Source organism: Pistacia vera, unplaced genomic scaffold, assembly GCF_008641045.1.
Source record: "Pistacia vera cultivar Batoury unplaced genomic scaffold, PisVer_v2 Contig487, whole genome shotgun sequence".
NCBI lineage: Eukaryota > Viridiplantae > Streptophyta > Magnoliopsida > Sapindales > Anacardiaceae > Pistacia > Pistacia vera.
The window spans coordinates 921785-986953 of record NW_022196320.1 but is presented as its reverse complement, the minus strand read 5'-3'; the positions used below and the strand labels follow the sequence as shown (position 1 = coordinate 986953).

At 37.6% G+C, this 65169-nt stretch overlaps 9 protein-coding genes and 2 pseudogenes across 12 annotated transcripts; 5 read left to right on the top strand and 6 right to left on the bottom strand.

The window, feature by feature from the left end:
- Positions 1 to 18164: 18164 nt before the first annotated feature.
- Positions 18165 to 27863, top strand: LOC116147019 (LRR receptor-like serine/threonine-protein kinase FEI 1). The gene is made up of 14 exons (XM_031432450.1): positions 18165 to 18318; positions 19629 to 19859; positions 20498 to 20633; positions 21195 to 21266; positions 21374 to 21445; positions 22833 to 22904; positions 24439 to 24510; positions 24615 to 24686; positions 24895 to 24992; positions 25283 to 25447; positions 25566 to 25898; positions 26018 to 26263; positions 26725 to 26858; positions 27150 to 27863. Exons 2-14 carry the CDS (start codon positions 19763 to 19765, stop codon positions 27360 to 27362), a joined length of 1782 nt encoding a protein of 593 aa, XP_031288310.1. The 5' UTR covers positions 18165 to 18318; positions 19629 to 19762; the 3' UTR covers positions 27363 to 27863.
- Positions 27864 to 28798: 935 nt separating this feature from the next.
- Positions 28799 to 32648, bottom strand: LOC116104835. The gene is made up of 7 exons (XM_031391262.1): positions 32618 to 32648; positions 31933 to 32166; positions 31437 to 31825; positions 30930 to 31064; positions 30513 to 30695; positions 29862 to 30023; positions 28799 to 29754 (listed from the first exon to the last, which is right to left on the bottom strand). The coding sequence occupies exons 1-7, from the start codon at positions 32646 to 32648 to the stop codon at positions 29326 to 29328; spliced, it is 1563 nt and encodes a 520-aa protein (XP_031247122.1). The 3' UTR covers positions 28799 to 29325.
- On the bottom strand, positions 32171 to 35664 carry LOC116147017. 4 transcript variants are annotated; one of them, XR_004130613.1, is made up of 7 exons: positions 35305 to 35664; positions 34809 to 35197; positions 34302 to 34436; positions 33885 to 34067; positions 33234 to 33395; positions 32618 to 33126; positions 32171 to 32525 (listed from the first exon to the last, which is right to left on the bottom strand). XR_004130613.1 is itself a non-coding variant. In XM_031432447.1 (6 exons), the coding sequence occupies exons 1-6, from the start codon at positions 35648 to 35650 to the stop codon at positions 32698 to 32700; spliced, it is 1644 nt and encodes a 547-aa protein (XP_031288307.1). In that variant the 5' UTR covers positions 35651 to 35664; the 3' UTR covers positions 32171 to 32697. The 4 variants fall into 4 exon arrangements, 2 of the variants coding, with proteins under 2 accessions (XP_031288307.1, XP_031288308.1); XR_004130614.1 differs by having other exon boundaries at positions 32171 to 32518; XM_031432447.1 differs by having other exon boundaries at positions 32171 to 33126.
- Positions 35665 to 36255: 591 nt separating this feature from the next.
- On the bottom strand, positions 36256 to 41452 carry LOC116104850 (SH3 domain-containing protein 2-like). The gene is given in 10 exon segments (XM_031391276.1): positions 36256 to 36590; positions 37493 to 37567; positions 38025 to 38177; positions 38285 to 38347; positions 39629 to 39829; positions 39900 to 40001; positions 40723 to 40868; positions 40971 to 41040; positions 41121 to 41231; positions 41362 to 41452. Coding segments are annotated over 10 exon segments (1107 nt in total). The 5' UTR covers positions 41422 to 41452; the 3' UTR covers positions 36256 to 36464.
- Positions 41453 to 42507: 1055 nt separating this feature from the next.
- LOC116104833 (probable aspartic protease At2g35615) lies at positions 42508 to 43872 on the bottom strand. Its single transcript, XM_031391261.1, has one exon. The coding sequence runs from the start codon at positions 43870 to 43872 to the stop codon at positions 42508 to 42510; it is 1365 nt and encodes a 454-aa protein (XP_031247121.1).
- Positions 43873 to 44843: 971 nt separating this feature from the next.
- LOC116104851 lies at positions 44844 to 45965 on the bottom strand. The gene has a single exon (XM_031391277.1). It carries the CDS (start codon positions 45862 to 45864, stop codon positions 45130 to 45132), a length of 735 nt encoding a protein of 244 aa, XP_031247137.1. The 5' UTR covers positions 45865 to 45965; the 3' UTR covers positions 44844 to 45129.
- Positions 45966 to 47926: 1961 nt separating this feature from the next.
- Positions 47927 to 50214, top strand: LOC116104849 (probable serine/threonine-protein kinase PBL15). The gene is made up of 5 exons (XM_031391275.1): positions 47927 to 48384; positions 48804 to 48939; positions 49029 to 49165; positions 49255 to 49378; positions 49661 to 50214. The coding sequence occupies exons 1-5, from the start codon at positions 47968 to 47970 to the stop codon at positions 50089 to 50091; spliced, it is 1245 nt and encodes a 414-aa protein (XP_031247135.1). The 5' UTR covers positions 47927 to 47967; the 3' UTR covers positions 50092 to 50214.
- A 2488-nt stretch (positions 50215 to 52702) lies between these two features.
- On the top strand, positions 52703 to 54303 carry LOC116104848 (D-inositol 3-phosphate glycosyltransferase-like). Its single transcript, XM_031391274.1, has one exon. It carries the CDS (start codon positions 52818 to 52820, stop codon positions 54279 to 54281), a length of 1464 nt encoding a protein of 487 aa, XP_031247134.1. The 5' UTR covers positions 52703 to 52817; the 3' UTR covers positions 54282 to 54303.
- Positions 54304 to 54772: 469 nt separating this feature from the next.
- On the bottom strand, positions 54773 to 56539 carry LOC116104832 (protein NUCLEAR FUSION DEFECTIVE 4-like). Its single transcript, XM_031391260.1, is given in 3 exon segments — positions 54773 to 55397; positions 55472 to 56463; positions 56528 to 56539. Coding segments are annotated over 3 exon segments (1473 nt in total). The 3' UTR covers positions 54773 to 54928.
- A 161-nt stretch (positions 56540 to 56700) lies between these two features.
- On the top strand, positions 56701 to 59243 carry LOC116104831 (annotated as a pseudogene).
- Positions 59244 to 61214: 1971 nt separating this feature from the next.
- Positions 61215 to 63307, top strand: LOC116104830 (annotated as a pseudogene).
- The last annotated feature ends 1862 nt before the right edge of the window (positions 63308 to 65169 follow it).

The window sequence follows — 65169 nt, the reverse complement described above, 5'->3', positions numbered from 1 at the left end:
TGTCAGATGACAATAGTGTGAAGATCGTCATCTCGTCTGATGCTTCGACCTATTCCGACACTTCTTTTATCGGAGTTGTGTTGGAATCCTTTCTACTGCTTGAAGATGAGCATCAGCTTGAGAGGATAGATGTAGTGCAGGCAGCTGAATGGACCATGACTCGCCTCTTCCAGGTATCTGAGAGTTTGCTCTACTCCTTCGTTTCTTGCTTTTGTACTTGATTTAATTTGTTGCTCTTTCTTTGGTTGCAAACTCTTTTTGGGGGTGCCTATCTGAAAGAAAAACCATGAAGAGGTGGCGGAAAAATTGATGGAAAGCATGCAAACAAGACATGCAAGCTAAGATATGGATTACAGGAGGCAAAAATAACTTTAAATAAAATAGAAATTGAAGTTATACCTTCTCCTTAAAGCTTAGGTTTGATGAAGCCAAGATTCAAAGCTATGAACCCTCCACACTTTAACACCACCTTGAGAGAAAGAGAGAGTGGCTCAACCTAAGAGAGAGTTTGTGTGTTTTTCTTTTGAGTGAACAATGAACACTTAACCTAAAATGCAACCATTTGCATTTATATATACATGGGTCATTTTGTAATTACTTTTTTTTTTCACTTGCATGTCTCAATAAAATCTTATTCTAAAAAGAGCCCAAGCATTATTAATTTGCCCTTTGAATAATCAATATTATTCAAGGGCCCATGTAAACTAAACTAACATTAACAACCCATAAGTTTACCCTTTTGCCCTTTAACTATTAAAAGATTATTTTAATTCATCTCATTTGTCTTAACACTTTAAGATATAATAATTAAATACAATTAATTATTGCTTGACCATTTTAACCTTTAAAATGTCACAAATAATTTTCTATGTAACTATTACCATAGAAATCCTGTCATTACCCTCGAAAGGTGCTAGCCCTCTTTGGATAATCATTTCTCTCTCTTATCCTTCTCTAACTTCTCAAGGATATTGGTGTGACCATGTAGGTCCACCGTGGATTAGCCGTGAGCTGGTTCTGGATGAATCAAGAAACTTATCCGAAGGCCTAACGACTATGGTAAACATTTAGCAATGTGTCATAGTCCCTAAACCACGATGAAGAAATACTTCATCAAACCCTTTCCAGATCATATGTACCATGCAGGTAAAATCCCTCCATTGATATATCTTGATCGAGTACGGATTCATGGAATGTCAAAATCATAAACTCGATCTTCTATCAAATCATCGATCATTATGTTCGGAACTTGTCATCACGAACTTGCTTTCGTATGACTAATAATAGACTTTGGCAAGAGATTCTGATTTCTGACATTTATCGACGTTCATCCAAGAACTCAAATCTGGATGAAGTCAGCGGTACTCCTGATCCTATATTTTCGAGTCAATGGATCCTTTCTTGACCATCGTTCGTGTTCGCATATGAACAACGCATGACCAAATAGGCTTTATCATACGAAATAGGACTAGTCTCGTACTTATACACTGTATGAACCATACGCATCCGTATCAGATTCGACCACAACATCTCGGGACCACAATATCTCTTTTGCTTCACAGAGGGATGATCTGGGTCGGCGTTTAGCTGTAGACGATAGCCTTGGGATTGATTCCTGTCATGTCGGGGTAGGACCAAGTGAAACAATCCTAGTTCTATTTGAGAAAGTCCACCAACTTCTCTCGGATATCAGGTCAAAGTTGTGCCCCTATTTGAGTGTTGCGGTTTGGGTGATCTGGGTGCAACTGCACTTCGTCCAACTCTTCAACTGTTAGCCAATCCTGCTTGCCTCCTCCAATCATATGGGTTTGTAATTTCTACATATTCCCCTGCCTAGTTTTGAAGACGTTTTGATAACAATCTCTTGTGGCTTTTTGATCTCCTTTTGTCTCCTTAATGCCCCACTTGGTAGGGAACTGGATGGTCTGGTAGAAGGTGGATGGAATGGACTGCATGTCGTGGATCCAAGGTTAGCCCAATATCACATTATAAGGAGAAGGTGCATCCACTGTCATGAAGGTGGTCTGGAGATTAATCCCCTCGGCATAGATTGGCAAAGCTATCTCCCCTATAGTGTACTTTTGCTTTGAACTGAAACCAATGAGTAGAGGGGATCGCTGGTTTATGCTGGATTCCTCTAGTCCCATGACTCTAAAGGCATCGAGGAACAGAATGTTTGCTGAGGAGCCAAGGTCCACGAGGATTCTTTTCACTAGGATTTTGGCAATCTGTAATATGATGACGAGTGCGTCATGATGAGGGTTCAGGAGCAGTGCCGTTTCGTCATCAATAAATTCAATAGTCAGATTCGTTGGCCTTTGAACGCATGATTATGGAGGGTGGTGTTCAGGCCTTGCTGCATCTCTTGCATGGCGCTTGGCCGAAGGGTAACTTACACCGCTTATCTCTGATCCTTCGGATATCATGTTGCACATCCCGTCAATAGGTGGTGCTTTCGGTGGCAGTATCACTTGACAACTTTTACTTGCATAGGTGGTCTTCCCTTTCTCTGTTAGAAAATCCTAGAGGTGACCTCTCTTCAATAGTTCCACAACTTCCTAGCGGACGGCGATGTAATCAGAAATGACATGCCCGTGGTCTTTATGGAATTCACACTACTTAGTGGTATCTCGCTTGGCTCCAGAGTGTGGCAATTTTGTTGGCCACCTGACTACCTTCCCCATTTCCTTCATCAACGCCACTACTTCGGTGGGCTTTATATTCAAATTGTAGTCTGGAATTTTATACATGTTAGGTTGGACGGGTGCTTTGTCGGTGTGCCAAGCCGGTTGACGCTCGTGATGGTGTCTATTGTCGCGGGCCGGTCCCCTTTTGACTTGATACAACTCGACTTGTCTGGAGTCATGGAGCATTTTAGATTGTCGAGGAAGATGGTTGTTTATGTTGCTCGCCTTTACACGATGGGCCTCATCCTCCTCCTATCTTATTTCTACACAGGTGCGGGCAAACATATCCTCCATAGTGTTGCAATTAAACTTGGTGAGTTCCTTGTATAGCTCACCGTTATGGAGGAGTCCTTTCTTGAATGCATCCACTGTGATCTTTTGATTGCAGTAAGGGATGAAAGTCCTCGCGGCTGAAGTGCCACATATTATCGAATGGGTTATTTGCGATGTTTGCAAATTTGATAGAGGTCATCGGATAGCTTTTCCAACTTTTTACTGTTGGTGAACTATTCCATGAAGGTGTTCGTGAGTTAGGCGAAGGATGCGATAAAGCTGTTAGGGAGGTTGGTGTATCACTGGAGTGCTAGTCCCACGAAGCTAGAGTTGAAGCTCTTGCACATGCATTCTTCATGGAGATCTCTGGGTATGGCTGCGGCAAACATGCATTGCTTATAGGATGCTATGTGGTCGTCCGGGTCGGTGGTTCCGTTGTAAAGCCTTATGTTGGGGAAGGTGAATTTTTGTGGCATCTCTATAGCAACTATGGTGTTTATGAATAGGGAATCAGCATAACTTTGGGGTTGGCTTTTCTTAAGGGTGTAGGTATGCCAAGAATGTGTTCGATCATGGCTTCCATATCAGTAAGCCTCATGGTTAGTGTTTGTTCGAGGGGGGTTGGCATGGGGTTATAGAGGTTATCGAGGAATTGAGGGAAGACATTAAGGTTGACATGTATAATGGAGCCGAGCAGGGCGGTTTGATGTTGGTCATTGATTGTATTGGGTATGTTTGTGGGAGGGTAAAATGGTTGTTTAGTTGTTGGAATGGGGTAGCTTGTGTGTGTGTTTCAGTGGTTGAGAGGCTGGTGGGTTGGATGCTACCAACATGGCTCGGATCGGTTATGGATGCTGTGGTGGTTGGAGCCATACTGTGACAAGTGAGTTCTAGGAGGGTGCTATGATCTGGGGTGGAGAATAGTTGTCGAGGATGGATAGGTAGTCGAGAGGAGGATGCATGATGCTGATTCATAGACCAATCTAAAAAATAGAATTGGGTTACCTTTTCTTGGAGAGCCTGATTCTCTGCGTGGATGATAGCATTCTAAGCTTCCAGGGTCTAATACTTTTCGTTGCTTTCTTGCACTAGTGTGCTAAGAGTCGCAATTTGAGTCGCAACGTCGGGTGTAGGTCATTTTGAATTGGTTGATTGTCAGGGCCCCACGGTGGACGCCAAACTGTAGACGGTGAAATCTATAGTAAAATCAATGGGGGATTGATCCTGTATGAGATAAGCCACTGACAATCTGGTGGACATGCACAAAGAATATAAAAAGGGGAATGTGAAGGCTAGATAGACATTGGTGTGGTGCCTGCTGTAGATAGGGGTGGGCAAAATTTTAGGGTAGAACTGGAACTGACAGGTACTCGGGTGTCGGTTCTGGTTCCAAAAAATTGGAACCGATACTATGCGGTTTCGATTCCGGTTCCAAATCAAAGGAACCGGAACTGGGAATCGGGACTAAATTGAGATAATATTAAAGAATAGGGTTTTTTTTTGATATTTTGCATATCATATTAATATATAACAAAATTTTGGTTTTTTATCTTAGTATCAAAAGTCTTATTAATTTTCATTAAAAGATCGGTTCTTCAAAATATTCTTATTAATATGTAAATTTCACTTATTACTTAATTAAAAAACTAATATACATTAAGACATTTACGTTAAATAATAACTTTTAAATGTTTATTATCGGTGAAAACAAACAATTAAATACTTATAATCAAGCATCGAGTAAATATAAACAAATATATTATTTAATGTTTTGCACTTAAGTCTTAGGCCTATCCAATAGTTAAACATATTTAGTCATCAAATAAATTATCAAATGCCACTTAAGTGAACTAAAAAAGTTAATTCTTTTTTACTCTTTACTTGATAAAAAATGTATGAATAATTTGTTTAAATTATTTTGATAATATTATCATTATTTGGTAGCAACAATTACACATATGTCCAATTAAATAACTCTTTTTATACTTATATCTTGTGCCAATACTTTTCACTTAAAATCTCTAATTTTAGCATATTATATTCTTCGATTGAACATTTTAATTCAACTTGGTATTTATATTTAAGTTTAAAAACTTAAAACATCGTTTAAATTGTATTACATAAACATTATTTAGAATAATATAGTTAACATCATGTGAGCATATATATCAAAATATAATTTTGGGAGGATGAAACTTGATATGTTATTAACTTATTATGTTATGTTATTGTGTAATTTAATGTGTTTTGTAATTTTAATTTTGGGAGGCTGAAATGGATATTGGAATAGTTGTAATTTTTGTAAAGTTTGTAAGGTGTATTTGTCATTTTAGAAAACTATTAGGGGGTGTAATGTAATTTTATAAGGGTTTATTTGTCATTTTTTTTTAAATTAGGGGGTAATTGATATTTTCTCGAGTACTGGAACCGGAACCAAAACCTATAACATAGGTTCTGATTCTGTGTTTTTAGGAGCCGAAACCGATAGTTCCGATTTCAGTTCCTTTGATTTTAGGTGGGTACCTAGACCCGTCCACCCTTGGCCGTAGACATTCTGACGTTCAAGTCAACGAAGCTGAAAGAGATTATTTAGTGAGGGTTTAAAGGGAGAATACCAGAGTACTATGGCTATTCATGGGAGCAAGAACTTAGAAGCTTTGCTCCTGTTTATATAGTGAACCCAAGAGGTTCGACGTTCGAATCCTAGTAGGACTTAGTAAATGAGCCGTTCTTAGGAAAGGGAGAAGATCCTTTTTTCTTTTTGGGTTAGAGATAGGATCTCATTTGCCTTATTGGATTAAGCTTAACATTAATGATTGTAATCTAGGATCCTGATAAAAGTGGAAACAAAATAGGATTTTGCTTCCTATTTTGGACTATCGTGGGCTAATGGGCTTGACCTAGCTTAGCTTAGTTTGCATGATAGCCTAACTCATAAAGAGAATAGTTCATAAGATGAATTTAAGTATAGGTCTAACTGGAATTAGGCAAAGGCCTTGAGCCGTCATCTGCATATCTTGTATGTTAGGCCTCGTCAGACCCAACATGATTTTTGCCCATACAAATAGGAATTACAACTCTTTTTTGTTGCATACCTTAAACATCCTATTAATAATATTTAATTCTTTACCTATAATATAATATAATGGATTGTAATATAAACTCTTAAATTAATTAAATATGGTAAAATGAACTTTTAGATCATTTTTATGTTATGTCAACAAATAGATGTAAAAGGATTTTACTTTAGTCGACTCTAACATAATTAATTTTATTAAAGTACTGTAGTAGCATACAAGCATATGCAAATTTATTTTTTTAAATTGACATAAAGGGAAAATGGGATAGTAAGGTAATTTAATCTGCAGATACCAACTTTAGCACTGATACTGTACTAATCTAACAGCTTTGGGTTAATGGATATAAATACACGGGTTCCATTAAATAACAAAATGTAATAATTATCATCTTAATGTTAATTTCAAGGGGTCGAGGTTAACAGATATAAGTAACAATAATTTAAAACTTTTTCTTTTTAATGGATCCATTTGGTAAAAAATGCAATAGTTATCATAATAATTTACCCTTTAACCCTAAGACCAAGGTAGGGCAAAGGGGTATACTTGTCATCTTGCAAGTGACAACTTAGAAATTCTCATGGGCGGTCTATGATAGTCTCCCAAATTAAAGTCCACACCATATTCTTCTACCCCCATCTCAGCTCAGTGTAGCCACCGTTATTTAATTTGACTTTAAATGATTATGACGATTCTGCCCTTGGTAATTTTAGTCAAATCAAGAACTTTAAGTTGATATTAGTTGTTATGCTCGGGAAAAAAGAGTTGACGTGGAGTCACGTGACGAGACGTGGCCTGCTCCCGTCAGATTGGTAAGTGCACGTCAGGCCTGCCATGCACCATGGAGCTCCCACGTGTCCGCTTACCTGCTCCAAATCGCGTAAAATCAGCTTGGGAAGTGGGTAATGGGACGTAAAGCCTGATTATGTTTTGACATTCACACCAACCCAAGGATTTAATGATGATTACACGCATTCAGCTTGGTATAAGAAGAAGACGACCCCTTCATTAAGGGGATTCGATCATTTTGACATTGAATCTCTCTCTCTCAAAAAGGCTCTGTATTTTACTTTTCAATCATTTGTAAGTCAGTCCGCTTTAGCGACCTGACCCACCATATTAATACAAATCAGTGGATGTAGGATTTGCTACCTTAGCATCCGAACCACTTTAAAAGCTTTCATTGCATTTATTTCCTTTTTATTCAAAATCATGTGTACTTCTTGATCAATCAACGTTGTCCACGTGTCGGTTGGTTGGTGTCCGAAATCACGCATCAACAGTTTGGCGCTAGAAGGAGGGCGATTTAGCGTTTACCCTTCATCAGGAGAATCTTCGACATACTAGTCCTACAGCAACAAATGGCCCGCCAATCAGAACCTGAGCAAGCTAATCAGCGCGCTGAAGGAGTCCCTTTGACCCAAGGGGATACCCTCTCCAGGGTACTTCCAGTTCCTCAAAATGCTGCGGGGGATATCCCGGCAGCTACGCAACTCGACCCCGCCATTAGAAGCTACTTGGAGAGGTTCGACAATACTCTCCAGACGGTCAACCAGAGGTTGGACAGTTTGGACCAAGGCATGTCATCTACAACAGCTGGGGCGGTGCAACCGCCAAAGACGCCTGCAGGTAGCGCAAAAGCGCGGCAAAGGGCAATAGCCCGAGCCGCGAGCACTGCAGCGCATAGACACAAGGGAAAGCAGGTGGCAAAAGGTAAGCCTACGGGCTCCCAAGGACCAGCGAGCACAAATCGCGCCCCTAGCAAGGTGCCAACAAAGCTGAGACTCGACGAAAAAATAAATCCCGAGCTGTCCCATGCCACGTTGCAAGCGAACCCAAGCAAAAATGCCAGGCGCGATGATTCATATCACCGCCGACAGTATGCGGGTGGCCCCCACACCTCGCGAGGCGGTTCGTACCACCGCGAGGGTCGTGAAAACGCCCTGCATAACCCATCGCCTTCACACGCCACTAGCCAGTGTGTGTCGAGTGCGACCGAAAATGCCGGTCGAGACGAAGAGGAATCTGACCTCTGGACTTTCCTGAACCGTAATTGCGAAGGCCAGACTCGCATGGGTGAAAGCAACCCTTAATTGGGCCCGTTGCCGCAAATTGAGGAGCTACAACGAGCTCTGGACAGGTTAAGGGAGCAGCAAAGCGAACAGGCTCAGGTCGCCTCTGCATCCCCATTCTCTCCTGAAGTGCTAGCTGCTCCACTCCCACCAAGGTTCAGAATGCCCGACATGCGACCATTTGACGGGAACCATGACCCGCAGGATCATTTGTATGAGTTCAACGACCTGATGGAGCTCCACCAGGTTTCGGACCTTGCTAAATGCCGCTGTTTGGCCGTGACGCTCACTTCTCACACCAAGCGGTGGTTGAGGTCGCTCCCAGCGGGATCGATCAGTTCGTGGCCTCAGATGAGCATGACGTTCTTACAGCATTTCCAAGCCAATCGAAAATTTTCGATGCCTTTGAGCTATCTCAGCAAGATAAGGCAAGAAAGAGACGAATCCCTGCAATCCTACATCGACCGTTTCCACAGGGAACTGAACAAGGTGGCTCACACTCCAGAAGAGTCCATCCGAACACTTATAATGGCTGGAGTTCGCCCGCAAACCGACCTGTGGAAATAACTGCAGGCTGAGGACGATGTTTCTCTCACCGGATTTTACAATCTTGCAGAAAAGTATCTCCGGATAGAAAATTCGTTGGCGACACTCCGTCGCCGCGATCAAGGCGCTTCGAGCGGTATGTCTGGTCGGGGGGAGAGTAGAAGAGCTGATCGCAAAGGAGACATTGATGATCAGCGAAAAGGGAAGAAACCCCGCTACGAGCACAAAAAGTCCTACGCTCCTATTCCTCGTCGGGACAGGGACAGACCTCAATACACTCCGCTGAACGTGTCCATATCTGCGATCTTTGACAAATCCGAGGAGGCCAGCCTGCTCGGTGAGCCAGAGCCAATGAAAACTCCCGCTACGGCCAGAAACAGCAAAAAATACTGTCGTTACCATCGGGATAACGGACATCACACTGATGAATGTCGAGCCCTAAAGCAGGCAATCGAAGAGCTCATTAAAAAGGGGCACTTCAAGGAGTATATTGATGACTCCCCAAAAGAGAGCCAAGGGGAGCAAAAGAAAAAGCGTCGTGATCATAGCGGGTACAGTAGCGTTAATATAATTTTCGGAGGTCCACACCTCGCGGGAAACACACGAGGAGCACCAGAAAGGTATGCTCGCGAGGCATATCACGACCCGATCAGAGTAATGAACACTTCGCAGCCACCGCAAAAGGCTCAAAAGGAGGAGCCGATCACCTTCTGCGAAAGGGAAGCAGCTCGCTTGCACCATCCTCACGAGGATGCCCTGGTGATCACGCCCCTGATAGGGTGTCATAATGTCTGCAGAATGCTTGTGGACAACGAAAGTGCTGTGAACATCCTGTTCAAGACTGCTTTCAATAGAATGAACTTAGATGAGGCCGACCTAAAGCCCACCTCGATACCTCTCTACGGTTTTACAAGGGACCAGCTGATCCCTAGAGGAACAATCCAGCTACCAGTCACGCTCGGCGACTATGACGAGGTGACTAGGGTTACCGAATTCCTAGTCGTGGACTGCCCATCGGCCTTTAATAGAATCTTGGGGCTACCTCTGTTAAGAAGCTTCAAGGAAGTTACTTCCATTTATCACCTCAAGATGAAGTTCCCCACTCTAACAGGGATAGGGGAAGTAAGCGGATCACAAAGCGCATCTCGCGAATGCCATATAAAAGCGGTACAGATGGTAGACAAAGGAAAGGGCATCTCGCGATATGTGCCTCTCCAGGCTATGGCGATCAGTCGGATCGAACCTCAGCCCGGTCCAGCGGAGGATAACATAGATTCGCGAGTCCAGGAAATTCCTCCTAGTGGCCCGGTTAAGGATCTGACCGAAGTTTCGGTTGATCCAAAAGAGCCGAGCCGAGTATTAAAAATTGGGAGCTGTCTCAACCCTCAGCTCGCTTCCGAGCTGATAGACTTCTTAAAGGAAAACATTGACGTGTTTGCCTGGTCGCATGCAGATATGGTCGGGATCAGCCTGGACATTATTTGCCATTCATTGAACATTAGCAGTGAGGCCAGAGCGGTTCGCCAGAAAAGAAGAGCGATGGATCCAGAGCGGTACGCCGCACTAAAATCGGAAGTGAAAAACCTCCTCCGAAATGGGTCCATCCGAGAGGCACTCTACCCGACTTGGGTCGCTAACCCGGTCTTGGTAAAGAAGTCGAACGGCAAGTGGCGGACCTGTGTTGACTTCAGCGACCTCAACAAGGCTTGCCCGAAAGACAGCTTCCCTCTGTCGAGGATCGACCAGCTCGTTGATGCCACCTCAGGGCACGAGCTGCTGAGCTTTATGGATGTGTACTCGGGGTACAATCAAATCCCGATGTATGGGCCGGATGAGGAGCATACGTCCTTCATTATGGACCGGGGGCTATACTGTTACAAAGTTATGCCTTTCGGTCTCAAGAATACGGGCGCGACCTATCAGAGGTTGGTCAACCGTATGTTCTCCGACCAGATCGGGAAGACAATGGAAGTCTATGTGGACGATATGCTGGTCAAATCCCGGGTCGCCCTAGAACGCATTGCTCATCTCGCTGAGATGTTTGACATTCTCCAACTCTACAGAATGAAGCTAAACCCTCTTAAGTGTTCGTTCGGGGTGTCATCGGGAAAGTTCCTGGAGTATATGGTTAATCAGCGGGGCATAGAAATAAACCGCGAGAAGATCCAAGCCTTGCTCGATATGGAGAGCCCGACTAGCAAGAAGTAGGTCATGAGTTTGAATGGGCAGATAGCGGTGCTTAGTCGCTTCATATCAAGGCTAACAGACCCCTGCTTACCATTCTTCAATGTTCTGAAGGGGAACAAGAAATTCAAATGGACTCCCGAATGCGAACAAGCATTCCAGAGTATAAAAGAACACCTGGGGAAACCACTTCTCCTCACTAAGCCTCTTCCACAAGAAATCATGCTCATCTACCTGTCCGTCTCTCAGTTCGCGATCAGTGCAGCTTTAGTGTGGGAAGAGGAAAAGGCGCAGTGGCCAGTCTATTATGCAAGCAAGCGTTTATCGGATGCCGAGATGCGGTACCCGGAAATGGAGCGACTAGCCTTTGCTCTGCTGATCGCGTCCAGAAAACTGCGACCTTACTTCCATGCCCACACAATTAACGTGATGACTAACTACCCCCTCAGGCAGGTCCTCCAGAAACCGAAAGCCTCAGGTAAGCTGCTCAAATGGGCCATGGAACTGAGCCAATTTGACCTGAAGTACAAGCCCAGATCAACCATTAAAGGGCAAGCTGTTGTAGACTTCATCTCAGAATTTTCCTATCTCCCGAGCGAGCAACAGCCCAGCGAGGTCGTGCGAGAAAGTATTCAGAACTTGTCAACCTGGAACCTCTACGTTGACGGGTCATCGAATAAGAAAAGAGCCGGTGCAGGTCTTCTCCTTGTAAGCCCTGAAGGGGCTCGAATTCATGGTATTCTCTGGTTCGGGTTTAAGGCGACCGACAATGAGGCAGAGTATGAAGCTCTGCTTGCCGGGTTGCGACTTGCCAAAGAAATGGGTGCAACCGCGATCAGCATTTGCAGCGACTCTATGCTGGTCGTCAACCAAATTCTGGGGGAGTACCAAGCTAAAGAAGAGAACATGGTCCGCTATCTAAAGGAGGCCAAGACCGCTCTGGGGTCATTTAAGCACTTCGAAATCACTCAGATCCCCAGAGATAGCAATTCCATAGCGGACGCTCTTGCAAAGATAGCCTCGTCGTTGGACTCAGAGGCTCCAGACAACATTCCTGTTCGTTTCGTGGATGCTCCAACTATCAGCTGAACCGAACAGGCCGTTAACATGACTCAACCGGATTCCTGGATGACTCCCATCTCCCAGTACCTCAAGGATGGGACTTTGCCAGACGACAAGGTCGAGGCAAGAGTCCTGCGAGCAAGATCTACTCGTTACACACTCATCGGGGACCAGCTGTACAGGAGAGGATTCAGTGCCCCCCTCCTCCGATGTGTAACCGGTGAAGAAGCAGACTACATCATGAGGGAAATTCACGAAGGAATCTGCGGTAATCACACGGCTGCTCAATCTCTCGCGAACAAGGTAGTTCGTCAGGGATATTATTGGCCCCGGATCCAGGAAGATACGCACAGCTTTGTCAAAAAATGTGACAAGTGCTAGCGGTTCACGAATATTCCGCGAGTCCCCTCACACGAGCTGATAACAATGTCTAGCCCCTGGCCATTTTCCATGTGGGGGATCGACCTTATCGGTCCCATGCCAGTTGGAAAGGGAGGGGTCAAGTATGCCGTGGTCGCGGTAGATTATTTCACGAAATGGGTGGAAGCCGAACCACTGGCCACGATCATGATCACGATCAGAAAGCTAAAAGACTTCGTTTTCAAGAACATAGTGTGCCGCTACGGAATTCCTCACACCCTCATCTCGGACAATGGAAAGCAGTTCGATAACGAGAAGTTCAAACAATTCTGTGACGAGTTGGGCATCCATAAAAAATTCGCCTCAGTCGCCAGACCGCAAGCAAATGGCCAAGTTGAAGCAGTCAACAAGATCATCAAGCATACCCTAAAAGCTAAGCTTGGGGCGGCCAAGGGAAATTAGGCTGACGACCTCCCTGAAATCTTATGGACGTACAGGACAACTCCAAGAACTTCCACCTCGGAGACCCTTTTTTCGCTAGCCTATGGCTGCGAAGCGATGGTTCCTGTGGAGGTGGGAACTGGATCACTTCGGAGGGACTTGTACGATGAGGTTGAAAACGAAGCACTTATGAGGGCAAGTTTGGACCTCGTTGAAGAGCATTGCAGTAAGGCTTCGCTAAGGATAGCAGCCTACTAGCAGCGAGCAAAGAGGTTTTTCGATTCAAAGGTCAAGAGAAGAGACTTCCAGGTCGGGGACCTTGTGTTAAAGGAAGTTCTCCTGGGGACCAGAGAGCCGAGTGCAGGGGTACTAGGGCCTAACTGGGAGGGACCGTACTGGGTCGACAAGGTGATTAGACCGGGGACTTACCATCTCAAAAGATTGAACGGTTCCAAAGTACCCCGAGCTTGGAACGCCGAACACCTCCGGCCGTACTATCAGTAATCCCGAACTCAGCTCTCAAACAGTTTTTGTTTCTTTTTTAATGTAAAGCATAATTTTGTTCGCTGGAAACAGTTCGCATGTGTTCTGTTCGCGTGTAAGAATTCGCATGAAAGATTGCCTATGTAGAACTGAATTGTAAATTGAACTTATGTATGAAAAAGCGAACTGTTATTAGAAACAAAATGTATTTTCATTGATGTACAAGCAAAAATTTGACCCACTTTCAATGGGGTTAAGGCCTATTACACTATGGCTAGTCGGGGGGATCCCTGGAAGCAGGACCCGAACCCTCTGTCTGGTTGGACCCCCTGGCGGCTGCTACTGCTGCTTCGTTGTCTTCCTCTGCCAAGACTCGCAAGGTCTCTTGCCAACCCGACGGGAGGACGGACACGTCCAGACCTGGGTTCTTCGGTCGCAGCGTATAAATAGCCCCGATCGCCCAGTTGGCGGCCTTTTCCTCCGTCTCCTCTGACTGAACCCGCATTTCTTCAGTCAGTGAAGCGATCTTTTCCCGACTCTCTTGGAGTTCGGCCTCAAGAGCTCGCTTCTCCTGTTCGGAGGCCTCCTTTTCCTGTTCGGCCTTCTGAGCCCATATGGAGGTCGTCTAGATCACCTGGTCCTTCTCTCCGACCTTCTTGGAGAGCCTGGCGGTTGTCCTTTGAAGTTCCTTCACTTCCTCTGCACGTCGCTCAAGCTCTGCCTTTTGGAAGTCCACAGTTCGCAAAGCGGCATCCTTTTGGATCAGGTACCTGTTGCCGCTTCGAATGCTTCTGTTCTTTCAGCTTCGGCGGATTCCAGGCTTTTCTTGAGCTTCGCGATCTCCTTTAGCTCGTTGGACTCCTTCGCGGCCCCCAGCCGAGTCTTCTCCATAGACATCCTCATCGCAAGCAAAGCCTGCGAGCAAGAAAGTGATTAGAAATGAATCAGAATGAAGTTTTAAGAGAAGCTCGCTTACCTTGCTTAGATGTTGGAACGACGTGGTCATCAGGTCGTTGCCCGTGTCAGCGAACTCATCATACAATTCCGATAATCCACACTCGAGCGGAGAATAGACTATCGGTTTCAGATATTCGGGCAGGCTCCCCAGTGAGTCGAGCACTGGTGCGTCCTTCGTGATCGCCTCGCCCACAAGTTCCTTGCCCGGCCTCCTTTAGTCCTGTCGCGACCTCAAGGGCTCCTCCTCAGATTCAGTCTCAGACTCGTCGACCTGAACCTGTTTCCTCTTCTTCGACTTTTGAGCCGGAGCCTTCCGCTTTGGACGAGTCGGTGGTGCCTGAGCGACCTGCTCCGCCCTGGTCGCTCCTTGCACAGGTTGGGGCCGTGAAGGCGCGACAATTCGCGCCGGTTGTGCCGAGATGGGACGAGCAGCTTCGACCGCTCTCTCACTCCTCGATCGAGGGAAGACGAACGGTGCTCGGTGAGGCTGCCCGGACTCCTTCGAAGGCATAGTTTCTGCATGCAAGTGCGTTAGTAAACAAAACTACTCAGCGACCAGAAAGGAAATCAATGTAACTCACCTTCTAGGGGCTCTAAAGATACGTTGCTACTGATAAAACCATACTTTCGCAAGTTCGCGGTAGTTACAAGCTTCCTCGCATCCCGACTTTCCTCGGGAAGCACTCCAAAAGATACAAGTCTGTCCGGGTCGTCGAGCAAGTCTTGGCTGGTCGTTCTATTAACTGCAAAAGAAGAAACAGGTCGTTATCATAAAGCATGCGAACAGATAATATACCTAACGAGGAAGAACCTACTTGGCATCTGAAAGTGGCAGTAGCCGTCATAGCAGAAAAAGAAGAATTTGGTCTCGTAGGCTCCCGCGTTGATGGGATAGCTATGTATCCCCTCGGCAATGGTAGGTCGCCGGGACAAGTAATACGAATCCTTGTCCCTACTCTTTTTGAGATAATAGGTGACGCTGAGCTCCACCACCGTTGGCTCGCCCAAGCCGCTCTCGCAACACGCGATGTACATCGCGACGGCGATGACATACGCGTTCGGTGTGAGCTACATCGGTGTGATCCCGAAGTGATCCAGGACCGACCTGATGAAAGGATGGAAGGGAATTATCCCTCCACCCTTGAAGATCTCTTCGGAGATCGCAGTAAGACCGTCAGCAGGATGTCGCGACGACCTGGTGTGGTCGAGGAACACCTCTGCTCGGACGTTATACTGTCTTTTAATCCTATCAAACTCTTCTCGGGTGAGAACCGAGAAGACGTCAAGGGACGCGTCCACGGGAACTTCCCGCGTGGACGAGCTGGTTCCTTCCTCGGGTCTGGATGTCGACGGTTCCATTCCAGAGTCTGTAACACCGACAGACACGGTCATTTGGGCCTTCGTGTTTGTCCCGTGCGGCGGCAAGGGACAAATACCTAAAACCTAGTGTGATTCAAGCCGCCGTCCACGGCTCGAATCCAATAACGGCGTCCGACTCCGGTGAAACACCGAAGACCCAACGCCGTGGTTCAACCAAACCAATGCAAAAATAAAAAAAAAAAAGGAAGAAAAACCTTACTCTGTGGTATATGGAGCTGGGGCCGAAACTCGTTCGTGTTGCCTGAAAAGCGCCGATCGGGAGAAAATGATTCTTGGTTGCCAAAGTTTGTCACTCGAAGCGAAGGAAATTTCGGTGACCTCATCTGAAAATACAAAGTTTTTATATGGATAGCGAATCGAGCGTTACCACCTCGAACCGAAACGGCAGTTCCCTCTCCCTCCTCTTAAATGCGCCCCACGTCGCATTAATGCCGTGAAGGGGCCCATTTCAAACCCACGTCGCATTAAATGCAGTAATAAGGCTGTCGTTTCAAATGGGTTAAATAGTCAATGTTGTCAAAACGGCGTCGGGTCATCATACCACCATTTAATGTGTCTGACAAGCGCTGTAACGCATGCAAGCACCTAACAGCGCAAACCAGTTCATTGAACCTCTAGGTACAGAAAGGCGTCCGTCAGGTCATCCTAAGATAGATTGTCAGGTCGCTTAGGCAGGGATCGCGCGAGATCGGTGTTCGCTGCGAGTCTTGAGACGAGCTCACCCATCCAGGTCGAGCGACCAAAGCCTCCAGTGTGACTTGTTTCCAAGGCTCGTCCTCAAACCTTAAAAACTAGGGGGCTTCTGTTATACCCGGGAAAAAAGGGCTGACGTGGAAAGTCACGTTACGGGTGACCTGCTCCCGTCAGGGCAACACGCACACGTCGACCTGTAAAGTAATATGAGCTCACACGCGTCCATTCCTCTGTACATTGTGCGAAATCAGCTTGGAAAAAGGAAAATGGGACGTAAAGCCGGATTACATCCTGACAATCACACCAACCCATGGATTTAATGATGATTACACGCTTCAATTTGATATAAAATGAAGAAGACCCCTCCATTAGGGGGATTCGGCCATTCTTTACAGAAAACGACTCTCTCTCTCTTGTAAAAGAAAACATTTACTTTTCTTAACTTTTTTGGTACGTCAGTCCGCCTCGCGACCTGACCCACACTAATATCAATACAAATCAGTGGACGTAGGACTTGCTACCTTAGCATCCGAACCACTTTAAAAGCCTTCTTTGCATTCATTCCACCTCATACATCCATTATCACGTGTATCAATTCATTAAATAGCAATACCCACGTGACAATTGGTTGGTGCCGAAAACGAGCATCAACACATCCTATTAATAATATTTAATTCTTTACCTATAATATAATATAATGGATTGTAATATAAACTCTTAAATTAATTAAATATGGTAAAATGAACTTTTAGATCATTTTTATGTTGTGTCAACAAATAGATGTAAAAAGATTTTACTTTAGTCGACTCTAACATAATTAATTTTATTAAAGTACTGTAGTAGCATACAAACATATGCAAATTTCTTTTTTTAAATTGACATAAAGGGAAAATGGGATAGTAAGGTAATTTAATCTGCAGATACCAACTTTAACACTGATACTGTACTAATCTAACAGCTTTGGGTTAATGGATATAAATACACAGGTTCCATTAAATAACAAAATGTAATAATTATCATCTTAATGTTAATTTCAAGGGGTCGAGGTTAACAGATATAAGTAACAATAATTTAAAACTTTTTCTTTTTAATGGATCCATTTGGTAAAAAATGCAATAGTTATCATAATAATTTACCCTTTAACCCTAAGACCAAGGTAGGGCAAAGGGGTATACTTGTCATCTTGCACGTGACAACTTAGAAATTCTCATGGGTGGTCTATGATATTCTCCCAAATTAAATTCCACGCGATATTCTTCTACCCCCATCTCAGCTCAGTGTAGCCACCGTTATTTAATTTGACTTTAAATTTATATGACGATTCTGCCCTTGGTAATTTTAGTCAAATCAAGAACTTTAAGTTGATATTAGTCTTTAACTAAGGGCATTACGGGCTTAAAAAAATTTGTATCGCCAGGAAAAATTCAATGATTTCAGACAGAATTTTCGCAATCGGTGATGGACCCAGGCATAACGGTTATCCCCATTGATTATTATTTTTCTTCTTCGTCGTCTTAATTCTAGAAATTGTAAAGGGTATTAAAGTCAAATGAACGTTGTAACACTCTCCCAGTTCTAACTGACCTACCACACTCTTCCTTTTTATTTTTTATTTTGTCTTTTGGAAAATTAAATGCTTGATATTTTGTCAAGTAGTGTTATTGACGAATTTTTAATTACAAACATAATCCATTTAATTAATTAATCATATGAATTATAAATTAATTTTGTTGGCGTTTGACTAAAATAAGAATAGCAAAGACTGGCGTCGGTCGAATATTATACGGTACAGTAATAGAAAAGTGAATAATATTAAGTAGCCGTAGTTCTAGAAAGAAGGAAGCGTCGGTCGGTTGGCACGTACGGAACGTCTCTCTCGCACGTGCTTATACCACTCCACTCTAATTGGCTGTGCTCGTGTCCCATTTTAATTCCCAGCATCAATTCCACACACTCTCTCTCCTCACCATCACACAACACAAATCTCACCAAAATAAATCGTTTTTGCTTTTACTGTTTTTATTTTTTGTATTATTTGTTTATTTCACTTTACAGCTCAAGCTCCTGCATTCTTCTTCACAGATCAGAGATCAGAATCACAAGGTCTGTTTCTGTTTGTGCGCGTGTTAATTTCTCCTTCATCGACGAGTTATTTTATTTTTTAAATTTGTTTCAGATCAGTCATTGCTGTGAAATGTTGTAGCTTCAGTGTGGTTTAACGAGTGTAGAAATTTGTTTTTGTTTTTGTTTTTGTTCTTTGTGGAGAGAGGAGTGTTGTGAGCTGTGTAGAAATGTAAATAATTGAACTTGTAGGGGCAATTTACTTAGTTTCAGCTGGAAGTGTTATCAAGTCGGTGTTAATTTCTTGCTTATATGTGAATTTTAAGCAGTGTACTATGTTTTTGCTGTGAATTTTGTTAATTTTGCTTTTTCTTAAGCTTTTTGGAAATTGTCGTTCTCTATTTTAAGGCAAATTTTGAGATATCTTTTTGTAATTTAAAATTCTAAGAGATATCTTTTTGTAATTTAAAATTCTAATTGAGTAAGAAGAGTCCCAAGTGCTTTCTGAAAATGCTGATTTGATTGTTGAACTGCAAGTGAATGGCCGAGTTTACTGTGAAGAACTCAATTTTGAAGTGATTGCTTGCACTTTTTTCATGATCTTAGAACTGCAATTTAGTGCTTAAAATTCAGATTCATAGAAGGAAAATGCTTTACCATGCAGTGTCTCTAGTGTGGCGGAATGTTAGTCTATGCTTACTTCAACGAAATAATTACCAAGAACCGTTGGCATTATTTTGTGTACTTCATGTTTCCTTTAGTCTATGGATTTAAAAGTGTCACTTGCTCTTGTAGAGTTATGGAATTTAATAACTTTGTATAAGAGCTTTTCAGTTTTGTCTTTCAAAATTTGACGGCAGGTCTATATACTTCCACTGCTATATGTTTCTTAGTTTCATCTAGTTATTTAAGCCTTATGGTTATTTTAGGTTCTTTTTCTGAGATAACTGCTACATAGTTTACAACGTAAGAGGAGATGATTCTCATAGATAGGACAAATTCCTGCATAGAGCTTGTCTGGTATTTTTTTCATCATGTTATAATGTTTTCGCCTAATTGATACTTAAAATCTGATACATACATATTATATATTGGGTTTCTTGTTTCTTTTGGCTTTATGGAAGGCTTGAAATAAGATAAGAATTAATTTCATTTTGTGTTAGTTTCTTCTGGGCAGAAGGATGTTTTTCTTTGTTTGTGGAAAGTCACATGTTTTTTTTTCTTTTTCTTTCAGTATTGAATCTTAATTTTCTTTTTATCAATAGGAGGTAACGTTAAAGTACTGCTCTTTAAGTTGTTTGAGGTCATTTTCTTGTTGCTATCATCATTACAATGACTCTTCTTCTCTGCAGAAAAGAAATTCCTTTCTTCTGTGGTTGCTGATTGCCATCATCGACTAAATAACCATATGTTACACGGGAATCATTTTGGAGTTTGGTGTATCAGATGATTTGTAACACCCATTTTATGCTTGTTGAGTGCCACTATGGGCATGTATCCAGTAAAATGTAGAGGGCTACAGATTCTTTACATTCTACTGCTTTGTACCATATTAAGGAAATGCAGGGCCATCAATGCTGATGGTATGATGACGGTGATATATTTTCATTTATTGTGTATATTTTATTTTGGTTGTAATTATCAATTATGTCTATATGACTAAATTTCTGATGAATAGTTTATGCTATTATCCCCTAAGAGTAGTACAAAACTGTGGTAATTATTCCCAAAAAAAAAAAAAAAAAAAAAAAGAACAAAAGAACTGTAGTAATTATTCAAAGCTCAATTCTTTAGCTTTGCTACTGGAGCTCGTACTTTTCACTCTTCAAATTTTGAAGGAATCCTGAATACTAGAGCTTAACCCTAATTTTTATCTTCCTTGAAATTCATTCTCTAGTATTATAGTATGAAAAGAATGAAAATTTTTTAATCACTTTTCTCCCCATAAAAGTCAGGTGGAGGGTGATGTTGCATTTTAATCCTTCGGTTGCTTGGGTTTGTTTAACAAGTGAAAAAATGAAACGAATGTTGGTAAGAATTTTACTAGTTTGGTCAGAGAGCACTTTTGTAGGTCAGGTGGATTTGATGGTAGTTCTCAACCTCTCTACTCTCATGGCCTTTGGTTTCTGCTAGCAGAATGGAAGTACAGTTTAAAATTTTCATTGTTTCTCTCTCTCCCCTATTGATAATTTAAGTGTAAATTCTTTTTTCTAATGTGTAGGTCAGGCGCTTTTAAACTTCAGGACAGCTGTTGTTAGTTCAGATGGTATTCTTACTCATTGGAGACCAGAGGATCCTGATCCTTGTAACTGGAAAGGAGTGGAATGTGATAAAAATACCAAGAGAGTAATCACTCTGTGAGTTTTGAAAAGTCTATATGTATTTCATATGTCAATTAACCTAGTATTTGAATAGGTTACGTTTTTTGATATATTATATGGAAAAATAGTCTCATGTGGATTTTAAACATGTTACTTTTATAATGCATGAGTGTGTAATGGAGGATGATAAGCAATAGTTCATAAATAGTCTCACATTAATTTCTCAAGATGCATTCTGGAATGAAGTTTTTTTAGATGAGCCAAATTCTCATTTTGTTTTGTTTTTTAATTTTTTCTATGTAGTCCAAGGAGATGATGTTTGCATCACTTTATATTCCTTTTTATTATTTGTTTTGATAAGTTAAAAGTTACTATGGGTAGCTAATTATATTATAAGCCCCTCTTTTTCATTTTAATTCTTTAGGCATTTATATGAATTGAATCTTGTTGTATGATAAATTGTGATGTATGGCCAAAAAAAAAAAAATAATAAAAAACTCTGATATGATATCTGACTAAAAAACTGTGTGCTTATAATCAACTTTCGATTGAATTTTAGTGCTTATTATGTTTCCTTGTATTTTACTTGTCTTCCAGGAGTCTTACCAATCACAAATTGAGTGGACCAATAGCAACTGACCTTGGGAAGTTAGACCAGCTAAAGTTCTTGTAGGTTTTCAAAGGGACTTTCATTTTATCTTCATAGTTGATGCATGTTTGTTGTTTTAGAATTATGCTGCTACAGCTGATGCTTTTTACAATATCTTCTGTTGTAGAACTCTTCATAACAACAACTTCTATGGGGAAATTCCTTCAGAATTGGGAAATTGCACAGAGTTGCAGGCAGTGTAAGTACNATCACTTTATATTCCTTTTTATTATTTGTTTTGATAAGTTAAAAGTTACTATGGGTAGCTAATTATATTATAAGCCCCTCTTTTTCATTTTAATTCTTTAGGCATTTATATGAATTGAATCTTGTTGTATGATAAATTGTGATGTATGGCCAAAAAAAAAAAAATAATAAAAAACTCTGATATGATATCTGACTAAAAAACTGTGTGCTTATAATCAACTTTCGATTGAATTTTAGTGCTTATTATGTTTCCTTGTATTTTACTTGTCTTCCAGGAGTCTTACCAATCACAAATTGAGTGGACCAATAGCAACTGACCTTGGGAAGTTAGACCAGCTAAAGTTCTTGTAGGTTTTCAAAGGGACTTTCATTTTATCTTCATAGTTGATGCATGTTTGTTGTTTTAGAATTATGCTGCTACAGCTGATGCTTTTTACAATATCTTCTATTGTAGAACTCTTCATAACAACAACTTCTATGGGGAAATTCCTTCAGAATTGGGAAATTGCACAGAGTTGCAGGCAGTGTAAGTACCTTGGGTGATCAAATTATCCTTGCAGTTGTCACTAAATAATGTGCTGTAAGTTTTTATTTTTATTTTTTTGATTAAGTACCATAAAACATGATTTATTTTTTCCGGCTGAAGATCATTTGTTGCTTTTCTCTGTGTCCGTACTGAAATAACTAGACAACATAATAATTTTGTCAAAATTTTAATTGAAGATATTAGGATCTGTTTGATAATTAACTGCTTATTCAATTTTCAAAGTTCTTCTGCCTTGTTTTTAATTTTATTTTTGTATATTTAGTTCCTTGATTGTTGACAGTAACCTATTGTGAATGAAGGGAAAAGCAACTGAAGTAAGTGATATTGTACAAATTAGTTTTTGGAAATTGATTTCTGTCTTACTGATTTCTTCGCATTTTTGGTTTTAATTGAGTTTAGTGAACCCAATGGGTTGGGCTGAGTGTTTGAGGCCCTTGGTTAGATTAAAGAGGTCAAGGGTTCAAATTTCGTTGGGTTACCTATCTGGGATTTATATTTCACAAGTTTCTTGGTTACCAAGGTTGTAGGGCTTGGAAGTAGCCTCCATATTAAGAACTCAAGGAAACATGTGGGGAAAGTCGAGAGATTTCTAGTTTTTTCTTCTGAATGTCCTTTTTTTTTTTTCTTTTTTTTTATTGTATATTAAGCTCCTCTTATTTTCTGCTTTAATGGTTGAGAACGGAAAATAGTCTTGAGTTGAAAAGTGTTAAATGCACTATGTTGGGATGATGAAAGCAGCTTAATTTGATTCTACAAATACTTTGCTGTTATCCCCTTAACCAGCTCATTTCTTTTAATTAATGGTTAATTGCTGATCTTACTTCCTTTACAGATCCTTGCAGAGTAACTATTTAAGTGGATTAATTCCAGGTGAACTGGGCAACCTATCAAAGCTTCTAACTCTGTGAGTTTATTGTCTCAAGCTAGTCATTGTTAATTATCTTATATCAGTTAGATATCAAAATTAATCCATAGTGTGAGATTCTTGAATGCGGAAGGCTGTATTGGATTTGAAAAATATGATTTGTTGGACACCTCTCCTATTGACTGGTGTTTAGTGCAATCTTGATTATTATTATTATTTTCATGTGCAAATCATCATACTCTCATAGTTTAAGATATAGGTTTTATTTTGTACATGCACAAAATTCTTTATAAAACTATTTTTACTGTTTTATTTTAAAAAATGTAATTCTTATACAAATGATACTTGTTACCCTCTTTGTTAACTTAATTTACCCTTTTGCAATGGACAGAATTTCCTTTTCTTTGTTTAAAATGGTTATCTTGCTTTAGAGGGTGAACACATGCTAATGCATACTGTGATGCCTTGTCAAAATTCAAATCTTTTGGCTTAAAGCATGTGCAACCCTGTCTCTTTAGATTATATGAACAAATGTTCTCATTTATTTGTTTACAGATATGGAATTTTTTCTCTTGATAGTGTCCTCAGTTTGAATCTATACTAGTTCATACTGTTTACATATTGTCGTTGTTGCAAGACTTGTACATCTAGCCAGCCTTAACTCTTCAATATGGTGCTATTTTTTCCTAGTTCTCTCATATTAAGTGGCTTTGTATCAACTATTTATATTAACAGAGACTACCTTCTGAAGGAATTGTGGTCTATCTTGCTGATTATTTGTGTTATGTACATGTTACTCCATTCTACTAAAAAATTTTCGCTTCTCTTATCTCAAGTAGTATTTAAGTGTAATGCTTAACCTGAGTGGAAGTGACAAAGTGTACTTTATGATTTTGGAAGCATGGTGTTAATTTCTTATTGAAGCATGGAAGTGTTAAACTTTAAAGCTCTAGTACCATTTTCTATTACCTGTTTTCTCTTCTAGTATTCATGTAAATTCTTGTGTCCCGCTGTCCATCTCGACTCCTGACCCCATCCACAACCCAATCCCAATTAGGGGAGAAAAAAAAGATAAAAATGAAAAGAAAATAAATGCTTTAACACCTTACCTCATTGTTCACATCCGAGGCTATACTCTTATATTTTGAATCAGGCTCCTTTAAGTTTGTTGGGGCAACACTAAGTGGATTAAGAATTATTTTGTATGAGATAAATATGTGATAAAGTTATTAATTCTTGAAATTAAGGATGCCTGTAGGTCGGAAATGATCAAAGAGCTTTGATACTGCTAATAGTCATTACTCACTCACCAATCTATAGAAGCCAAATTTATTTTTGATGGTATGAAGCCAAGTCAGTAGGCCATGTTAATCAAAAAAGAGATCTTCAAGGATAATGATGAGCATGAAACTGTTAATTGCTAGGAATAACAAGATTTTATTTCATATGGTATGAACCAAAGTCGGGTGCCTTGTTGAGAGAAAGAGATTGGAACTAAATACTTGTTACAACATCTGTTTTAATTATCCATATTAGTAACATGTAGTTAATAGGTTTTACGCTTGAATTGCAGGGATATCTCAGGCAATTCACTCAGTGGTTTTATTCCCCCTTCACTTGGCAAGCTACAGACACTTGAAACCTTGTGAGTATCTTTACTTCGGATCATAGCTGTGTTTGATAATAGGGTTTTATTGAACAACATTTTGAATGTAATTTTAATAAATGGATTTTACTGAATGTTTGAAGGAATTTATCAAACAATTTTTTGGTCGGACCAATACCATCGGATGGAGTGCTTTTCAAATTTTCTGAAAGCTCGTAAGTATAACCAGCCCTTTTGTGTTAATAGATTTTTTCTTTAAAATTATGTAATGGCTCTTGAAAATGCTACTGTATTTTATGATAGTTCTGTAGTTTGACACAAGCACCTCGCATTTATATTAAACTTTTAATAGTAATACACCCCCAAAAGGCCAAGGGAAATTATTATCTCTTTACAAAACTAAGATGCCTTCTTACCTTGCAGCTTCTTTGGAAATCGTGGTTTGTGTGGGAAGCAAATTAGTGTGACATGCAAAGATGATAGTGGTGAATCTGGAACAGATGCTCAATCTCCTAATTCAGGTAAATCAGCATTAACTTCTGATTGTATAATTTATATTTGATGCTTACATTTATTGGGCAACATGTTGCAAATTTGGGATAAAAAGGGCTCGGCTACCATGATTATTCTGCTGATATAGTTACTACTTTTTGCATTGTAACGATATGGCTCAGAGAAGATGAGGAAGTCCTTTGGGAACACAATAATTTCTGCTACAAAAATCTATTTTTCTGATGACATTATTATTTTCTTTTCCTAGTGTCTTATGCTTGTGTTAAACCTGCGTTATTTGAAATGTTAACTTTTGCAGGTCAAAATCAAGGTGGAAAGAAGAACTCAGGCAGGCTGCTTATTAGTGCATCAGCTACTGTGGGTGCACTACTTCTGGTGGCACTTATGTGTTTCTGGGGTTGCTTTCTTTATAAGAAGTTTGGTAAAAATGAAAGCAAAAGTCTTGCGAGGGATGTTGGTGGAGGTGGTGATCTTAACCATTTTATGGACTATCATATGATATCTTTCTTTGGGCTGTTTCAATTGTTAGCATCCTTGAAGAACCAGAATTTATTAATTCTATTTATATATTCTTGCTGTAGGTGCCTCAATTGTTATGTTTCATGGAGACTTGCCGTATTCTTCAAAAGATATCATCAAGAAATTGGAAACTTTGAATGATGAACACATTATAGGGGTTGGGGGCTTTGGAACAGTTTACAAGCTTGCAATGGATGATGGCAATGTATTTGCTTTAAAAAGAATTGTGAAGTTGAACGAAGGCTTTGATCGATTTTTTGAAAGGGAGCTTGAAATTCTTGGGAGCATAAAACACCGTTACCTGGTGAATTTGCGAGGATACTGCAACTCACCTACATCAAAGTTATTGATTTATGACTACCTTCCTGGTGGCAGTCTTGATGAAGCTCTTCACGGTGAGATACCATTCGATTATGCTTCTTGTTTATTTGTTAGTAGTGTGCATTGTTTATGTGTTTCATAAGTGATTTGTTTAATATTTTGGAAACAATGATGTTTTATAATATTTATACAGAAAGATCTGAGCAGTTAGACTGGGATGCACGCTTGAATATTATAATGGGAGCAGCAAAAGGGCTGGCCTACTTGCATCATGACTGTTCTCCTAGGATCATACATCGTGACATAAAGTCCAGCAACATCTTGCTTGATGGCAATTTGGAGGCTCGGGTATCTGATTTTGGACTTGCCAAACTGTTAGAGGATGAAGAATCACACATTACGACCATTGTTGCAGGAACATTTGGTTATCTGGCTCCAGGTAGGCATTGTGAAATATGGTACAGTACTGTGTATGTTTACTATTTCAGATATGTTGGCTTTACATTGGTGTGAATTTTGAAGGAACATCATTTTGACTTGGCCCAAATTTGTCTGAAAGAGAATTGAATATGATATTGACACATGTTAGACTACAATGTTGCAGCACACATTTTTTTTTTTGGGAAAAGGGTTCTTTTTTCCGTAAAACAAATAAATATTAGAAGGTAGAATAATCTGAATCACCTTGATTTGACATATAACACCTAATATAAAAGGCATGTGATAAGGGATCCAAAGTCAGCTTGTGAAAAAAATTGTATAATGTACCCAGGGAGGGGTTTTTGGGTGTACTTATGTTGGCTAATTGCTTTCTTTTAAAGTGGAAATGTTTATTAATAGGATTTCATTTTATCTTTCTGAAGTCATTTGTTCTGAGTTTGCTTATAACTCCAATGGCAGAATATATGCAAAGTGGTAGAGCTACTGAAAAGACTGATGTTTACAGTTTTGGTGTCTTGGTGCTTGAAGTCTTAAGTGGAAAACGACCAACTGATGCATCATTCATTGAGAAGGGCCTCAACATTGTTGGCTGGGTATGATTCCTTTCACCTATTTTGAATGCAGCTTATGCTCTAATTCATCTACCGTTGTCTGAGATCATTTCCAGTGACTAATTGTTGAAATTTGATTCTTTGATAAAGGAATTTGAGAAAATACTGCAATAAAGTTTAACATAATGCTTCATTTTATTTTAAATGGAAAAGTGTATTGTGCCCTGTTGCTCATTATTTTAGAGGTTTCCAAGTCTCCATGACGATTAGTTGTCTCATTTTTGGTTGTTGAAACATGTTTCTTTTATTCCAACGGAACTGTTTTCTATGCAGTTGAATTTTCTGATTTCGGAAGATAGGCAACGAGAGATTGTTGATACAAACTGTGAAGGGGTGCAGGCTGAAAGTCTTGATGCCCTACTCTCAGTAGCTACCCAATGTGTTTCTTCTAGCCCCGATGATCGACCCACCATGCACAGGGTGATCCAGTTACTTGAATCCGAGGTAATGACCCCATGCCCAAGTGACTTTTACGACTCTGATTGAAAGCCTTGCGGTGACAATCAAGACATGTTGAGTTCGCATCCAAGTGAATGCAGTTTCTAGCATGTTAGAGAAGTCATGCCGTTAGTGAAAGATGGCTAAGAGTCTGCAACATTTTAGCCTCTCCATTTCCATTCGTTCATTCTTTGTGCAGATTTATGCCATTGAGATTAGCGGTGCCGTCCACTTGATCCCTATCAGATCATTGATGGAATTGTGGGTTAATTTTATACTTTTCGGTGTCTTCATTTTGCATGGGTGCGTGCAGACAGTTCTTTCTCCACGTAATTGGAAGTCCCACTTGTGGTATGAGTCATTTCTTTGTCATATTTTATTTTATTTTTTTCCAACCAAAAAAAAAAATTGTAGTTACTCTTGCAATTGGTCTCTCTAATTAAGTGTATATGGCATTTGTATAAAATCAGAAATTTGGCCCCTGCAGAAGATAACTCTGATTCATGCCATTTTTGTATAATATGTTTTATTTAAATAATCAGTTCCTTAGATCAGCCAGTTGTGCTTATTGTTTGTGTCACCTATATTATTTTGCTGATATTTTTAAACTGACCTACCTGCAAAGCATAACAATGAAAAATAATCTTTGTCACCAATCAGCTAAAATGATTAAATTAATAGTTTATATTGATGATTCAGGTACCACATTCATTTGAATTAGTACCACTGAGATCAAACTATAAAATTGTAGTACATTTTTCCCATCAGCTTTGGCAATGGTCGCCGATTGAATCATATGCATGTACTACTATACGATGACGTATAATGTCTACAGATATCCGAAATTCAGTAAAAAGCCATTGGTTTAACATTGCTACATTCGAATTTAGCAGGACCTTCTTTTCCCATGTACTTGAGATCAATATCATCCATCTTTACATTTTTGCTTGATACACCATTACTACAAGCAAACTTTACTGTAATTGGAGTTGCATATGTGCATCGATTGTTCTTGAAGCTGAAGAAAAGAAAATACACTCAAGAAACGGTAATCCTTTGGGTATACAGGAAGAGGAAGCACAAATATTCGTATATTTACTGAAGAGTAAAACCTTTGTATTGCACTTATTCCATGGGCAATAGACTTGATCTATGATGATAGAATTGCTGATATTTATTAACCATAATAATGTCCTCAAAACGAATCTGTGATGCGGAACCTTCAAAGGAAGTGGGCCAAGTTTTGATTCTCACACCACTGTCACTGTTAGTGAGAGTGCAATGCTTGACTAATTATAGGTTCTTCTTTCTAGGTACTTTCCTAAACTTTCCATACTGATGCCATGACCAGGTTGTGTTTAACACCACTGTCACTGTTAGTGAGAGTGCAATTCTTGATTAGACTCTGCACTGAACCTTTTAATCACCTTACACCAAATCAAAATTAATCTCAATTTTTTCATATAAAAATCTTTAATAACTGCTCAAACTGATACTAATTTAACCATTAATATCTTTTATACATCCCAAATATTAATCATATTACAACAACTACTAGCAACTATATAACACTGGTTGCACCAACAAATCAATAATATTGAACTCGAAATCAACGGAGTTTAGACAAGGAATCCCGCTCCTGCTAGCCTTTGCTTCGTCATGACGTTGTAACTTGTACCAACTGTGCATGTTAATTCCAAATACAATATTCAGAACTTTCCATCAAAGATACCACAAGAGAATTCATTTGTGAACAAACTGAATCATATAATGTAATATTTTCTTCTGTTCTCCGAGTCGGGCAGGGTACACCAGGAAGACAATTTAGAAACCTATATCCTTGAATCAATGTTAAATCGACATCTTAATCAGTAATGTTATGAAAACTCGTTGCATATCAACATAAGGATATACCCACTTATGTTTAATACCTTTGTCATAGCACACTTGAAGTTGCTCCATTGATCTTATTGACTTGGCGTATAAGGCAATGCAACTAGAGGGTTTCATATTATTTCACATCACTTTTGAGTGCAGCTTTTGTTAGAAAGTTATCAATTAATGATGACAAGTATTGCTGTATCCTGTTCATCAAAGCAGGACTAGGTTTTTGCATACCATTGATCAGCCACTCGTAATCTGACAAAGTATCATCAGATAATGGCTCCAAAAACTCACATCTAGCCAGAATTTCAGGTGGGGGCACTCCAGCGATTAAGTTTGTATCCAACTTTGGCTTACCTTTAAGAAGATCTCGTGGCATTTCAACTGGAGTACTTTCCAGGGCAGAGGGAGATGCACCTGGGATAACCTCTTGTTTGAAAGGCAGAGCTCTTGCCGCTTGCAAGCAGAACTCTATCCATTGATGGATTAATGGTGATGGACCTCTGACCCGCCCCCCAATTTGATCTGTTTCAAGTCTAGAGGCTGCAGGGATTGCCTACAAAGAAAATAGAACCTTAGTATTCGCATTTTCAAATTAAGTGATCACTTGTGACTATGACAACAAAGTGAATGTTAAAGTACAATAACAGTTTATAGATATACCCAAAGATCAGCCCATAAGCTAGCACCAGATTTCGGAACAATCACTGCGACATTGGACATACGTTTAGCTGCAGGTAGAATGTCACTACTCCACCCAACAGCAACCCATACATCTCCAACTCCAAACGCTTTTAGATAGTGCATGCTATCAAATAGTCGTACCTATATCACAGGAAAAGTCTTTTTACGACAGATCATGCCAGAAAGATAACAAATAAAACTACCAGTGCAAGTGTACTTGACTGTCAGTTTTCTATCCCTCTCTCTAGTTGTGTGCAATATTTTCAGATAGAGAATTTTAGTGGAACTCACCGAATGATGCCCAATACCTTTGGTGCAGGCTAAAATAGCGGACAAAATTAAAAAATTGCACAAATAAGAAGAAATGATCTAATTCAACCTGGAGTACAGAGGTTAGATTACAATTTGGAAGTATCCCTTTCATTCTAAGAGTGGGTAGATTTTTGCCTGCCAACCATGTCAAATGTTAGAAGCACTTAATTTTCTCCTTTCTATAAGAAATTCATTTCCTATCTCCCAAATATCCACCATTAAAGTCCTCTTTTACCCATAGTTTGTATCAGGGTCACTTGCATATTAACTATCAGGTAAGCATAACATGCAATGACTCAAGATATCATTTCCGTGTACCTGTTTTCCAAGTAATGACAGATTCTGCTGAACAGCAGTCCGGCCACCAGCAAGTTGCAAGTTCATGTTGCTTGTGTTGTATGATGCCCCCATATACTTCAAAACTGCACCAATAACCTCTCGGGGAGAATTAACCATTGAAATCCTGCCCGCAAGCTCAGGCCGCCACAGATCTGTCCAGTCCTGCAGTAGCAAGTCATTAACCACGTATAACTTAGAGAAGCATTGTAAAGACTAACTCCTCCAACTCTCCCAGGTCAAATGTGAGAGTGCACATAAAACAGAAGGATGGAAACAGGAAAGTGAAATGGGAGATTCACATCACATCACCATCACGGTACACCAAATATAAATTTGCTATTGTTGTAGATCGATAAAAGCAAGGAGACGTCTTGGTTTTGTTAAAAGAAAATTTACCTCTATTGGAGCCAATTTATGCTTTTGAAATTTACTTTTCTTGTAAGCAATCACCATGCTGCCCCATCGATACGGTGCAGCCCATATTTTACCTTCAGGATCTATTTCTCCTGCATAGTTCCTGCGCAGATATACCTGAGAATTCGTTAGTGGAAATAAAACAAAACTTCAGAGGTAACCCATTACGGACAAGAAAACAAAATTTACAATCATATTTTAGTAAGATTGAAACACATCAGGACTCTTGAGTGGATAATATTATACTATAACATTAAATTCAGACCAAAAAAAAAAAAAAAAAAGAGATTCATCTAACAATAAAACAAACAGATTACAAAGCAGCCAAAGCTGAATGCAATCAAACTTTTCTTCAACCTTGTCTGTGCCAAAATAATTAATATTGAATCTCTTTTAACTGAATGAAATTCTTACAATTACAAGTTTTTTATTTGCAAAAGCAGAACACGGTCAGCTAGAAAACTAAAAAGCATCAGTTAAAGATGTTACCTTCCATTTATCACTTAAGCTTCTAAACCAATCCTGCTCTTCTACTCCTGGTATTGGCTCAATTAATACTTTTTTTATCGCAAAACTAAGCCAAGAATCACCAATACCAACAATATCAGCAGCCATAAAAGACTTGGACTTAACTTTAACTTTACTAAACGGCATAGATAGATTATTAAAAATATCCTCAAGGCTACCGCAAAAGTTAGCCTGCAACTTCAATCTCTTTCCTTGAGCTTTCATGAAATCCTTAACCCACGATTGAGGCAATGAACCCTGTAAAGAAACTATTCTCAAAGGAACAGTCAAAGCATAAGTTTTAGACTTCCAATTCTCAAATGCCGCTTTTATCTCTTCATCCTCTATATCTTCTACATCCTTATTCTCATCTGTAACAACACCCAAAACAAACGTAAAAATTCAAATTTTAAAACTAATCAAGAAATGCACTTTGTGCTTCAGCGTCTACTAAATTTGAGGCAACTCGAGGCTTTACCTTGAATCATTTGGTCTTGGTGGTGGACGACGGGAGAGAGCGGCGAAGAAGCGGCTGAGCAGTCACGGACGCTGGAGCCGAGAAAGAATACGAGAGAGGCGGCGAGGCCGAGGAGCGTGGGAGGGATATGCGTTTGCGGAGGGCGTTCATGATGAGGCGTGGGAATAATTTGGTTCAAGGAGAATGTGATGGCGGGAATTGATAATGGTTTGGTGGAAGAAAAATCTTTAATAACTGCTCAAACTGATACTAATTTAACCATTAATATCTTTTATACATCCCAAATATTAATCATATTACAACAACTACTAGCAACTATATAACACTGGTTGCACCAACAAATCAATAATATTGAACTCGAAATCAACGGAGTTTAGACAAGGAATCCCGCTCCTGCTAGCCTTTGCTTCGTCATGACGTTGTAACTTGTACCAACTGTGCATGTTAATTCCAAATACAATATTCAGAACTTTCCATCAAAGATACCACAAGAGAATTCATTTGTGAACAAACTGAATCATATAATGTAATATTTTCTTCTGTTCTCCGAGTCGGGCAGGGTACACCAGGAAGACAATTTAGAAACCTATATCCTTGAATCAATGTTAAATCGACATCTTAATCAGTAATGTTATGAAAACTCGTTGCATATCAACATAAGGATATACCCACTTATGTTTAATACCTTTGTCATAGCACACTTGAAGTTGCTCCATTGATCTTATTGACTTGGCGTATAAGGCAATGCAACTAGAGGGTTTCATATTATTTCACATCACTTTTGAGTGCAGCTTTTGTTAGAAAGTTATCAATTAATGATGACAAGTATTGCTGTATCCTGTTCATCAAAGCAGGACTAGGTTTTTGCATACCATTGATCAGCCACTCGTAATCTGACAAAGTATCATCAGATAATGGCTCCAAAAACTCACATCTAGCCAGAATTTCAGGTGGGGGCACTCCAGCGATTAAGTTTGTATCCAACTTTGGCTTACCTTTAAGAAGATCTCGTGGCATTTCAACTGGAGTACTTTCCAGGGCAGAGGGAGATGCACCTGGGATAACCTCTTGTTTGAAAGGCAGAGCTCTTGCCGCTTGCAAGCAGAACTCTATCCATTGATGGATTAATGGTGATGGACCTCTGACCCGCCCCCCAATTTGATCTGTTTCAAGTCTAGAGGCTGCAGGGATTGCCTACAAAGAAAATAGAACCTTAGTATTCGCATTTTCAAATTAAGTGATCACTTATGACTATGACAACAAAGTGAATGTTAAAGTACAATAACAGTTTATAGATATACCCAAAGATCAGCCCATAAGCTAGCACCAGATTTCGGAACAATCACAGTGACATTGGACATACGTTTAGCTGCAGGTAGAATGTCACTACTCCACCCAACAGCAACCCATACATCTCCAACTCCAAACGCTTTTAGATAGTGCATGCTATCAAATAGTCGTACCTATATCACAGGAAAAGTCTTTTTACCCCAGATCATGCCAGAAAGATAACAAATAAAACTACCAGTGCGAGTGTACTTGACTGTCAGTTTTCTATCCCTCTCTCTAGTTGTGTGCAATATTTTCAGATAGAGAATTTTAGTGGAACTAACCAAATGATGCCCAATACCTTTGGTGCAGGCTAAAATAGCAGACAAAATTAAAAAATTGCACAAATAAGAAGAAATGATCTAATTCAACCTGGAGTACAGAGGATAGATTACAATTTGGAAGTATCCCTTTCATTCTAAGAGTGGGTAGATTTTTGCCTGCCAACCATGTCAAATGTTAGAAGCACTTAATTTTCTCCTTTCTATAAGAAATTCATTTCCTATCTCCCAAATATCCACCATTAAAGTCCTCTTTTACCCATAGTTTGTATCAGGGTCACTTGCATATTAACTATCAGGTAAGCATAACATGCAATGACTCAAGATATCATTTCCGTGTACCTGTTTTCCAAGTAATGACAGATTCTGCTGAACAGCAGTCCGGCCACCAGCAAGTTGCAAGTTCATGTTGCTTGTGTTGTATGATGCCCCCATATACTTCAAAACTGCACCAATAACCTCTCGGGGAGAATTAACCATTGAAATCCTGCCCGCAAGCTCAGGCCGCCACAGATCTGTCCAGTCCTGCAGTAGCAAGTCATTAACCACGTATAACTTAGAGAAGCATTGTAAAGACTAACTCCTCCAACTCTCCCAGGTCAAATGTGAAAGTGCACATAAAACAGAAGGATGGAAACAGGAAAGTGAAATGGGAGATTCACATCACATCACCATCACGGTACACCAAATATAAATTTGCTATTGTTATAGATTGATAAAAGCAAGGAGACGTCTTGGTTTTGTTAAAAGAAAATTTACCTCTATTGGAGCCAATTTATGCTTTTGAAATTTACTTTTCTTGTAAGCAATCACCATACTGCCCCATCGATACGGTGCAGCCCATATTTTACCTTCAGGATCTATTTCTCCTGCATAGTTCCTGCGCAGATATACCTGAGAATTCGTTAGTGGAAATAAAACAAAACTTCAGAGGTAACCCATTACGGACAAGAAAACAAAATTTACAATCATATTTTAGTAAGATTGAAACACATCAGGACTCTTGAGTGGATAATATTATACTATAACATTAAATTCAGACCAAAAAAAAAAAAAAAAAAGAGATTCATCTAACAATAAAACAAACAGATTACAAAGCAGCCAAAGCTGAATGCAATCAAACTTTTCTTCAACCTTGTCTGTGCCAAAATAATCAATATTGAATCTCTTTTAACTGAATGAAATTCTTACAATTACAAGTTTTTTATTTGCAAAAGCAGAACACAGTCAGCTAGAAAACTAAAAAGCATCAGTTAAAGATGTTACCTTCCATTTATCACTTAAGCTTCTAAACCAATCCTGCTCCTCTACTCCTGGTATTGGCTCAATTAATACTTTTTTTATCGCAAAACTAAGCCAAGAATCACCAATACCAACAATATCAGCAGCCATAAAAGACTTGGACTTAACTTTAACTTTACTAAACGGCATAGATAGATTATTAAAAATATCCTCAAGGCTACCGCAAAAGTTAGCCTGCAACTTCAATCTCTTTCCTTGAGCTTTCATGAAATCCTTAACCCACGATTGAGGCAATGAACCCTGTAAAGAAACTATTCTCAAAGGAACAGTCAAAGCATAAGTTTTAGACTTCCAATTCTCAAATGCCGCTTTTATCTCTTCATCCTCTATATCTTCTACATCCTTATTCTCATCTGTAACAACACCCAAAACAAACGTAAAAATTCAAATTTTAAAACTAATCAAGAAATGCACTTTGTGCTTCAGCGTCTACTAAATTTGAGGCAACTCGAGGCTTTACCTTGAATCATTTGGTCTTGGTGGTGGACGACGGGAGAGAGCGGCGAAGAAGCGGCTGAGCAGGCACGGACACTGGAGCCGAGAAAGAATACGAGAGAGGTGGCGAGGCCGAGGAGCGTGGGAGGGATATGCGTTTGCGGAGGGCGTTCATGATGAGGCGTGGGAATAATTTGGTTCAAGGAGAATGTGATGGCGGGAATTGATAATGGTTTGGTGGATAGACGAAGGAGAAGAGAGCTAGGGCTCGGGCTCGGGCTCGGGATTGGGGAAAGGGAATGTGGAAGGTTTGATTTTGGTTTTGGTGGTGGTGGCAGTGATGATGATAAGAATGAAGTTGCCAACGCCATTACGATTCAGAGAAAGAGAGTGAGAGTGAAATACCAGTGAAACGAATTTTAATGGGTTTTAAGTTAAAAAGCCACTTGCCAGGGAGCTTAAAGAGAAATGCCAAGTTAAATTTTAATACAAAATATTATTTATTTGTATTGACTATACTTTTGTTCAATTATATATTAAAGAAAATAATACAGTCAGTACACCAAATTTATGCATCAAATGACGTGATAAAATCCTGATCATTGATTAATTTTAACTTAATATTAATCAACGGTCAAGATTTTGTACATTTATAACAAATCTAACTTCATAATTATATATTTCAGAGCTTATCAACTTAGTTTTAAATTGTGAATATTCCAATTTTACCAGAATTTGATTTGGTTTGCCTAATAACTCACACCCTAAAGTAGTTTCCCATTTTATATTAATAAATAAACCTCATCCTTAAACATAGCATGTTAATTCGTCTTCATGGGTGGTAAAATTATTATACACTAATTACGATAATAAGGAATAACTTCATTCGCATTGCAAGGACATACAAGATTACACGGATGAGAATTCTGCAATAACTTTTGGGATGTATAAGCATTATTGAATTTGAAAACAATGAGTATACACACAATAAAACCACTTATCTCATAGAAAATTGGCACTTACAGTTGCAGATACATTATGCATATTATCACACAGATAAGATGAAAGAAAAATGATACAGAAGTAGGCAATTGCTCTAGCTGCGTATTCCTACAATAGCAAATATATGACAAGAAAGCGGGCATATACAATTTCGTAACACTAGATTTAGGGAGAGAACTGCAATCAAGGCGACAACTCTGCTTCCGAGACCACGCCTGCAGGTGCTTGCTCCTGCCTTTCAACATAAGCAGAGGGAAACCATCCAGCCTTGCCCTTACATTCACCTTCCGACCATCCGGTAGGAGCCACCTTGCGATGTTAAAAAAAGAAATAACATTTTAAAGAAATTAGCCAATGGAGCATTAAGATGAAATATCCAATCACTACCAAGCAATTGAAGTCGGTCTTTCTCGGAGTAAGTTAAGAGTCATTAATGTATAATACAAAATATTGGCACAAAATGAACACCGAACTCAATCACTATCTAACCAACAGAAATAAACACATAAAATGAGTTTAATAGACTTCAAATACGCAAAAGATTAAGGTCATGAGTAATGAAAAAATCTTCCTAAACTTATCATTGATATTTTCATGTGCTTCTTAATATTCTTCTCAGGAGGCAAAGAAAGTAGGAATGTCCAGAAGTTGGTTTGATTGTGGTATCCAAAAATTATGGCCCCAAATCCAGCTGATAGGTTCACACAGCAGTAATAACCAAAAAGATACCAAGCAAAGAATTCCAATTCTCTGAAACAACAGAATTAACAAAAAAAATGGTTTGAATTTGGCGATTTAACTGGGTTTTAAATTTGATCTCAGGCTTTCAATATTTTAGCAAGAGAAAACAAGAACGCACCAGATAATATTAGCTCATACTTTGTGGTTTCAGAAAAGAAACTATCTGGTAGATAGTTTGAAGGAAAAGAAAATTTAAGAAGTAAGAACTAGGGAAATTATGATCAAAATTTGATATGGGACTTGGTTGTAACTTCTCATACTCTTCGATTAGTTGCTATTCAGTCTTATTTTCATGCTTTGCATTAGAAATCTGATACTTTGGTTGTACTTTGGACAAGGCCAAAAACAGAAGTATCAACAAGTATAGGAATTAATTCTATATCCAAGACCTAAATGGTTGCTAATGAATAAGTTAATTGCAAGGAAAATAATCTATATGCATCTATTTGAATTAGACTTAGAGAAACTACCTGGCGAACCACAACATAATCATCAACTGATAGACTCAGCTCCCCATCTGCTTGAGCATCGAATGGATGTACAACCTTCAAGAGAACAGCTTAAATAAAGATAGTGCAGATGAAAAACTGACAACAGTAGTAGCAACATCAGCAATAATAAAAAGTACTATAAAGTATAAACAAAAATTACAAAGCAACCAAGAAAAGAATATATAAGCAATGAAAAAACAATTGATGACAATTTGGTCATGAAGTCTATTAGTATCACATAACCATCTAAAGCAATTTCTATCTTCAATATTCAAGACCAAGCACTATTATTATAGTTAATGCAATAGTACAATCACTTGGACCAACAGTAATCAAACTTGGTCAAAAGCCAATTTACATCTCCAAAGTAGAAAAAAGAACACAATTTTAAGTAAAAAAATTATGTGACATGAATTACTTGATGTGTTCCATTATCAACAAAATCCAACATTTCTCATCATGAAACCCAAAAATATATAGTAAAAGATGTTCAAATAGAGTACTGTCTTACTTTTGCAATGAAGTAGTCATTATTCTGATTAACATGCATCTGTCTTTCAGATCTATCCGAATCAATATTCTGATGTGCAAGTTGTGAATTTACATCCATTTGCATGGTAACAGATTGAGATGAAGACTCATCTGATTGCTCCTCTAGAATCATCTAATTCCAACAGTAAGCAGAACCACATCAAGTGATAACCTTTCCAGTATAAACATGAAAACAATGGTAGAGGCTCTCATTAGCACCAGGAATATATATATACAAACCTCAGCATATAGCTTCTCTAAACTAGCAATGACACGTTGATGATAACTTCTCTCAGCATCGACCTATAAAAGCCCAAGGATGATAAAACAATTAAAACCAGAAGAGATAATAAATGAAGAGAAGTACATAGCCCAAAATTTTGACAAAAGCACACTCATAGACATAACAAACCTCAATCATGAATAAATACTAAAATTGCTAACCCCAAGGCTTAGGTTGAATGGTATAATCCTTAGTTTTCAACCATGAGGTTAGAAAATTCAAATCCCCTTGGGATTTGTTAGAGCTTGACCAATATTTTCGGGCCCTCATCAATTTAGCATAAGCTTTCAGGTAAGTTCCTTTTTTTTTTTTTTTTTAATAGTATCAAAGTCAAGTTGACAAAGTATTATTTCCACAAATCAAGTTATTAAATTACGATTAGTTGTTTTGTTTGCTGTTAAATGTGATTGTCATTGTGTTTGATTCCCTAGTTACAGGCTTACAGCTCAGATATTACGGTCGGGGTATTATCCATCAGGTTAAACTTTTAGTTTAAACAGTACTTTAGCCAGGTTATCTAGTTAAGATATCATATCCCACAAGACCAATAGGGCTTTAGGGTCTCCAAATAGTCCCTCATTTCAAAACCAATGTGCAAACACATGATTGGATTATTAGAAAAGAAAAAAAGTTCAGTGTTGTAGAGGCTACCATTTGTTATCATAACCTTTCACACTTTTGTGTTAGCTTCAAATAACTGTAAAAGGCGACCGCTACTTTCAGCGAGTATGCAGGTCTAAATTGTTCATGGGCACAAGCATATTACATTCCAAGGATGAAACTTAATGCATCTGATCTATTCACTTGATTAATTTAACATCTTGCCTAATTATTTTACTGTAATAATGAGGTTAACAAAATATAAATCATAATCTCCAACTGAAAGCAACTTCAGGTAAATGTGCAACATAAAATAAGCAAGTGCTTAAAATGCTAAACAACACCTAAACAAACTGTATATATTCAGATAAATCTTTATCCAATTAACATATAAACTAACTGACAGGGGAGAAGAAAAAGAGTGAAGAGAAGATCAGAGAGAAATAGATAGATAATTACAGAAATAAGCAAGAGAAAAGGGATAAAATAAGAAATTTGAAAGAGAAGCTCAATTTTCATTAGATGAGATCACATCAACTCTTTTGCTGTTGATTGAGTTTAAATCATTTAATTGTTCTGCATACTCAGTAAAAAATAATTGCATTCATATTTGAAGTTAGTGATAACATCAAGCTATGATAAGCAGAAAATCAGCATATGCACAAGCAGTTATCAACAGCAAAAGTGATTAGGATCAGTACCATAGCAAAAAGTCGATGAAATGTTATCTGTTGCTGCTGATTTTCAACTGACAACATGGCATCAGTTGCTTCTCTGCCAAGTGCCTTCACAGAAGATTTAAGTTCTGTTAATCTTGCTTCTGCATTTCGAAGCTTCATAGCACTCTCTGCAGATATTTCAGATTCCCTGATCTTTGATCGACGCCTCATTACTTCTGCTGCCTAATGAGAACAAACATTATGAATCAAATATAATTCCCTAAATACACCCTGATAGGAACTCAAAGATTACCTGGGATTCAACCTCATGCCGAAGTCTCTCATAACGATGAGTCAAGTGGCGAGCATCCTCCAAAGGTGCTCCATTTATTAATGTCTTAAGAGGTTCAGATACCTACACACCAAAAATCTGTAACATAATTATAAACACAAAAAGATATGCTGAAACCTTAATATCTCTAAAGGAAAGATCATAATACCAAAGTTGTCCATCATTTTATCTCATCAATATACTGGCTAGCAAATAGGTATATCACATCAACTTTCCTGATCAATTAGAAAAAGAAAAATACACATGGGTTCTACTTGTTCTGTTCATTGTTTCTTCCCTGTACTTCTAGTGATTTACCTTTAATTTTGAGTAAAATACTCCCCATGAATAAGCCAGGATCTGAAGACTTATCTTAGGAATTAAATGAATTTACATATTTAGAAATTAAAATCTGAAGTTTCAGAGTCTTTTTATGCACAATATTCTAAAATATGCCTGCAAGCACAGCACATGTGGGTGTGAATGCTCTCACCACAAACAAAAACATCCATATGATGTATATAGCCTTAATCTTGGTAAAAATCACAATCACTATGCCCATAAAACTACATTTGCTTATTGTGCACTTACAGTTTAATAATGAATCCAGTCTAATTTTATTGCTTTCAGCAACAAAAAGGGGCTTTAAAAAGAAAAAAAAGAGAAAAAGCAAAAAAAAAAAAAAGATGGGAAGAAACCATTAATTCTTTTCAAAATCTTCATAAGAATCACATAGATTGATAAATTTACATACAAACATATATAAATAAAAGAAAATGCTTCATGATTGCATAATCAACTTTACCTGATCACCAAGAATTCCAAGCAAAGCTTCCCTCTCATTTTCCATCAAATCATGACAGAACCAAAGTGAAGCAGCTCTTGCAAGTGGAGAATCATTGCTTTGATTCTCAGCTCCATATTTGCAACAATCTTCAGCCAACCTTCGCACTATAATATAAAAAAATCAAAATCAAATTTCATGTACTATACCTGCATATAAAGCTAGTCAAATAAAAAAAAAAGAAAAGATAAAAGGCCAGTTCACCCCACCTATCTCCATTTGCTTCAAGCTTACAGCAATAAAACCTTCAACACCACGAACAATATTCCTCTGAAAACGCTGCACAACATAACATATTTTTCTTTTATCAACAACTGCGCTCAAATTAAAGCCTCTTCAAAGTATGAGTTAATTAATACCTTAGCTGCCTTGGTAGAACTGTACAAATTTTGAAGTTGTTTATGACATCAATTTCAGCTTCATCAACCACACACCTTCATTGCAAGATGTCCCAAATGCTTCAGCACCGCCTGCAAAATCAAAATAACAAAAATTCAAACAAAAATTTCACCAATAATTCAATAGACACGAAAGCACGTACCATCATAAATTGAAAAAAAAAACTAAAAAAAAAAAAAAAAGAAAGACAGTGAAACTGACTTGTTGCTGTTTGGCAACTTGCTCTCTGAGCTTGATTGCTTGTTTCCTTATCGCCTCCATAAAAACACGATCACCAAACTGACTTCATGAAGTAAAAGAAAGTGACGGATCAGTTAATTGAAAACGTTGCAACCGAAAAATGAAAGAAGCAGAGAACGCGTGGAGAATAATTATCAAAAAGGGAGGTTCGTGTTACTGTAGTGAAGAGGGGGTGAAACCGTCGGTTAATGGAGAATTTTTTTACCAAGTGTTTTGACTGTTGGTTGACCCAAGAGCTTAAAGATACTTTTTGTACAACTGTTATTTTCTGTTTAATTTAAAATTTAAATTATTGATTAAATTTAACGAATAAATAAGTTAATAAATGAAAAAAAAAAAAAGTTAATGAAAATAGTTTGGAAGTACATATTAATAGAAAAATGCATTTTCGACTCATTAATAGATTTTAAATGGTGATAAAAGGATTGAACAATTTAAGTAAAGTTGGGTGCATAGTAAACTAGAAATAAGAAAAATGGAATAGCTCATAAACAAATATTTGATTTGGGTTAGTTGTATGTGAATTCGAGTAGAAATAGAAATATCTCATGTATACATTTGTGGATTTGTGGTGTTCAAAGAAGCTTCATAATGCCAAAGAAGAAGAAGGTGACAACTAAGAAGAACAAACGGAAACCCCACTGTGGAAACATTGAACTCGATGTGCACGGAGTTAAGATTTAGGTGACAATGTTGGGATTTTAGTTACTTCAGTAAATAAAATAAATCATATAGTAAAAGGCCTCTTAGTGGCTCTGCAACCATCAATTCACCTTAAGTAGTTAAAAAATTTAAAAAATAGTTTTGTTATTTTAATCTTCAGACAATAGCTCTAGTATCTTCTAGGCTTATATTTGAAATGTGTTTGAACATGTGGGAAATTGCGATTCTCCTTCACTCATTTTCATTTACAAGAAATGAAAAAATCGCTTAGCTGGATCACTCTTCTTTACAGTTGTTACTTTTAATTTTTAAAATAAAAATTGAACTTTCCCATTTTCATTTATATATGCTAGCTTGTATTTTAAACCATATTTTATAATATATCAATTTGGCATATATATATATATATATATATATATATATATATATATATATATATATAACCTACTGCTTTGAGCAGTCAGTTGCCATGAAAGACACCGTCTTCTTTTCGAAGTCAAATTCCAGCAGGAAATTCATTTGAGCCAAATTTCCAAGAATGGCAACTGAATCTGAAGGTACCATACTAAAGCACACCAAATCTTCCTCCACTCTCATGAATGCATTTAATGGATGCAATTTCACATCCGCACCGCCACTAAAATGAACTGTGATAACGGGAAGATCAACATCACTCTCGCTTTTAACTCGAAAACAAGCTCCAAGAACACCCCTCGGATCACTAACACGCTTAGACCCAATTTCTTCCTCCAGAACCGTCGCCACTTTGTCGTAAACCTGACTCCTGAGAAACGTTAAAGTCGTCCCTGAATCGATTATCATGTTACCCTCTTCGCCTTCTGCAAAATTATGATCACCGTTTGAAGAATTCGTGTATGGCAGCTTATTTTTTCCGACGCTAATGGCTTCTAATGTAACGTAATAATAAGTTGCCGGTTCTTTATCAACCAACGGAGTCGAACCAAAACTTGAAACATTCATAGAACTTTCAGCACCAAAATTTATCTTGCTCGTCGCATAATTTGTTGTTTCCGAAGACGAAGTTTGCACCAAACAATAAGAGAATTTTCCTTTGATTGATGATCCCAATTGAGAGATTAGAGAAAGAGAGCCCCCGCCGAGGCCAATAATGCCGGATCCCGCTTCATCAAACGTGCCACCATTATCATGTCCGCAACCAAAAACTATTTTCGGAAGAGTAACTGAACTTCCTGAAGTTGAATCGCCAATGGAGAAATTTTCTACCGCGAGATTTCCCTCAGTGAAGGAGTAATCTCCGTAAGAGTAACTGTATTCACATAAGTTTCTGTGCGATTCGCAACGTTTGGCGAGGTCAAGTGCGGAACAGTAACGAGATTCACAAGTTAAAATCTTGTAGGTTGAAGATCTTTTGGGATCAAACAAGGGAGGTTTTTGCTTGTAGCATTCTTCACATGGCTTGCATTGAATCCACGTGAGGTCGCTGCCGGTGTCGGCGATTCCGATTAACTCGACAGGCGGGGTGCCGATGGAGATGTTCATGAAATACTCTCCACCAATGGACACCAGCGGGGACTGGAGAACTTTTATAGAGTGTGATGACGGTGATAAGGTTGCTTTGAGATGGTTCATACGTGAAATTGAACGAAGAAAAGCGTTATGCAATCTATCAAAATGGGATTCGGAAGGATTATAAAAGGGAGAGAGAGGGAAGTCACGTTGTATGAGATCAACTGTGAAACGTCCACCATTGTTATTAGCTTCTGCAAACGTAAAGACTACGATAAGAGAAAACCGAATTAGTGAGCTTAATCTGAAAGTGGCTGCCATTGTTTTTGTGAGAGTAGAAGAAAGGTGGTGACTGGTGAGATCATTTGAATATTTGTGCAGCATATTTATAGGGTCGGGCTGCCTGAGAAATATGTAAAGGCAGAGAATATTAAAAACTGCACGTTACTCAAAAGAGGATATGAATTATGATAAGAACTGGGAAGGTCAATGATCACAGGCTAGAAATTAATTAATTTTATACGTATAGTTTTATTGAATGAGTAATGTTTTATATTCCTAAGTTTTCCTATTTCAACTCATAATACGGTGTGCCACGATCAATTTGTATTTAGATATGATAACATATAATTTTGATGGTAAAATTAGATGACATTTGAAATGTATCAGAGAGTCGATCATCAATTTGATATAAAATAAGAAATAATGGGTATTATGATTTATGAATAATGCTCTGTACAAATCCAAAGTCAGATTTAAAATGTGTAGAATTACTTACAAGTTTATAATTCATTAATCCTGTTAATAAATTGCTTTATAGCAGGCAGTTATAAGAAATTGTAAACTGCCATCAGCCATACTATGAAAAACAGAATATCAGATGAAAAGCCAGACGTTTATACATGAAACCAGTGACTTAAAAGATAATACTAATTAAGGAACTTATTGTAATTAAGCATGGAAGATGATCACATCCCCTTGATGAAATCTCAATTGCAAGATGTGGAAAATGGTCGAACCATTGCTCTTAATATTACTCTTGTTTCATACATACTAGAAATTTACTCTTGTTTTTCTGGAACACTTCAGAAAGAATTTCATCCAGATAAGATATCATGAACTTTAACTACAAGTCAAGATGCATTTGCAAAACCATCACATAAAAGAATACAAAAAAGATAGAATTCATAGACAACTCCACATTAACATGTTTATATAATAGAATGTTCAAACCATAATACATTGCAATGATCAAAACATGGCAAGACTACAAAAATTGCTTCACTCCAAATTTTGGTTTCACATAATCCATATAATTCTCCTGTGTCACGAAAGTGATGTTTTTCAGGCAGGTAAGTAGTCCAAATTTTATAATCACACCAACCCTTACATTGAAAACAAAATTCTGCACCACTTGGAAATAGCAATATCAAACAATTTCAACACTTCCATTAACAAAATATGTATATAAGCCTTTACAACGCAAGCATCAAAGAGAAAACAGAAAAGCTTCCAGTAATTAACGAATGAATTTAAACAAAAATCAAAACCCTTAACCTATACTCATTCATTTGCACTCTAATCATCGCTGAGCTCATCTTCAATGTCATGAGCACTCATTCTCATTGACGCTTGTTTTGCCCATTTCACGATCTTCTCTGCCTCTCGGCTAACCTTTTCTTCCTCCTTCATTGCCTTCTTTAGCATCTTTTGCTGCTCTTTCACTGAGAAAATACCCAAATCCGATAAGAACTCGTCGTTTTTACACATCACTGATCGATCTTCCTTGCTCTTTGGCCGGATATTTTTCTTAGGAGAACACCAAAAACAACCGCTCTTTCGAGGCGGGGAAGGCGAACCCCGTGATGAATTTGTACAACTCAATGGAGAAGAAAACGATTTCGATGAAAAGGGAGCTGAATCAGACCCTCGTTTGGATTTTTCCTTAAAATATTTCCAGTCCGAGAAAATCTCATTTTCCGTTAAAGAATCGTAACCAAGCTCAGATTTTTTCTCCAAACCCAGCTTCCCATCTCGGCTCTGCTCCTGCTCACACTCTCCCCGTGAGTCGTTCAACTCGCTCTTAGAACGCTGAAGAGACTTCTCCCCGGAGGATTTAGGTTTCGCATTAATTGCAGGAAAGGACTTAAGTTTGCGGAATCGTTGTTCCAGCTCAGAGGGAAGAACCGAGTTGGTGAAACCAGAACAGTTAATAGCAGAGACCTGTTCAAGAACAGAGAGATCCTTGGCTTGAGAAATAAGATCTTCCACAGCCGAGTCATCCGTATCCGATAAGTATCCAAAATCCGCCATTGAAGAGAAAAGAAGGAAAAAAAATTAAAGTGGCGAGTGAGTTATCATTAGAAAGTGTGTGTTTTGTTTTAGTTAATGGAACAAATTGAGGCTCTGGTTCTTTTTAGATGATCTTATTACAATCTTTAACGGCTAACTCATGATTTTGGCGTTTTTGTCTTCGTTTCCCTAATTTGTGGGACCCTAGAGTAATTCTTTTGGGACCCAGTTGACTCTTTTTTTGGGGATGAATCGGGAATATTCTGTTTATGAGTATGGGGATTGGGGGATGAGATTTCGCCGCTAATCTCTATTAGTATTAACGGATATTTAGTAGTTGATTAAGCACGAATTAGCTGCATCACATTAAACCAAACCGAAAGAAATTGATACCTACTCAAATACATCACGTAATATTATAGTAAAACATCTGTACAATGATATTTTATATAAAAATAAACTTTACATAATCATAAAAAATTATATTTCTAATTTAGAATAGTTATAAATAAGAATAAACTCACATTAAAATAAGTTATAATTTTTTTAATTCTCATATTAAAGAAAGTTATCTCCACATAGTAATAATTATGTGTATATTACAAAAAAAAAATATTATTTGTTACATTAAAGGTTTAAGATAAAATAAAATATTTATTTAAAATTATTTGAGAGAATGATTTATGTTTTATAATTGTTACCATATCTTTTAACTTACGGGTACATTACTTGCTAGTATGGACATATTCTTGTTAAAGCCAAAATATTTATAGCTTCTCAAGCATGTTTGGAGCTTCTTAGCACGAAACTTTTTATATTTCCATACTATCATCCTCATGATTATTTCCTTTCTTTTCTTGTGTAATTGTAACAATGATTTCTTCTTCAGTTAAAATATACATGACTTGTTGTTCATTTGAATGATTGAGGAAAACATTAATATCTATTCGATTAGTATAGTGTAGTGAAGTTGTCAAATCTGATCACTCAATTCTACAATGACTCTTTGATTATTCTCATCCACTTTATTTATAATTTGCAATTCATCGACATCAGGGGTTCTAATCTTATAATGCTTAAAACAATTAGCAATTGTATGTAGCTTCACATTAGTTTAACCATACAACAATTGTATTTACAATTTTATCAAGAACACTTATTTTTGCTGATTATAAGATACGATCTTCTATTCGTTTAAAAAGTGGGCAATTGAAACGCTGAATTGAAATAATAATACTATTAAAACATGAATTGAAATCCTAATACTAAAACATGAATTATAAAATAAAAAAAATTTGTAACTACACCTCTATTAAATTATAATCTCCTCATAGTAATAAAATTAATTAATCGTATCATTATGATTATAGAGAGGTTTTACTGTATAAATAAATGGATTGTTTAGTAAATCTTTATAGTTTCCATGAATTCTGAAAGCACCTATTTGACATTTGTATCCTAACCCCCATTCCATTTGATTTTGTTAAATTATAATGGTTTACTGTAAATAATTCATCATTAAAAAAATTTTGATTACTTACCAAAGCTATTTAAGGCGCATCATAATCATAAACATAGAATATTGAAATTGAGAAATATACCCATTTATTTGTATTGCCCTTCCCCTTGCTGATATAAAACGACCATAGAACAAATCATATGCAACTTTATGAGTTGTTAATTAATCCCAAAATGTTTCAACAGAAGCTCTATATCGACTACAAGAGATGACAGTTTCAGAGTAGAGTATGCATACAATATATTGTTCAAGTGGAGTAGGGAAAGGATATTGTATATATCACTCATCACCTCACTCTTTAACTACTCCCCTTCATATTTTCGATAAAAGAAACAAAAAATGCTTGACTCATACTAATTCCTATAATATTATACTATTCAAATTTCAAAATAGTATTGGCAATTTTTGCATGAAGACAATTACGTAGGTGACCACTTAATTAACCAAAGAAAACGAAGATATTTTAATATTATTACTAGTGCCCGATTTAGTAGAGTGGTTAGGGCAGTTGAAGTTATCTTTGATTTAGCTTTTAGATAAGAAGAATACTTTCTTTACATTACAACAAACACACTTCACTCTTTCTTTCCATTGAAACAAGAATAATGAAGGAGAGATCAAAACCATGGAGACCCTTCACTTCAAACTGTTGTTCAGCTGAAAACCAAACCATTTTCAGCAACTTCAGCCGATGTAAAACATCTAAATCAGATTTCTCTAAGGACATTGCGCCGTTGCCTTCGTTTCGAAGACTATCTTTCTCTGATTTGAGTCGTTCTTCATCTGCGCGAATCAATGAGGATATTGCGCAGTCGTTCGGACCTGATTTGTATGATTTTCAATTGAGTGAATTACGTTCCATCACTCAGAATTTTTCTACCAATTTTCTGCTTGGAGAAGGTGGATTCGGAACTGTGCATAAGGGCTATGTTGATGATAATTTGAGGCAGGGATTGAAGGCTCAGGCTGTTGCTGTTAAGCTTTTGGACATTGAAGGCCTCCAAGGACACCGAGAATGGCTTGTGAGATGTTACAATTTATTTATTTTTAGTTGTTATTTTGAGATATCATTTTTTGTAGGCTTAACAAATTAATGTTTTGCGTTGAGAAAAATAACAATCACATTTGGTATTTATTGGCAATATTTTGAAGGAAAAAAAAAATCTAATTAGAAAGGATTTAAAAAATTAGATAAAGATTTATTAAATGCCTTTTTCTAACTTTGTATATAATTAGTCAAACCTTCTAGGAGGAGAATAAACTTTACCTTTTTTTTGAAAAACAAATCACTTTGACAAATAATAATCTGACTATGAATATAAATATAATGTATTTCAATTATTTACTTTAATTAATTTTAAATCAATTTACAGATAGAAGAAATATTATTCTTTCTATTAACTAAACCCATAAGAACTAATTTTTTATTATTATTTTGCAGGCAGAAGTAATATTTCTGGGACAGCTGAGGCATGGACATTTGGTTAGATTGATTGGGTATTGTTGCGAGGAAGAAGAACGTCTCCTTGTATATGAGTTCATGCCTCGGGGGAGCTTAGAAAATCACTTATTCAAAAGTGAGTTTCTTCATTAGTTTAGTTTCCATTAACATCAATGAATAAATAAAAGTGTAGCCATAATTGAGTTAGAAATTTGCTTTTTGAAGGGATCTCAATATCATTGCCATGGGGAACAAGATTGAAGATAGCAATCGGAGCGGCCAAAGGGCTAGCCTTCTTGCATGGGGCTGAGCAACCTGTCATATACAGAGACTTCAAAACTTCCAATATTTTACTTGATTCTGTGTGTTATATTAACTCTCTTTTATCTATTAATTCACATAATAAGGCTAGCTTCAAAATTATGATTTTTTTTTTTGTTAATTACTACAGGATTTCACAGCTAAATTATCAGATTTTGGACTTGCCAAGATGGGTCCTGAGGGATCCAATACTCATGTCACCACTCGAGTCATGGGTACCTATGGATATGCTGCCCCTGAATATATCTCTACAGGTAACACATCCAACCAATAATAATATCACAAAATAAAGGCTTTTTATAAAATCTAAAACCCAATTTTCGTTGACAAATGTTAATTTAGGCATTCAATCCCTAAATATTTACATGCATGAGTTAACTCAAGTCAAAGACTTTATGTTTAGATTGTAGACCTGTATAGGAGAATTTTAGATGCTATCATTAACCCAATGATTCTTCTAATTAGTTTGTCAGGAATGAAAACACAAAACAATCCAATGTTTTCTAATGGATTATACTATAATTAACTGTTTTCAGGTCATTTAACTACAAAGAGCGACGTTTATAGTTTCGGAGTAGTACTACTAGAACTACTAACAGGGAGAAGATCAATGGACAAAACAAGGACAAAGAGTGAGCAAAACCTAGTTGATTGGGCAAAACCGTACTTAAAAAGCAGCAGGAGATTGCGCTATATAATAGACCCAAGACTTGCCGGCCAATATTCAGTGAAAGGAGCCAAGGAGATGGGCATTTTGGCCCTGCAATGCATAAGTTTGAACCCCAAAGACAGGCCGAGAATGCCAGCCGTCGTTGAAACTCTTGAAAGCCTGCAAAATTTCAAGGACATGGCGATTTCTTGTGGGCAATGGCCAGTTTCATCACCAAAATCAACTAAAAATGGAGTTTCTCCTAGAAATGGGAATTATAGAAAATCCTATCCTGGAACTCCAATCAGAAAATCATGATTATGAAGGTAGTTAAATTAAGATTTATAATCAATAGTGTGTATATTAAGGTAAAGTTTAATTACTTGTGTATATGTACATATCTATGTGTGTAAAAATGTGAATGATATATATATATATATATATAAAGTTACCACTGAATAAAGTGGTGACAAGATCAGTAACAATGATCTTCCATTTTTATTTCGTTTTGGTGATTTGTTTTGTTTTAAACTCAGCAATTTAGCAAGAATTATAAAAAGAAAAATGTTAGGCGTTCTCTCGGGCTTCTCCTAGCCCACCACTAATTTCAGGCCCGGCTAGTTATTTAAACCTTCAATGACCTTTGGGCTTGTCTCTTTGAAGGTTCTAAATTCAAAACGGCACAATAAATAAACAGACTATAGAATACGTATATATTACTCTTTTCTAAATATTATTATTAGAGTTGCATTTGGGAACTTTGTAAAAGAAATCTAGAATTTGGATGTTAATTTAAAATTCAATTTTCATTACAATAAAAAATAAATATATAGTAAGAGTCAAATTAAATGTAACATGTGTAATTAATTAAGTTCCTGGAAAGAGTTGATGAATATTAATATTTTATTTAAGAAACCAGGAAGCACATGATCCATACTATATAAAATTGTGCCTCTTTTCCAATACCAAGAAGTAAATATTCCAAAAAAAAATATTTAATTGGATCAACGAATCATTCGTAAAATAAGTAATTAAATTCATAAAATCAAAAAATTTAAGCATATATAATTTAAGACGTACCTTGAAATTGAACCCTCTTCATGTGAGCCTAAATGCATCGGCATAACTCAGGTCAAGTGTACTGAAAATTTAGATTTATAAAAATGGTGGTGGAAGACAGAAAGAGCAAGCAAAGTTGCTAAAATGGTTTTATAATTTAGTTGAGTCTATTTCTAATAAAGTCCCAAATCAAATTCGTGCAACACAAATCACTCAATATGTGGCTTGATAAAATGAGATGGGGGTTTGTATTTGCTTAGTCAATATATGCGTCTTCTTCAAATAAACCAAAATTGTTTGACTTTAATTACTCTCGATTGGATCTCAACAAACAATGGGCTGCCTAACCTACCCGGCCAAGTTGACTTTCTTGCTTCCACTTGAGGTATTTAGACATTTTCAAGAAGTTTTAACCTTTCAGGAATAGGCACTAAGACAAAGCATAGAAACAGTCTAACGATCAATCAGAATTTTTGGATGTATTATTCAAGAAGTTTTAAATTCGATCCACTTGCATTGCTAATAGAGGTGGCCACTGAAAAGATTTATCTGACTATTAACTTTAGAGTTCCGAAAGATTAGTTGAGGTGAGTGCAAGATGGCTTGGACACCCATTCCAAAAAAAATTAAGGATAGAAACTAAACATGTGTAACAAAGTAACTGCAATGTCAAATTAATGGAAAGTTTAGACTGAAAGATTGTTGGTTCATGTGACAAGAAATACTCTAAGGGGACATTTATATCATATAATATTTTATTATAAGGGGATAATATATTAACGGAATAAAAGATCACCTTGAAGATTACTAGGGATGTTTAGAAAATGCGTTTGATTGGTTCGAATAAATTGGTGAATAATATATTTGGTTGGGAGGATAAATGGGTAGATATATTATATAGATTAATAAATTGCCTTTATTTTTAAATATTAATATAACAGTATTTTTTATTATCATTTTTTGAATAATTTTTTTAACCCCTTACTATTCAAATTTAGTAAAAACACCCTAGCAACCAAAAAGCATTTTAAAGCCTGACCATTTCACAAATCTGGCTAACATATCTCTTTAGCCAAGCACCTAAACGCTGGTCATTTCACGACCAAAGACCTGATCGTTTCATAGCCATAGATTTGGTCATAAAACAACCAGATCTAGCCTTTTCCGACCATGGATCTGTGATCCATTGTTGGAAAAAAGCCTCACCGGCACACGGCCAGCCATATACGGTCGGTTATATGCCACTATGACGACTTTTGGCAGCCTCTGACGACGGTCAACGATGGTTGGCGGTGGTGGCCAGTTTTGGGTATAATGACATTTTTGTAAATAATGACAAAACAAGGGCAATGTTGTTCGAAAAATTTAAAAAGTTAGGACAAAAGTGTCTACATGAGTGAATGGAGTGTTTTGTAAATGTTAACAAATATAAGGTTAATTTGGACCAAATACTTAACTATTTAAGGGCAATATGGGAAACAAAATTGTATTACCAAGGATAAGTTTTAATAACAACCCAATCCCCCCTCCCCCTTCTCGGTATTAATATTCTCGACAATATACCCCCCAAAAGGTACTTTTTATCATAAAATATTCTGAAAATAAATTTTTACAAACCAACCAAATATTGTTATCTGTTCAATTTAAAAAGTATTATCCCAGTTATCTAATATTAAACACAACGTAAATGGCCCTAAATTATATATTATATATTTGATTGCCCCATAAAGCAAGGTGGGTGATGACAGGATATCACAAAACTGAAGAATCACCATTCTCTTTTTCCAAAAACAGGCGTGAGAAACGCACTTAAAGAAAACTCCAAACCCAACACACACTTGCTTAAGTGCGTGTCTACCCTCCCACTTTCCCCAACCTTTCATCACACCATTTACTAAATTTATGTCCAATTTGAACCCACTTTCTTCAACCCAAAACACAACAAAAACAATTGGAATTTCTCCAAATTTTCACATCCCAAAACAATGGCCCTCATCAACAACAAACCCAAGAAGCAAAACTCCTTTTACCAGTCCAATCTCTGCACCACTCTTTTCTTCGTTGTTCTCTTCACCATTCCAGCTCTTTTTCTCCTTCACACACCCACCACAACGATTTGTACAAGCATTGTTTCCAACCATGTTATGAAGCCCTGGTCTGGTGATCTTCGCAATGCAGTGTTTGCATGGAATCGTCTTGGGTTTGTGTGGAATGATCCGCCGCGGAAGACTCTGAAAATTGCTGTTTTTTCGAGGAAATGGCCGATTGGGACGACCCCGGGTGGCATGGAGCGGCATGCGCACACTCTGCACACGGCTCTGGCTCGTCGAGGCCATCAAGTTCATATTTTTACATCTCCCGTGCAGAGCAGCGGCCCCTCTACGGCTCAAGAGATAGATAATTTTGCGCCAAGGATTCACTGCCATGAAGGGGAGCCCGGAAAGTGGAGATACAACAAAGCGTGGGAACAGTTTGATGAAGAGAACCAACGGGAAACCTTCGATGTGGTTCACTCTGAGAGCGTGGCGCTTCCTCATTGGCTTGCGCGAAACATTCCGAATCTCGCGGTTTCATGGCATGGAATCGCGCTTGAAAGCTTGCAGTCTGATATTTTCCAGGACTTGACGCGCAAACTTCAAGAGCCCATTTCGCCGGCTTTCAACAGAAGCTTACAGGGAGTCGTTCCGAAACTACTAAAAGAGATTCGGTTCTTCAAAAACTACGCCCACCACGTTGCGATAAGTGATAGTTGTGGGGAGATGTTGCGAGATGTTTACCAAATCCCGAGTGAAAGAGTCCATGTAATTCTCAATGGCGTCAATGAAAACGACTTTGTAAAGGACCTTTCTTTAGGCCAAAATTTCAGATCAAGAATCGGCGTCCCGGAAAATGCAAGTTTAGTTCTCGGAGTGGCCGGAAGATTGGTGAAAGATAAAGGCCATCCTTTACTTTACGAGGCCTTCTCCAAGCTCATGATCGATCACCCAGATGTGTACTTAATCGTTGCAGGGTCAGGGCCATGGGAGAATCGTTACAGAGATTTTGGCTCTAGAGTTGTGGTTTTGGGTTCAATGAGTCCCGCTGAATTGAGGGCATTTTACAATGCCATTGATATCTTTGTGAATCCGACGCTGCGGCCACAAGGGCTCGATCTCACGCTCATGGAAGCAATGATGAGTGGTAAACCAGTAATGGCTTCAAGGTTTCCGAGTATTAAAGGTACAATTGTTGTTGACGATGAATTTGGTTTCATGTTTGCGCCGAATGTGGACTCACTGTTGAAGGCATTGGAGGCTGCGGTGAGAGAAGGTCCAAAGAGGCTAGCGCAAAGAGGGGAGGCTTGTAAAAAATATGCAGCCTCCATGTTCACTGCAAGCAAGATGGCATTAGCATATGAAAGATTATTTCTTTGTATCAAGAATGAAACTTTTTGTAACTATACAGATTAGGTTATAATTCTTTTTAGTTCTATTTCTTTTCTTTGAGACAATATTATTATGTTGAGGAATTGTACTTAAAAAGGTAAACAAATTATATAAATTATGATGCGATAGGTAGTCCAAGTCACATACATTTCAATGTCCTCCTTTTATGGGTTAGGCCCAAAATAAATGTTGCTTCCAGAACCATTAGCCGTTCATATAAAAAAAAGGAAAAGCAGGTTTAACTTGCGATGTAAGGATACCTCCAGGTACAAGGGCTTACTTGAGTTTCGCCACAAGAATTATGACTTACTGGAATGCTTCGGAATAAATTATAATAGCGTCGGAAAACATCCATTATCACGCCCAAAATTTAATCCTCAATCAATTGTTTTTGGCTCCTTGATGGTAAAAAATGAGAGAATGATTTAATATGGTCTTTTAAGTTAAAAATTATTAGATGTCATACATATACAAGGATAAGAAGTGTATGTACGTCGATAACAGTAACAGGACAATAAATACTGCATTATTGAATTTGTTTAGTGCTGCCTCTGAATACAAAAATGTTTCTTTTGTTTGTTTAATTTAGAGGTTGAATACAAGTAAACATTTAATGAATCTATACATTTGATGCCTAGTTACCCCTAATGAATTAACATGATTGATCTCTCTTAATACAATTGCGTTAAACGATTTCTTTCAAAACGATAATAAGCAGGCCTAGTCCTCAAAAACAAAAGCACACTGGAGACTAAACCCAAAAGCGATAGGAATCCCCACCACACAAATGTTAAGAAATAACACTGTCTCCCCATGCACACCACCGAGTCTGTGATGATATCTTTAAGGCCAGACCTCACATTTGCATCATAAACTATTGCAGCAAGAACTCCATAAACAAGTGAACCTATTGGGATGTTGGTGATCACAATGTTGTGATTGACTCCTACGCTATTCGGTCCAAACAATTCGGATGTTATTGATACTGCAGCCGCAAATATGAACCCCGAGCTCAATCCAATTAGTGCTGTACCTGCATGTAATGCCATTGACTGCCCCGATACGGCCAGCAAACAGAAGGCTACCGGCGTTGGCAATAGCGCAATCGCCAGCCATCCCGTTCTCGCAAAATACATCTTCCTGCATACACAAAAGTCTGGTTAATGTTTCACATTAGTTTTGATTATTAGCTTTTGGGTCAAATGATAACTTACGTGCGAATGTAGTCAGGTGCAGCGGAAAGCAGGCGGCCGAAGAAGGAGAAGGAAGAATAGAGAGTGACAAGAGTGGTCGTGCTGGAGCTTTGTCCTAGGGATTGTGCAATTTGTCCGAGATTGTTGCTGTAAACAAGGCCAATGGTTCCCCCACAAAAATATGCAATGTAATATAGCCAAAAATCCAGTCTGCGCACAAGCAACTTCGCCGAGTGCTCCTCTCCAAGCATTGCTAACTGATCTTTCCCCATCACTGTCTCACAGCATCCATCACTCTCAGTGCTCTTCTTTCTAGTAATACTATAAGTAGAAACATCATTTTCGCTTAAAAGATGACTATTTCCATAGCTACCTGCCTCACGGGTAAGGAGCTCTTTATGCAGCTCGAGGTCATCAACATCAACAAGAAGGAAACCAGAGCCTTCAAGGCGAAAACTCGAATGGATTGTACGACGAAACCAGTCTCGAGCATATATAATACCGGGAATAAACAATGGAAAAGCAAGAAGAAAAAGGGCTCCACCAAAGAGGAGACGAGCTGTTGTTGCACCTGATGAGTTTGAGCCAAAGAGAAGGAGATAGACTCCAGTGAGAACAGCTATGAAATTCAATATGAGAAAAATGAGAGAGTCGCGTTTAACTCCATCAGGGGGAAGAGGGTCTAAAGAAGGCTGGCGAAGAATTGGAATGAGGGCTGCAACAGAAGCGAGGAGAGGAACAAGAGCATTTAAAAGGAGATATAATGAACTTGATGAAGAGTTGAATGCATTGCCAGCAAGGGCATATAGGGCTGCACTCACTCCATTGAAGCTGATTGTAAGTGAGAGAGCCAGAGCTCGATTTGCAGGGAAATTTCTGATGCAAAGAACGAAACACACAGTGTTGAACCAGCAGATGCTGCATCCAGCTAACAAACATAGAAGAAAAACCTGCAAAAAGTTTCATTGTAAGGCTACAAAACATTTTACAAAGAAAAAGATCAGTTTACTTATCTAAAATAATGAATTTCCTATTCATTTCGTAGAAGATATATAAGAAAAAATTAAATAGAATCACAAAGGAAAACATGCTTTACATTGTAAAAATAAGTTAACCAAGATTCATTTTTGAGTTTATAAATTTCACAAGTTCGAAAATAATTAATGAAAATGTTGTAATTAACTAATAAATCTAGTTCTACTTTAGATCAAATCTCACTCAACATGAGGTAGGTGTTAGCTAATTGAATTATGCATAAGGTTTTAAGATTGAACCGGCTCATATAGAGACACTATCCACGAATTTGATTTAAATTTATAAGTTTAAAAAGAAAATTATAAAGCTTGACATAAACAATTAATAATTTTTTGTTTCAAGTCTCAGATTAGACTGCAATATAACAAACGCCGATATAATTAATTTTAGGGCATTTTAGACTTGTAGTTACTAACTTACTATGCTAAAATTATAAAGGGGTAACTTAGTATTAATAACAAACCTTGGGGGAATTCTGTGAAACATTTAAAAGTATAAGGGGGTTTATTGATATTTCAGTTTTGTGACCTCAACAGAATTTTCGATTTTGTCCTATGCAAATAAAAAGAAACAAAAAATGCTTGACCATACTAATTCCTATAAAAATTTTACTATTCAAAATAGTATTGGCCATATTGCATGAAGACAATTACGTAGGTGACACTTAATTAACCAAAGATATTTTAATTATTACTAGTGCCCGATTTAGTAGAGTGGTTAGGGCAGTTGAAGTTATCTCTTGATTAGCTTTTAGATAGAAGAATACTTTCTTTACATTCAACAAATTCCATTGAAACAAGAATAATGAAGAGAGATCAAAACCATGGAGACCTTACTTCAAACTGTTGTTCAGCTGAAAACCAAACATTTTCAGCAACTTCAGCGATGTAAAACATCTAAATCAGATTTCTCTAAGGACATTGCGCCGTTGCCTTCGTTTCGAAGACTATCTTTCTCTGATTTGAGTCGTTCTTCATCTGCGCGAATCAATGAGGATATTGCGCGTCGTTCGGACCTGATTTGTATGATTTCAATTGAGTGAATTACGTTCCATCACTCAAATTTTTCTACCAATTTTCTGCTTGGAGAAGGTGGATTCGGAACTGGCATAAGGGTTATGTTGATGTAATTTGAGGCAGGGATTGAAGGCTCAGGCTGTTGCTGTTAGCTTTTGGACATTGAAGGCCTCCAAGGACACCGAGAATGGCTTGAGATGTTACAATTATTTATTTTTAGTTGTTTTTTTGTAGGCTTAACAAATTAATGTTTTGCGTTGAGAAAAACAATACATTTGGTATTTATGGCAAATTTTGAAGAAAAAAAAAAATCTAATTAGAAAGGATTTAAAAAATTAGATAAAGATTATTAAATGCCTTTTCTAACTTGTATCTAATTAGTCAAACCTTCTAGGAGGAGAATAACTTACCTTTTTTTTTTTTTTTGAAAACAAATCACATCTTGACAAATAATAATCTGACTATGAATATAAATATAATGTATTTCAATTATTACTTTAATTAATTTAAATCAATTTACAGAAGAAGAAAATTATTCCAAAGAACTAATTTTTATTATTATTTTGCAGGCAGAAGTAATATTTCTGGGACAGCTGAGGCATGGACATTTGGTTAGATTGATGGGTATTGTTGCGAGGAAGAAGAACGTCTCCTTGTATATGAGTTCATGCCTCGGGGGAGCTTAGAAAATCACTATTCAAAGTAGTTATTAGTTTAGTTTCCATTAACATCAATGAATAAATAAATTAGCCATAAGAGTTAGAAATTTGCTTTTTGAAGGGATCTCAATATCATTGCCATGGGGAACAAGATTGAAGATAGCAATCGGAGCGGCCAAAGGGCTAGCCTTCTTGATGGGTGAGCAACCTGTCATATCAGAGACTCAAAACTTCCAATATTTTACTTGATTCTGTGTGTTATATTAACTCTCTTTTATCTATTAATTCACATAATAAGGCTAGCTTCAAAATTATGATTTTTTTTTTGGTTAATTACTACAGGATTTCACAGCTAAATTATCAGATTTTGGACTTGCCAAGATGGGTCCTGAGGGATCCAATACTCATGTCACCACTCGAGTCATGGGTAACTATGGATATGCTGCCCCTGAATTATCTCTACAGGTAACACATCCAACCAATAATAATATCACAAATAAAGGCTTTTTATAAAATCTAAAACCCAATTTTCGTTGACAAATGTTAATTTAGGCATTCAATCCCTAAATATTTACAGCTGAGTTAACTCAAGTCCAGATTTATGTTTAGATTGTAGACCTGTATAGGAGAATTTTAGATGATATCATTAACCCAATGATTCTTATAATATTGTCAGGAATGAAAACACAAAACAATACATGTTTTCTAATGGATTATACATAATTAACTGTTTCAGGTCATTAACTACAAAGGGCGACGTTTATAGTTTCGGGTAGTACTACTAGAACTACTACAGGGAGAAGATCAATGGACAAAACAAGGACAAAGAGTGAGCAAAACCTAGTTGATGGGCAAACATACTTAAAAAGCAGCAGGAGATTGCGCTATATAATGACCCAAAACTTGCCGGCCAATATTCAGTGAAAGGAGCAAGGAGATGGGCATTTTGGCCTGCATGCATAAGTTTGAACCCCAAAGATAGGCCGAGAATGCCACCGTGTTGAAACTCTTGAAAGCCTGCAAAATTTCAAGGACATGGCGTTTCTTGTGGGCAATGGCCAGTTCATCACCAAAATCAACTAAAAATGGAGTTTCTCTAGAAATGGGAATTATAGAAAATCCTATCCTGGAACTCCATCAGAAAATCATGATTGAAGGTAGTTAAATTAAGTTTATAATCAATAGTGTGATATAAGGTAAGTTTAATTACTGTGTATATATATATTTATGTGTGTAAAAATGTGAATATATATATATATAAATTACCACTGAATAAAGTGGTGACAAGATCAGTAACAATGATCTTCCATTTTTATTTCGTTTGGTGATTTGTTTTGTTTAAACTCAGCAATTTAGCAAGAATTATAAAAAGAAAAATGTTAGGTTTCTCTCGGGCTTCTCCTAGCCCACCACTAATTTCAGGCCCGGCTAGTTATTTAAACCTTCAATGACCTTTGGGCTTGTCTCTTTGAAGGTTCTAAATTCAAAACGGACAATAAATAAACAGACTATAGAATACGTATATATTTACTTTCTAAATATTATTATTAGAGGTGCATTTGGGAATTTGTAAAAGAAATCTAGAATTTGGATGTTAATTTAAAATTCATTTTCATACAATAAAAAATAAATATATAGTAAGAGTCAAATTAAATGTAACATGTGTAATAATTAAGTTCCTGGAAAGAGTTGATGAATATTAATATTTTATTTAAGAAACCAGGAAGCACATGATCCCTCTCTATAAAATTGTGCCTCTTTTCCAATACCAAGAAGTAAATATTCCAAAAAAAAATATTTAATTGGATCAACGAATCATTCGTAAAATAAGTAATTAAATTCATAAAATTTAAGCATATATAATTTAGACGTACTTGAAATTGAACCCTCTTCATGGAGCTAAAGCATCGGCATAATCAGGTCAAGTGTACTGAAAATTTAGATTTATAAAAATGGTGGTGGAGACAGAAAGAGCAAGCAAAGTTGCAAGGTTGTTGAGTCTATTCTAATAAAGTCCCAAATCAAATTCGTGCAACACAAATCACTCAAAATGTGGCTTGATAAAATGAGATGGGGGTTGTATTTGCTTAGTCAATATGATATGCGTCTTCTTCAAATAAACCAAAATTGTTTGACATATTACTCTCATTGGATCTCAACAAACAATGGGCTGCCTAACCTACCCGGCAGTTGACTTTCTTGCTTCCATCGAGGTATTTAGACATTTTCAGAAGTTTTAACCTTTCAGAATAGGCACTAAGACAAAGCATAGGAACAGTCAACGATCAATGATAGGTGTATTATTCAAGAAGTTTTAAATTCATCACTGCTTGCTAATAGAGGTGCACATGAAGATTTATCTGAATTAACTTTGAGTTCCAGAGATTAGTAGGTGAGTGAAGATGTTGGACACCCTTCCAAAAAAAAAAAAAAAAAGATAAGGATGGAACTAAACATTTGTAACAAAGTAACTGCAATGTCAAATTAATGGAAAGTTTAGACTGAAGATTGTGGTTCATGTGACAAGAAATACTTTAAGGGGCTTATCATATAATATTTTTATAAGAGGATAATATATTAACGGAATAAAAGATCATCTGAAGATTAATGGGATGTTTAGAAAATGCGTTGGTTGGTTCGAATAAATTGTGAAATATGTTTGGTTGGGAGGATAAATGGGTAGATATTCTATAGATTAATAAATTGCCTTATTTTAAAATAATATAACAGTATTTTATTATATTTTGAATAATTTTTTACCCTTACTTATTCAAATTTAGTAAAAACACCCTAGCAACCAAAAGCATTTAACTTACAACACTACTACAACCATCTAATGCACAAACTGCTGAAAAGCCTACTTTCACAAATTGGCGCATATCTCTTAGCCAGCACCTAAACGCTGGCCTTTCACGACCAAAGACCTGACGTTTCATAGCCATAGATTTGGTCATAAAACAACCAGATTAGCCTTTTCCGACTAGGATCTGTGATCCATTGTTGGAAAAAAGTCTACCGCACACGACCGGCCATATACGGTCGGTCGTAGCCACTATGACGACTTTTGCAGCCTCTGACGGCAGTCAACGGTATTGGCGTGGTGGCCAGTTTTGGGTAAATGACATTTTTGTAAATAATGACAAAACAAGGGCAATGTTGTTCGAAAAATTTAAAAAGTTAGGACAAAAGTGTCTCATGGGTGAATGGAGTGTTTTGTAAATGTTAACAAATATAAGGTTATTGGACCAAATCTTAACTTTTAGGGCAATATGGGAAACAAAATTGTATTACCAAGGTAAGTTAATAACAACCCCCCATCGGTATTATATTCTCGACAATATACCCCCAAAAGTACTTTTTCATAAAATATTGTGAAATAATTTTTACAAACACACAAATATTTTCAATTTAAAAAGTATTATCCCAGTATTTAATATTAACACAACGAAATGGCCCTAAATTATATATTAATATTTGATTGCCCCATAAAGCAAGGTGGGTGATGACAGGATATCACAAAACTGAAGAATCACCATTCTCTTTTTTCCAAAAACGGCGTGAGAAACGCACTTAAAGAAAACTCCAAAAACACCACTTGTAAGTGCGTGTCTACACTCACACTTCATCACACCATTTACTATTATGTCCAATTTGAACCCACTTTCTTCAACCCAAAACACAACAAACAATTGGAATTTCTCCAAATTTTCAATCCCAAAACAATGGCCCTCACAACAACAAACCCAAGAGACAAAACTCCTTTTACCAGTCCAATCTCTGCACCACTCTTTTCTGTTGTTCTCTTCACCATTCCAGCTCTTTTTCTCCTCACACCCCACACAACGATTTGTACAAGCATTGTTTCCAACCATGTTATGAAGCCTGGTTGGTGATCTTCGCAATGCAGGTTTGCATGGAATCGTCTTGGGTTTGTGTGGAATGATCCGCCGGGAAGACTCTGAAAATTGCTGTTTTTCGAGGAAATGGCCGATTGGGAAGACCCCGGGTGGCATGGAGCGGCATGGCACACTCTGCAACGGCTCTGGCTCGCGAGGCATCAAGTTCATATTTTTACATCTCCGTGCAGAGCAGCGGCCCCTCTACGGCTCAAGAGATAGATAATTTTGCGCCAAGGATTCACTGCCAGAGAGGGGAGCCCGGAAAGTGGGAGATACAACAAAGCGTGGGACAGTTTGATGAAGAGAACCAACGGGAAACCTTCGATGTGGTTCACTCGAGAGCGTGGCGCTTCCTCATTGGCTTGCGCGAAACTTCCGAATCTCGCGGTTTCATGGCATGGAATCGCGCTTGAAAGTTTGCAGTCTGATATTTTCCAGGACTTGACGCGCAAACTCAAGAGCCCATTTCGCCGGCTTTCAACAGAAGCTTACAGGGAGTCGTTCCGAAATACTAAAAGAGATTCGGTTCTTCAAAAACTACGCCACCACGTTGCGATAAGGGATAGTTGTGGGGAGATGTTGCGAGATGTTACCAAATCCGAGTGAAAGGTCCATGTAATTCTCAATGGCGTCAATGAAAACGACTTTGTGAAGGACCTTTCTTTAGGCAAAATTTCAGATCAAGAATCGGCGTCCGGAAAATGCAAGTTTTGTCTCGGAGTGGCCGGAAGATTGGTGAAAGATAAAGGCCATCCTTTACTTTACGAGGCCTTCTCCAAGCTCATGATCGATCACCCAGATGTGTACTTAATCGTTGCAGGGTACAGGCCATGGGAGAATCGTTACCGAGATTTTGGCTCTAGAGTTGTGGTTTTGGGTTCAATGAGTCCCGCTGAATTGAGGGCATTTTACAATGCCATTGATATCTTTGTGAATCCGACGCTGCGACAAGGGCTCGATCTCACGCTTATGGAAGCAATGTGAGTGGTAAACCAGTAATGGCTTCAAGGTTTCCGAGTATTAAAGGTACATGTGTGTTGACGATGAATTTGGTTTCAGTTTGCGCCGAATGTGGACTCACTGTTGAAGGCATTGAGGCTGCGGTGAGAGAGGTCCAAAGAGGCTAGCGCAAAGAGGGGAGGCTTGTAAAAAATATGCAGCCTCCATGTTCTGCAAGCAAGATGGCATTAGCTATGAAAGATTATTCTTTGTATCAAGAATGAAACTTTTTGTAACTATACAGATTAGGTATAATTCTTTTTAGTTCTATTTCTTTCTTTGAGACAATATTATTATGTTGAGGAATGTACTATTAAAAGGTAAACAAATTATATAAATTATGATGCGATATGTACCAAGTCACATACATTCAATGTCCTCCCTTTAGGGTTAGGCCCAAAATAAATGTTGCTTCAGAACCATTACGTGTCATATAAAAAAGGAAAAGCAGGTTTAACTTGGGATTAAGGATACCCCCAGGTACAAGGGCTTACTTGAGTTCCCACTAAGAAGAAAGGACTTAAGTTTGCGGAATCGTTGTTCCAGCTCAGAGGGAAGAACCGAGTCGGTGAAACCAGAACAGTTAATAGCAGAGACCTGTTCAAGAACAGAGAGATCCTTGGCTTGAGAAATAAGATCTTCCACAGCCGAGTCATCCGTATCCGATAAGTATCCAAAATCCGCCATTGAAGAGAAAAGAAGGAAAAAAAATTAAAGTGGCGAGTGAGTTATCATTAGAAAGTGTGTGTTTTGTTTTAGTTAATGGAACAAATTGAGGCTCTGGTTCTTTTTAGATGATCTTATTACAAGCTTTAACGGCTAACTCATGATTTTGGCGTTTTTGTCTTCGTTTCCCTAATTTGTGGGACCCTAGAGTAATTCTTTTGGGACCCAGTTGACTGTTTTTTTGGGGATGAATCGGGAATATTCTGTTTATGAGTATGGGGATTGGGGGATGAGATTTCGCCGCTAATCTCTATTAGTATTAACGGATATTTAGTAGTTGATTAAGCACGAATTAGCTGCAGCACATTAAACCAACCCGAAAGAAATTGATACCTACTCAAATACATCACATAATATTTCAGTAAAAATCTCTGTAATGATATTTTATATAAAAATAAATTTTATATAATCATAAAAAATTATATTCCCAACTTAAGATAGTTATAAATAAGAATAAATTCACACTATAATAAGTTATAATTTTTTTAATTCTCGTATTAAGGAAATTTGTCTTCACATAATAATAATTATGTGTATATTACAAAAAAAAAATATTATTTATTACATTAAAGGTTTAAGATGAAATAAAATATTTATTTAAAATTGTTTGAGAGAACGATTTATGCTTTAGAATTCTTATCACATCTTTTAACTTATGAGTACATTACTCGTTAGCATGGACATGTTCTTGTTGAAGTCAAAATATTTATAGCTTCTCAAGCATGTTTGGAGTTTCTTAGCACGAAACTTTTTATATTTCCATACTATCATCCTCATGATTATTTCATTTCATTTCTTGTGTAATTGTAACAATGATTTATTCTTCAGTTAAAATATATATGACTTGCTGCTCATTGAATGATTGAGGAAGACATTAATATCCATTCGATTAGTGTAATGAAGTTGTAAAATCTGATCACTCAATTCTACAATAACTCTTTGATTCTTCTCATCCACTTTATTTATAACTTGCAATTCATCGACATCAGGGGTCCTAATCTTGTAATGCTTAAAACAATTAGCAATTGTCTGTGACTTCATATTAGTTTAACCATGTAACAATTGTATTTACAATTTTATCAAGAACACTTATTTTTGCTGATTATAAGATACGATATTCTATTCGTTTAAAAAGTAGGCAATTAAAGCGCTGAATTGAAATAATAATACTATTAAAACATGAATTGAAATTCTAACATTGTACTACTAAAATATAAATTATAAAATAAATTTTTTTTGTAACTACACGTCTATTAAATTATAATCTTTTCATAATAATAAAATTAATTAGTCCTACCATTATGATTATAGAGAGATTTTACTGTATAAATAAATGGATTATTTAGTAAATCTTTGTAGTTTTCATGAATTCTGAAAGCACCTAT

What these genes read in the sequence shown, in the direction of transcription:
- LOC116147019 (XM_031432450.1), top strand. Translation starts at nt 19,763, where the DNA reads ATGGGCATGTATCCAGTAAAATGTAGAGGGCTACAGATTCTTTACATT. An exon ending in CAGGGCCATCAATGCTGATG is followed by an intron (nt 19,860 to 20,497) that starts GTATGATGACGG and finishes TCTAATGTGTAG; the next exon opens with GTCAGGCGCTTTTAAACTTC. An exon ending in CTACAGACACTTGAAACCTT is followed by an intron (nt 24,511 to 24,614) that starts GTGAGTATCTTT and finishes GAATGTTTGAAG; the next exon opens with GAATTTATCAAACAATTTTT.
- LOC116104835 (XM_031391262.1), bottom strand. Translation starts at nt 32,648, where the DNA reads ATGGAGCAACTTCAAGTGTGCTATGACAAAG. An exon ending in TCAAGTGTGCTATGACAAAG is followed by an intron (nt 32,167 to 32,617) that starts GTATTAAACATA and finishes CAGTTTGAGCAG; the next exon opens with TTATTAAAGATTTTTCTTCC. An exon ending in GCTTAAGTGATAAATGGAAG is followed by an intron (nt 31,065 to 31,436) that starts GTAACATCTTTA and finishes ACGAATTCTCAG; the next exon opens with GTATATCTGCGCAGGAACTA.
- LOC116147017 (XM_031432447.1), bottom strand. Translation starts at nt 35,650, where the DNA reads ATGGCGTTGGCAACTTCATTCTTATCATCATCACTGCCACCACCACCA. An exon ending in GCTTAAGTGATAAATGGAAG is followed by an intron (nt 34,437 to 34,808) that starts GTAACATCTTTA and finishes ACGAATTCTCAG; the next exon opens with GTATATCTGCGCAGGAACTA. An exon ending in TGTCATTACTTGGAAAACAG is followed by an intron (nt 33,396 to 33,884) that starts GTACACGGAAAT and finishes CCTGTGATATAG; the next exon opens with GTACGACTATTTGATAGCAT.
- LOC116104833 (XM_031391261.1), bottom strand. Translation starts at nt 43,872, where the DNA reads ATGGCAGCCACTTTCAGATTAAGCTCACTAATTCGGTTTTCTCTTATC.
- LOC116104851 (XM_031391277.1), bottom strand. Translation starts at nt 45,864, where the DNA reads ATGGCGGATTTTGGATACTTATCGGATACGGATGACTCGGCTGTGGAA.
- LOC116104849 (XM_031391275.1), top strand. Translation starts at nt 47,968, where the DNA reads ATGAAGGAGAGATCAAAACCATGGAGACCCTTCACTTCAAACTGTTGT. An exon ending in AGAAAATCACTTATTCAAAA is followed by an intron (nt 48,940 to 49,028) that starts GTGAGTTTCTTC and finishes TGCTTTTTGAAG; the next exon opens with GGATCTCAATATCATTGCCA. An exon ending in CCAATATTTTACTTGATTCT is followed by an intron (nt 49,166 to 49,254) that starts GTGTGTTATATT and finishes TAATTACTACAG; the next exon opens with GATTTCACAGCTAAATTATC.
- LOC116104848 (XM_031391274.1), top strand. Translation starts at nt 52,818, where the DNA reads ATGGCCCTCATCAACAACAAACCCAAGAAGCAAAACTCCTTTTACCAG.